The sequence below is a fragment of the Mobula hypostoma genome, chromosome 8 (assembly GCF_963921235.1).
Source record: "Mobula hypostoma chromosome 8, sMobHyp1.1, whole genome shotgun sequence".
Classification (NCBI taxonomy): Eukaryota; Metazoa; Chordata; class Chondrichthyes; order Myliobatiformes; family Myliobatidae; genus Mobula; species Mobula hypostoma.
Genome location: NC_086104.1, coordinates 81267096 through 81339184, shown reverse-complemented (window position 1 = coordinate 81339184; position 72089 = coordinate 81267096).

The window sequence follows — 72089 nt, the reverse complement described above, 5'->3', positions numbered from 1 at the left end:
ACAGAGCATTCCACATCTCTGGCTAAAAAAAAAATCCTCCTTACCTCTGTTTTAAAGGGTCACCCCTCAATTTTGAAGCTGTGCCCTTTAGTTCTGGATACCCCCACCATAGGGAACATCCTCTCCACTATAGTCATAGTCCTAGTCATAGTCATATTTTATTGATCCCGAGGGAAATTGTTTTTTGTTACAGTTGCACCATAAATAATTAAATAGTAATTAAACCATAAATAATTAAATGGTAATATGTAAATTATGCCAGGAAATAAGTCCAGGACCAGCCTATTGCCTCAGGGTGTCTGACCCTCCAAGGGAGGAGTGGTAAAGTTTGATGGCCACAGGCAGGAATGACTTCTTATGACGGTCAGTGTTGCATCTCAGTGGAATGAGTCTCTGGCTAGATGTACTCCTGTGCCCAACCAGTCCATCATGTAGTGGATGGGAGACTTTGCCCAAGATGGCATGCAACTTAGACAGCATCCTCGTTTCAGACACCACCGTCAGAGTCCAGTTCCATCCCCACAACATCACTGGCCTTACAAATGAGCTTGTTGATTCTGTTGGTGTCTGCTACCTTCAGCCTGCTGCCCCAGCACACAGCAGCATACATGATAGCACTGGCCACCGCAGACTTGTAGAACATACTTCGCATCATCCGACAGATGTTAAAGGATGTGAAAGATGTTAAAGAAAGATGTTAAGGATGTGAAAGATGTTAAAGAAAGATGTTAAATATGTTAAAGGCTAATTCTTTCAACGTTTCGTTGGTTTCAATGGGATCTCCTGGCATTCTTCTAAATTTCAGTGAGTACAGGCCCAAAGCCCCTCATACGGAGCTGGATAAAGGGTCAGCTTGTCCATAATTCCAGAGGCTGACTACAACTGTCTGTTTTCTAATATAACATTAGAAAATAACATTAGAGAAGGCCTCTGTGATGCAAAAGACTTACACAGGTGAAAAAGTGTCTCCCAAAGGCAAACTGAAAGTAAATGTGATGTATAGAGGCTAAACACAATAGTTAGAATTTTTTGTATTGAAAATTGGAGGGCCAGTGCCTTTCAGAAGTGAATGGTTGAGAAGAATCCATCTGGACTGGCACACAGTCAAAGCTATCAGTGTAACATCAGCCCAAATGGTAGCACTAATCAGAGACTGGGCAGCTGCTTAATGCTAATGAGAAGGTGCTTGAGAACAGGATTGGGAAACTCAAAGGCAGGAAGGCCAGAACTGAACTGGATGAAACAGTAGCACCAAGATTTCATAAAGCACATCCAGTGCCTTACACACTACGTGGATGCTGGTCTGCAGAGCTTGGAGGAATCTGGAATTCTCTCCAAGGTCGAGTGGAGTGATTGGGCCATGCCCATTGTCCCAATGATCAAGAAAGGAAAGGCCGGAGCTGTTCCCATATGTGGTGATATCAAGGTGAGCATCAACCAGTGCTGTGTACTATGCAGTATCCCCTGCCATTTTCGCACCTTCAGCAGGCCAGCAGAGGTTTTCAGAGATTCACTTATCACAAACCTATCTACAAATAGAGATTGAGGAATCGACCAGGAAGTTCCTCACAATCAACACTCTCAGGGGACTGTTCCAATATAATCGCCTCGTCTTTGGCATCACATCAGCTCCAGCAATTTGGTAATGAGCAATAGACAAAGTGCTCCTAGATAACCCAGGAACACAATGTTACCTTGATGACATCATTGTGACAGGAAAAAAATAATGAAGAAAACCTCCAGAACCTTGGTAAAGCGCTTGCCGGGCTGAGTGAGTATGGTCTATGTGCAAAGAGAGAGAAATATGAGTTTTTCAAGAATTAAATCTCATATTGTGGACACATCATTGGCAAGCATGGGTTACATAAGTCACTACAGGCACCCAACTGGAAAATGTGTCACAACTCAGGTCATACTTGGGCCTGGTAAACTACTACCACTGGTTTCTCCCAAACATTGCTACGGTGCTGCATCCATTGAATGCCCTGTTACAGACAGGATCAAAGTGGGAATGGTCAGAAAGATATGGGGTAGAAAAGCATTCAATGAGACAAAGAGACTAATAACATCCGATAAATTGCTCACCCATTATGACGCATCCCTCCCCATTAGACTGGCATGCATTGTGTCCCCTTATGGCATTAGAGCCGTTTAGTCACACATCGTGAAAGATGGATCTGAACAGCCAATTGTGTTTGCTTCAAGATCACCGACAAGTGCAGAATGCAACTACGCACAGATCGAACGAGAGGCCCTTAGTCTAGTATAGGGAGTAAACAAGTTCCACCACTACCTCAGTCAAAATATACCCCCAGAGGCACCATTACACCTGTGGGAGTGGCCATCATCCCCATGACAAAGAGTACATATTGACTTTGCTGTGCCATTCATGGACTCCGTGTTTCTGATCGCTGCGAATGCTCATTCGAAGTGGCTGGAGGTTATACCAATGAAGTCAACCACCTCAGCAAGACTGTCTTCGCTCTAAAGTCTATCTTCACCAGAAACAGCTTACCAGAACAAATTGTGAGTGACAACGGACCACAATACATGTCAGAAGAAGTCTGACTGTTCATGAAGAAAAATGGCATCAGACATTTCAAGTTAGCTCCTGCACTTTTCTACAATATATTCCATCTGCCAATTCCCCAAATCTGTTTAAGTCCTACAGAAATCCTGCTTCCTCAACACTGCCTGGCTCTCCACCTATCTTCATATGTCCACAAACTTAGCCACAAAGTCATCAATTCCTTCATCCAGATCATTGACATACAATGTGAAAAGAAACGATCCCAACACTGACCCCTGTGGCACTCCACTAGTCAGAGGAACCAACCAGAATAGGCCCCATTTACTCTTTGCCTCCTGCCAGCCAGCCAATGTTCCATCCATGCTAGTACCTTTCCTGTGATATCATGGGCTCTGATTTGTTAAGCAGTCTCATGTGTAGCCTCTTTTCAAAGGCCTTCTGAAAATCCAAATAAACAACGTCCACTGACTCCCCTTTGTCTACTTGTCTATTTTTTGTCTTTTTGTCTTTTTCTCTTTGTCTATTTTGTCTATTTGCCGTTGTCTTTTTCAAAGTCCTTCTGAAAATCCAGATAAACAACATCCATTGACTCCCCTTTGTCTATCCTGCCTGTTATTTCCTCAAAGAATTTCAAGATTTGTCAGGCAAGATTTCCCCTTTAGATAAGAATGATGACTTTGGCTTATTATGTCATGTGCCTCCAAGTACCCAGAAATCTCATCCTTAATAACGGCGTCCTACATCTTTCCAACCACTGAAGTCAGTTTCTTGTGTCTCCCTCTCTTCTTTAAGAGTGGAGTGACATTTGCAATTTTCCAGTCCTCAGGAACCATTCCAGAATCTAGTGATTCTTGAAAGATCATTACTAATGCTTCCATAATCTCTTCAGCTACTTCCTTCAAAACACTGTTGCACTGTCCATTTGGTCCAGGTGACATACCTACCTTTAGGCTTTTCAACTTCCCAAGCACCTCTTTTTAGCAATAGCAATGACACTCACTTCCATCCCCTGACACTCTTGCATTTTGGCATTCTTTTGTGTCTCCCACAGTTAAGACCGATGCAAAATACTTAGTAAATTCATCCACCATCTCTTTGTCCCCATTACCACCTGTCCTGCATAATTTTCCAGTGGGCCGATATCCACTATGCAGAGCATGTCTGCATGCACTGAGCTGCTGTCACATAATTGGCTGATTAGATTTGTGCATTAACGAGATTAACAGGTGTACCTCATGAAGGGGCCACTGAGTGTATATGTTGCTAATTTATTCTCATATTCTACCTTTCCCTTGTTTTCAATTGTTTCGTCATTGAGACATCGAGAGGCAAACTGAGAATCATAGAAACAGACCCTTACTGTCCATGTCATCCATGCCAACCATGATGCCTGTCAATGTGAATCCCACTTGCCTGGTTTAAGCCTATATCTTTCTACACTTTCCTTACCTATGTACCAGTCTAAATGTCTCATACTGTATCTGCCTCTACAATCTCTTCAGGCAGTTTACTCTAGAAAACCACCACTTTCTGTGTGAAAAACCTATCCCTCGGGTCTCCATTAAACGTCTCTACTCTCACCTCCAACCTGTGGCCTTTGGTTTTGGACTCCCCCGTACTGGGTAAAAGAGTCTAACTATCTTTCCTGTCTATGCCTGTCACCATCCTACAAAGCTCTATAAGGTCTCCCCTCAAACTCATATATTGCTGCCTATCCTGTCTCTCCTTATAATTACAGATCTCCATTTGAGGCAACATCCTGGTGTTTGCACACCAAGGAAATGGGGGAGCAGCTTTGATGGGTTGGTTACCCTTCTCCTTCTTTTGGTTCATGTATCTAACTATTCTAATGTCGCACAATCATCTTTTATATGTGCTGCATTCTCACTCGGGAAATTTGAGGAACATAGTTTTGAGGAAGTAGTGTAGTGTCAGAGGTGCTGTTTCCCAGATGCAATTATAGCACCGTCTACCCACTCCAGTGGGTCATAGCACTGTTCAAAGTATAATAGAGGGGTTATTGACTCATTCCTGGCCATTAATACTTCCTTGTCTAGCGCTGCTAGAAGTAGGCTTAGAATCCAAATCAGAATCAGAATCATGTTTATTATCACTGTCTTTCAGGACGTGAAATTTGTTGTTTTGAGGTGGCAGTAGAGTGCAGAGACATAAAATTACTATAGATGAAAAAGTAGATAGATAGATAAATAGTATTGTCTGGCATGCTGTGCACAGATTGCCTACAATGTTTCCTACATTACATTAACAGTGACTTTACTTCAAAAGCATTTATTTAGCTGTGAAGGGTGATGGGATGCGCTGAGGTTGGTGATGGGTGCTCTACAAGATCTGATGGGGTGGAAGAAGCTGGGGCGGGGAAATTCAGGACTGAGCAGCCTCTCCACCGCACATTGTTTAAAATTCAACACATACATTTCAGACCAACAAAAGGCAGTCTCATGGATATACTCAAGAATCCTGGCCTGATGACATTGTCAGGACCATGACTAAAGTTTGTCAGCAAGTTCAACAAGCAGGCCATGTAATATTTGCATCAGCAGACCCAAGATGAGACGTGAAGGCTGGCTAGGGTAGGTGCTAAAGATGAGACTTCCTTTAGCGCTCCCCTTTAGAACTGAGACAGTCTGCATAAGGAATCTTTTGCCTCCTGTCTGGTCAGACTTGGCCTTGATTTTCCCTCTTTCTTGTTCTTCTTTCTCCTTCTCCATATCCATCTCCCCTGCCCAGGGTCTTCTGCCAGAAATAGCTGGGATTAGTTTACCTCCATTTACTTTTCACTTTCCCCTCCTCGGGCAATCAGTGAACTTGACTGTGCAGAAGGGAGGAGTCCACACCAATTTTAACAGTCCATCCCCTCCAAGCTAGCTTCTGGATCAAAGTCTCAGATCAAGTGTTGTATTGGTGTCTATATATTACAGGCTTTATTCTCTCTCCTTTATCAGAGTGCTTTGTGCTGCCTGTACCATAACTGTGCCCAACCTAACTTGAGGACTCTTGGCTACCCACAGGGCACTTAAAGTGAAATTGCTTCACTTCTTAGGTCAATATGCTCCCACATTCTTGCTTCTGAATCATAAGTCTGTGGATTTCAGTCTCATTCCAGAACAGCAGCACATAATGGGAGGTTGCATTGTACAGTGTACTGGTTGAGATGTTAAACCATCGCTCTGATTGCTTGTTCAGTGAAAATATAAAACCCCATAAATTACACGAAATGGAGGAGGGTGTTGTCCTTGTATCTTAGTCAATGTTCCACCCTCAACCAACACCACAACTATCAGTTTAAATGATCATTTATCTCACCTGCTGTTTGCAGTTTTCGTCTGTATGTGAAGTGCCAATGAGTGTGACTTAACTCCAAAAGATAATTAATCAAACGTGAAATGCTGTTCGCTGTCCCAAGAGTGATACCGTTATGTAAACGCTTTGCTACCAATGAAGTAAAGATTTTTTTCCTGAACTTTTGTGAGGCCATATCAATCTTGAGTGAAGATTTATGGAATCACTTTTAACATTGTCGATATTTAGAAAATTACTTTGATTTACTGAGGAGTCCATCAATTTTCTGTCAGAATCTGCTTTATCTAACAACTTCCTCAAAAAAGACCCTGTGCTTTTCACAAATCATCTTTGTAAAATCATCTTTCATAATCAATTCCCTCCTTCCGGTCAAGATAGGGCCTGCGTGAAACACTCCCGTCGTCGACATCTTCTGGATAGACCAGTAAACCATATATTTCACTTCTTTTATGTCTTATACTTTTGTTTTTTGTCTTGAATGTGATTCCGGAACTGTTGTAGCCTGTGATCTGCAGTTTGGAGGTGGTTTTGCTGCATCAGCACTCTGCAGTCTCCAAGAGGATTCCAGCAAACAGAGGCAGGTGTGTGAACCTCATGGTGAGAAGGCTGCAGGACAGGGCGTGAGCTGATCTTCAACTCCATTTCTTTGATTAAAGCTTCCATTGTTCACCGATTAAAGCAACGAGGGTGATTGAAACACTGAGGTGAATGCGGAAGGTGAGCGCTGGCTGCCTGCCTTTTGATTGCTGGTGGGATTACTCAGCTACCAGAGAGGGGAGACTGCCTTTTGATCATTGGTGGAATCACTTTGCTACCATAGAAGGGAGAGCGCCTTTTGATGGCTGGGGAAGATCGCTCTGCTGCTGGAGAGGGGACAGCCTGCTGCTGTGCCTGGAAAATGTTACCCAGGTTTTCTGTGTTTTGGATGTGGACTTGGACTATGGACTTTTTTTCAGTCTTGTAGTTTTTCATGGTCTATGTTTTTCACCTGATCTTTCTCTTTTTTTTGTGTGTGTGCGGAGGAGGCGGATTTAGGGGTCGACGTGCCTGTTCTGTTTTTGTTGGTATTTTTTGTGCGGAAAACCGGGATTTGGGGGTTGATGATCGTGATGCCATTCTTTTCTTTCTTTGTTTCATGGCTAGCTGGAGATTCAAGTAACACACATGATTCTAGAGAAACTCAATGAACAGGCAGCAAACTATAAAGGAAGTCTGTGAGGTGAAGTTTTGGGTCAGGGACTTTCATCTGGATTAACCTAGATGAAGTGCCTCACCCTGAAACTCTGACTGTCCATTACCCTCCACAGATGCTGCCTGACCTGCTGAGTTCCTCCAGCATCTTGACTGTTCTTCCAGATTCCAGCGTCTGCAGTCTTTGGTGTCTCTAATCTCTCTTCTAAGACCATAAGACCGTAGGACATAGGAGCAGCATTAGGTCAATCAGCTCATCAAGTCTAACAACCATCCGATCAGTGCTGATTTATTTTCCCTCTCAACATCATTCTCCTACCTTCTCTCCATAACCTTAGACACCCTGACTAATCAAGAACCTATCAAACACCGCTTTAAGTATACCCCATATCCTGGCCTACATAGCCAGCTGTGTTAATGAACTCCACAGAGTCACCATACTCTGGCCAAAATTTCCTCCTCATCTCTGTTCTAAAGGGACAACTTTGGATTTTGAGGCTGAGTTTTCTGGTCCTAGACTCTCTCATGATTGGGAACATGTTCTCCACATCCAGTCTATCTGTGGCCTTTCAATATTCAATAGGTTTCAATGAGAGACATAGAAACATAGAAACATAGAAAATAGGTGCAGGAGTAGGCCATTCGGCTCTTCGAGCCTGCACCGCCATTTATTATCATCATGGCTGATCATCCAACTCAGAACCCCGCCCCAGCCTTCCCTCCATACCCCCTGACCCCTGTAGCCACAAGGGCCATATCTAACTCCCTCTTAAACATAGCCAATGAACTGGCCTCAACAGTTTGCTGTGGCAGAGAATTCCACAGATTCACCACTCTCTGTGTGAAGAAGTTTTTCCTAATCTCGGTCCTAAAAGGCTTCCCCTCTATCCTCAAACTGTGACCCCTTGTTCTGGACCTCCCCAACATCGGGAACAATCTTCCCGCATCTAGCCTGTCCAATCCCTTTAGGATCTTATACGTTTCAATCAGATCCCCCCTCAATCTTCTAAATTCCAACGAGTACAAGCCCAGTTCATCCACTCTTTCTTCATATGAAAGACCTGCCATCCCAGGAATCAATCTGGTGAACCTTCTTTGTACTCCCTCTATGGCAAAGATGTCTTTCCTCAGATTAGGGGACCAAAACTGCACACAATGACCTCTTTCATTTTTCTAAAGTCTAGTGAGTACAGGCCCAGAGCCATTAAAATCTGCTCAGACCCGAACCCTTTAATTCCTAAAATCATTATCTGGACCCTCTGCAATGCCAGTACATCCTTTATTAGATATAAGGCCAGAAACTGCTCACAATACTCCATATGTGGTCTGATAAATGTCTTATAAAGTCTCAGCATTCCATTCTTGCTTTTATATTCCAGTATTCTTGAAGTAAATGTTAACGATGCAATAGCCTTCCTTACTATTGACTCAACCTTCAAGTTAACCTTCAGGGATTCCTACACTAGGACTTCCAAGTCTCTTTGTACCTCTGATTTCTGAATTCACTTCTCATTTATAAGATAGTCTATGCCTTTATTCATTATACATCAGTGTATAATCATGTACTTCTATTTCTCACTCCTTTGTCCATTCTCCTGATCTGTTCAACTTCTTCTGCAGACTTTCTGCTTTAGTACTATCTTCCCCTCCACCTATCTTTGTATCTGCAAACTAACAGAACCATCAATTCTGTAATCTCGGTAGGTTATTAACATATAACGTGAAAAGTAGTGGACCCAACAGCAACCCCTGCAGAACACCACTCACCACCAGCAGCCAGCCAAAAAAGGCCTCCTGCCAGTCAATCTATATTCTGTCCATGCTAATATCTTTCCTGTAATACCATGGTCACTTATCTTGTTTAGCAGGTTCATGTGCACACCTTATCAAAGGCCTTCTGAGAAACCAATAAAATCCATTGACTCTCCTTTGTTATTCCTGTCTGTTATTTGTTTAAAGAATTCCAACAGATTTGTCAGGCAAGATTTTCCCTTAAGGAAACCATGCTGACTTTTTCATCATGCGCATCCAAATACCCCAAAACCTCATCCTTAAAAATGGATTCTAACATCTTGCCAACTACTGAGGTCAGGCTATCTGGCCTATGATTTCCTTTTGTCCTTAATTGTCTTTTGCCTCCCACCCTTCTTTAAGAGTGGAGTGTTATTTGTGATTTTCTAGTCCTCCAGAGCTATTTCAGTAGTAGAGCTACTAGGACTTGATTTTTCAATCCCTATGGTAAGTTGGCACTCTCGATGTTGGCAGTGGGCTTGGAATGGTGACAAAGAGGGAGGGTAGGTACATCATTGGGGTCATCAGGTGGGCACTCTTCTTCTTTGATGTTTCGTTGATAAGCCCACGACGTCTCCAGAGGGATCAACAGTGCTACCTGGCGTCCCAGATACACCCCCCTCAGTTCCATACCCTCCTGTCTTCATCTTGCTGCCCAGTTGTTGTCTTTCCTTTTAATCCAAATCCAATTGCTGTTTTCTTCTGCTGCATTTGACAAGGACTTGATTGCTTGTTGGAGGGAGTGACCCCTCACCCCTATCTTCTTCAATAGACTGGTCGTAGATGTAGCAATGAATCCCCTGCATCCCACTTCTACAGGGAAAATCTTGGTCTTCCAGCGATTCTGGGCAGCTTCAGTTGCCAGTTCAGAGCACTTAGTCTTTTTCCTCTCATAAGCCTCTTCGACACCATCTTCCCATGGTACTGTCAATTCCACAACATATGCCAGCTTGGCTGTTGTGGACCACAGGACCATGTTTGGCCGGTGTGTTGTAGCCACAATGTCTGGGGGAAACACAAGCTTTTTTTCCAAGTCCACGTCCATTTTCCAATCTCGAGCAACCTGCAGAATGCTTACATCTTTTGATGTTATATGGTGCTCTGGGTCAGAATCTGGTCATTCTTGAAAGATTACTACTATTACCTCCACAATCTCCTCAGTTATCTCTTTCTGAAGAGTGGGGTGCAATCCATCTGGTCCAGCTAACTTATCTATCTTCAGACCTTTCAGCTTCCAAAGCACTTCTTCACATTCTAAAAGTAATACTTTGTACTTACATTCTAAAGGTAATATAACCATATAACCATATAACAATTACAGCATGGAAACAGGCCATTTTGGCCCTTCTAGTCCGTGCCGAACTCTTACCCTATCCTATTCCCACCGACCTGCACTCAGCCCATAACCCTCCATTCCTTTCCTGTCCATATATCTATCCAATTTAACTTTAAACGACAACGTAGAACCTGCCTCAACCACTTCTGCACGAAGCTCATTCCACACAGCTACCACTCTCTGAGTAAAGAAGTTCCCCCTCATGTTACTCCTAAACTTTTGTCCTCTAATTCTCAACCCATGCCCTCTTGTTTGAATCTTCCCCACTCTCAATGGAAAAAGTCTAACCACGTCAACTCTATCAATCCCCCTCATAATTTTAAACACCTCTATCAAGTCTCCCCTCAACCTTCTACGCTCCAAAGAATAAAGACCTAACTTGTTCAACCTTTCTCTGTAACTTAGGAGATGAAACCCAGACAACATTTTAGTAAACCTCCTCTGTACTCGCTCAATTTTATTGACATCCTTCCTATAAATCGGTGACCAGAACTGTACACAATACTCCAGATTTGGCCTTACCAATGTCTTATACAAATTCAACATTACATCCCAACTCCTATGGTAATAGTTTGTGTTTTGGATAATGGTTCATGTGTCTGCCTCAATGAAGAATGGTGTTTGTGGATTGTACTGCATTGGGTATCACATTTCCAAAACAAAATCTTATCTCAGACGAATTTCTCCCCCTTGCGATTTAAAAGTTATCTCAATGAGATGCTCATAAAATTGAAGATGCAACACCATTCCCGCTGAGCACTGACCAATCCTTTCTAAATCAGCAAGGGTCTGTTGAGTCATATCTCTCATCCCCACTGAAATGGGGCTGCAAGGAGTTAAAATGAGAACGGTCACACCTTCACTGATCCCATTGCTTTTCTGACATATTCTTAAGTTAACCTTGCTCTTTCAAAGAGGCTTGCAGGATACTCACAAGAAGGAACCCATATCTTTGATCAAATCGGCAGACTGGTTCAATAATGCAGTAAGAAATTTTGGTTGAGAGGCCTATTTGTGACTGCACTCTCCTCAAACTAGGAAGTGGGTAGTTATGTAGAACTACCAGGTGTGAGCCACGGTGGCAGGGCCTCCGGCACTGAGTCTGACCCTATGCTGCAGAAGAGTGGGACGGAGAAGAGGAGAGCTGTCATCATTGGAGACTCTATAGTCAGGGGAGCAGACAGGAGATTTTGTGGACGTGAGAAGGACACCCGCATGGTTTGTTGCCTCCCGGGTGCCTGGGTCCGGGATGTCTCTGACCGGGTGCACGACATCCTGGTACGAGAGGGAAAGCAACCAGAAGTCGTGATACACGTTGGGACCAACAACATAGGCAGGAAGAGGGATGAGGTCCTGAAGTGTGAGTTTCGGGAATTAGGCAGAAGGCTGAAGAACAGGACCTCAAGGGTGACGTTCTCAGGATTGCTGCCAGTGCTACGTGACAGAGATGGTAAGAATTGGAGGAGATGGCAGTTGAATGCGTGGCTGAGGAATTGGTGCAGGGAGCAGGGTTTTTGATTTTTAGATCATTGGGATCTCTTCTGGGGAAGGTGGGACCTGTACAGATTGGATGGGTTGCACCTGAACTCAAGGGGGAGCAATATCTTTGCAGGTAGGTTTGCTAGCATGGTTCGGGAGGGTTTAAACTAATTTGCGAGGGGGATGGGATCCAGAGCGATAGAGCAGTGAAAGAAGTGCATGGAGTAAAGACAGATCTAACATACAGAGAGGCTTTGAGGAAAGAGAAACAGAATAAACGGTGTAAAGACAGTAAGGTAGAAAGGTTGAAATGTGTGTACCTCAATGCAAGAAGCATCAGGAACAAAGGTGATGAACTGAGAGCTTGGATACATACATGGAATTATGATGTAGTGGCCATTACAGAGACTTGGCTGGCACCAGTGCAGGAATGGATTCTCAATATTTCTGGATTTCAGTGCTTTAAAAGGGATAAGGAGGGCAGAAAAAGGGGAGGAGGGGTGGCATTACTGGTCAGGGATACTATTACAGCTACAGAAAGGGTGGGTAACGTAGCAGGATCCTCTTTTGAGTCAATATGGGTGGAAGTCAGGAACAGGAAGGGAGCAGTTACTCTACTGGGGGTATTCTATAGGCCCCATGGTAGCAGCAGAAATACAGAGGAGCAGATTGGGAGGCAGATTTTGGAAAGGTGCAAAAATAACAGGGTTGTTATCATGGGTGACTTTAACTTCCCTAATATTGATTGGCACCTGATTAGTTCCAAGGGTTTAGATGGGGCAGAATTTGTTAAGTGTGTCCAGGATGGATTCCTGTCACAGTATGTGGACAGGCCGACCAGGGGGAATGCCATACTAGATCTAGTACTAGGTAATGAACTGGGTCAGGTCACAGATCTCTCAGTGGGTGAGCATCTGGGGGACAGTGACCACTGCTCCCTGGCCTTTATAATTATCATGGAAAAGGATAGAATCAAAGAGGACAGGAAAATTTTTAATTGAGGAAAGGCAAATTATGAGGCTATAAGGCTAGAACTTGTGGGTGTGAAATGGGATAATGTTTTTGCAGGGAAATGTACTATGGACATGTGGTCGATGTTTAGAGATCTCTTGCGGGATGTAAGGGATAAATTTGTCCCAGTGAGGAAGATAAAGAATGGTAGGGTGAAGGAACCATGGGTGACAAGTGAGGTGGAAAATCTAGTCAGGTGGAAGAAGGCAGCATACATGAGGTTTGGGAAGCAAGGATCATATGGGTCTATTGAGGAATATAGGGAAGCAAGAAAGGAGCTTAAGAAGGGACTGAGAAGAGCAAGAAGGGGGAATGAGAAGGCCTTGCGAGTAGGGTAAAGGAAAACCCCAAGGCATTCTTCAATTATGTGAAGAAAAAAAGGATGACAGGAGTGAAGGTAGGATCGATTAAAGATAAAGGTGGGAAGATGTGCCTGGAGGCTGTGGAAGTGAGCGAGGTCCTCAATGAATACTTCTCTTCGGTATTCACCAATGAGAGGGAACTTGATGATGGTGAGGACAATATGAGTGAGGTTGATGCTCTGAAGCATGTTGATATTAAGGGAGAGGAGGTGTTGGAGTTGTTAAAATACATTAGGACAGATAAGTCCCCGGGGCCTGATGGAATATTCCCCAGGCTGCTCCACGAGGCGAGAGAAGAGATTGCTGAGCCTCTGGCTAGGATCTTTATGTCCTCGTTATCCACGGGAATGGTACCGGAGGATTGGAGGGAGGCGAATGTTGTCCCCTTGCTCAAAAAAGGTAGTAGGGATAGTCCGTGTAATTATAGACCAGTGAGCCTTACGTCTGTAGTGGGAAAGCTGTTGGAAAAGATTCTTAGAGATAGGATCTATAGGCATTTAGAGAATCATGGTCTGATCAGGGACAGTCAGCATGGCTTTGTGAAGGGCAGATCGTGTCTAACAAGCCTGATAGAGTTCTTTGAGGAGGTGACCAGGCATATAGATTGAGGGTAGTGCAGTGGATGTGATCTATATGGATTTTAGTAAGGCATTTGACAAGGTTCCACATGGTAGGCTTATTCAGAAAGTTAGAAGGCATGGGATCCAAGGAAGTTTGGCCAGGTGGATTCAGAATTGGCTTGCCTGCAGAAGGCAGAGTGTGGTGGTGGAGGGAGTACATTCAGATTGGAGGATTGTGACTAGTGGTGTCCCACAAGGATCTGTTCTGGGACCTCTACTTTTCGTGATTTTTATTGACAACCTGGATGTAGGGGTAGAAGGGTGGATTGGCAAGTTTGCAGACGACACAAAGGTTGGTGGTGTTGTAGATAGTGTAGAGGATTGTCAAAGATTGCAGAGAGACATTGATAGGATGCAGAAGTGGGCTGAGAAGTGGCAGATGGAGTTCAACCCAGAGAAGTGTGAGGTGGTACACTTTGGAAGGACAAACTCCAAGGCAGAGTACAAAGTAAATGGCAGGATACTTGGTAGTGTGGAGGAGCAGAGGGATCTAGGGGTACATGTCCACAGATCCCTGAAAGTTGCCTCACAGGTGGATAGGGTAGTTAAGAAAGCTTATGGGGTGTTAGCTTTCATAAGTCGAGGGATAGAGTTTAAGAGTCGCGATGTAATGATGCAGCTCTATAAAACTCTGGTTAGGCCCCACTTGGAGTATTGTGTCCAGTTCTGGTCACCTCACTATAGGAAGGATGTGGAAGAATTGGAAAGGGTACAAAGGAGATTTACCAGGATGCTGCCTGGTTTAGAAAGTATGCATTATGATCAGAGATTAAGGGAGCTAGGGCTTTACTCTTTAGAGGATGAGAGGAGACATGATAGAGGTGTACAAGATAATAAGAGGAATAGATAGAGTGGATAGCCAGAGCCTCTTCCCCAGGGCACCACTGCTCAATACAAGAGGACATGGCTTTAAGCTAAGGGATGGGAAGTTCAAGGGGGATATTAGAGGAAGGTTTTTTACTCAGAGAGTGGTTGGTGTGTGGAATGCACTGCCTGAGTCAGTGGTGGAGACAGATACACTAGTGAAGTTTAAGAGACTACTAGACAGGTATATGCAGGAATCTAAGGTGGGGGCTTATATGGGAGGCAGGGTTTGAGGGTCGGCACAACATTGTGGGCCGAAGGGCCTGTACTGTGCTGTACTATTCTATGTTCTATGTTCTAGAAAGGGTCCTGACAGGCAAGGATTCAAACTTAATTTTAATGTTCCTTGTGAACGAGAGACAGTGGAAATATCTGGGGTTCCTCCTCCTCCAAACCCACTCAAAATGAGAGGTAATTTTAAAAAAATTTAGATCCCAAGGTGCTTAGAATTAGAATCAGGTTTAATATTATCAGCATATGTCATGAAATTTGTTGTCCTTGTGGCAGCAGTACAATGCAATGCATAATAATAGAAAAAAATACTTGAATTACAGTATGTATATATATATATATATATGTGTGTGTGTGTGTGTGTGTGTGTGTGTGTGTGTGTTGGCGCATGGCCAAGTTGTTAAGGCGTTCGCCTAGTGATTTGAAGGTCGCTAGTTTGAGCCTTGGCTGAGGCAGTGTGTGTGTCCTTGAGCAAGGCACTTAACCATACATTGCTCTGTGACGGCACCGGTGCCAAGCTGTATGGGTCCTAATACCCTTCCCTTGGACAACATCGGTGGCGTGGAGAGGGGAGACTTGCAGCATGGGCAATTGCTGGTCTTCCATATATGTTAAATTAAATAAGTAGTGCAAAAATAGAAATAAGTAGTGAGGTAGTGTTCATGGGTTCAATGTTCATTCAGAAATTGGATAGCAGAGGGGAAGAAGTGTGTGCCTTCAGGTTTGCTGATGAGCAATGAGAATAAGGCTTGACCTGTGTGATGGGGGTCTTTAATAATGGATGCCACCTTTTTTGAGGCGCCGCTCCTTGAAAATGTCCTGGATAACTGCACAGGCTGGCGCCCATGATGGAGCTGACTAAGCTTACAACTCTCTGCAGCTTATTTTGAGCCTGTGCAGCAGCACCACCCCCACCCCCAAATGCAGACGGTGATGTATCCAGTTAGAATGCTCTCCATGGTATATCTGTAGAAATTTGTGAGTGTCTTTGGTGACAAACCAAATCTCTTCAAACTGCTAATGAAATATAGCCACTGTTGTGCCTTCTTTGTAGCTGCATTGATATGTTGGATCCAGGATAGATCATTTGAGATTTTGAGACTCAGGAACTTGAAATTTCTCACTATTTCTATGTCTGATCATTCTATGAAGACTGTTGTGTTCCCTTGTCCTACACTGGTCCACAATCAATTCTTTGATCTTACTGACATTGCTGCAACACCACAACTGGCTGATACATCTCACTTTTGTACACCCTCTCCATTTGAAATTCTGCTGACAATGGTTGTATCATCAGCAAATTCATTTCGAGTTGTGCCTAGCCACACAGTGATGGTTCTGGAGAGAGCAGAGCAGTGGGCTAATCACACATCCCTAAGGAGCAGTAGATACTGAGAATATGTTTCCTATGGTAAGAAATACAGTTAAGTCCTGTGATAGAGCAGCTTAAGTTACAGAAATTTGCCTTCCAGAATTTGCAACTCACTACCAAAAATCTGCAATACCAAATAAAAATAAGCTCATATGAATTTTTTATGAGGAAAAGAAAATAAATAAACATATTTTGTTTCAACTCACATTTCTTGACACATTCACAAATGACAGAAAATCACAATATGGACCACTTTCGGGGAGCACAGACTGCCATAATGTGGAAATAACCTTTATCTACGAATAGGGAGCTTAGTCTCATGATAAATGGGTCCCATTTAAGACTGGGATGAAGGAAAATGTGTTCTCTCAAAGGTCTTATATCTTTGGAACTCTCTACCCCCATAAAGCTGTGTCATTAAGTAGATAATAGATAATGGGACTATGTGGGGGAATCAAACATTTTGAGAATGAAACAGGAAAGTAGAGTTTGGCGAATGGTTAAACATTCATAATGAATGACAGAGTAGGCATGAAAAACTTATTGCCTCATCTTGTCCCATTTCTTTTCTTCTTATCTTCTTATATCATGCTATTCACTGATATAATTTCCAAGCAGAATTGGGCACTGGCATTACAGTGGGGTGAGGGACATTCTGTGGGCAGCAAGCACCAGTATCTTCCAATGTGAGCCATTGAACCTCTTGGATCATTTAGCACCAAACTTGCTTTTGCATGACAGGAGCCATGAATAGGAAGATGCTCTGGGAAAGGGAAATGCATGCATTGCAAGATTGTCTGGGAAAGTGGAATGGCAGCCCACTAGATTGTTTGGAAAGCAAACTCCTTCATTACACTCAAGTAAAAGAAAAAGGTCATGAATCTCATATAAAGAATTGTTAGGTATTCCTTCAGTAAAGAAAAATATCAGACACTGAATCACTATAAGGGGAGCAGATTATTTTTATCTGTGGAGGAAAAAACATGTATTGTGCATTATACTTGGAGGAAACAGGAATTTATATTTTACTAAACCAACATGCATATTACAATACCAAGAAAAATAACAGAAACCCCATACTAGACTTCTGGAGAAAAAGGATTGTGAAACCTTTTCTTTTATTCTTCCATGGAAATGATTCACTTTTTTTATAAGTGAAGTGTACCTACCTTAATTCACTTGCTCAGGTAGCTTCAGAAGAACTGAAGACAGTACTGGCATTTTGCATGTTTGATCAATGTTTGGCTTATGTAACTAATCAGGGGAAAAAAAGGATCATCATAAGGTGTGGAATACCTCGACGATTATATCAATACTTTGCAATGTCTTGCTCAATCTGTGCTAAGTTGATTTAGGTTTGAATTTAGATCATTCCGCTTTGCTAATTGAATAATGTTGCAACTTGTCTTCCCATTTAGCTAGCTTGCTACCATTGTCATAGCTCCTACTCAAATTATTTTAATTCCTGTGGTAATCACAATGAATGTAAGTAATGAAAACAATGCAAGTCTGTAACACCCTTCCAAAAGTCTTAAGACAACTTAAACTCTAAAACCCAGGTTGACTTTGCAGTGCAATATTAAGGGTGTGCTACAGGGCAATAATGCCATTTTCAGAATATTCAAAATGCCGTTAAACCAAAGTCCCATCTACCCTCTTAGATAAATTCAAGTAATCTCACGGCAGTGTTAGAGAAGTCATCATTTAATCCTCAAGCAATATCATGATTAATTAATCATTATTGTTTTGTGTTAATTTAAGATTATCATGCATATGTATTCCAATAATGTTTTAGGGCATTTTGTGAATGGTGCTACATAATTCTTATTGTTTCAACTCCTGTTAAATCTTTGATGGCCTCTAATTTGAAGAAGACATTTTGCAAGTATTTGGCCAACAATTTGTTGTACATTTTGTTACCTTTAGAAGTAATATGCCATACTTTCCCAATCTTTAATGTTTCCTCCTTCAACACCAAATTTCCCCTGTTTGGAAAGAGAAGTAGAGCTCCAACACACACAAAATACTGGATGAACTCAGCAGGCCAGGCAGCATCTATGGAAAAAAGTAAGCAGTCAATGCTTTGGGCTGAGATCCACCATGTCAGATCTCTGCCTGGTCTATATATGTTTTATTGGAGTGGAGGGCAAACAAATGGGCATCGGCATCATTTTGTAAACAGGCAGGCACTTCCATTAAATGGTGCAGTGAAATGGCAGTAAGTCCTCCAGCTCCCTAAAACATTGGTGGTGACGTGGCCAAGCCAAATATAGAGAGTCGTGGAATGTTGTACGACACCGATGCCAATTTCCCAATGCAACAAAATTTCGTCATAAATGAGGAAGCCTTTAGGGGATACTTAATAGAATTTAAGTGGATGATAACGAGGAGGACTTCATTTCTATTTAGTACTGCACAGTATTAAGTATCAGTAGTGCACAGCAATTCCCATCGAGGGTGGGATTCTAGAAACCATAAAACAAGGCGCGTGTACTGCAGTCATTGTGTGGTGGCCTGATCACCAGCTATAGGAAGGAGATCATTCAGTTGGAAATGATGCAATTAAGGTCCACAAGAGTGCCCTCTAGACTGCAGGGCACTAAATAAGATTTTTTCCCCTGGAGCATGGGGGATTGAGTTGTGTCCCATCAAGGAAATAATACTGAGGTTTTATAAGGCATTGGTTAGACCACATGGAGCATTGTGAGGAGATCTGGGCCCTATATCCAAGAAAGAATGTGCTGGCACTGGAGAGAGACCACAGGAGATTCATGGGAATAATCCTAGGAATGGAAGGGTTAATATATGAGGAGCATTTGATGGTCTGGGCCTGTACTCACTGGAGTTTTTAAAAAAATGAGGGGGTTGTGAGAATCTCATTAAAACCTATCAAATATTGAAAGGCCTAAGTGGAGTGGATGGAGAGAGGATGTTTCGTATAATGGGGGTGCTCACGACCAGAGGGTACAGCCTCAGGATAGAAGGACATCTCTTTAGAACAGAGATGAGGAGGAATTTCTTTAGCCAGGGTTTGGTGAATTTGTGCTTCGTTTTCCTCCCACATTCCAACGATGTACGAGTTAAGGTTAGTAAGCTGTTGGCGTACTATGATTATGCAGGAATCATATTGATACTTGCAGGCTGCTCCAGCATACCCTGGCTGGTTGTTGTCGTAAACAACGCACTTCACTGTATATTTTGCTGTTTTAATGTACATGTGACAAATAAGACATGTTTAAATTCTTTATCTTTAGAAGATAGCTAGATGGATATGGGCCAAATGCAGGAAAATGGGACTAGTTCAGTTGGACATCGTTGTCAGTTTGGATAAATTGGGCCAAAGGGCCTCTTTCTATGCCTTATTGCTCTATGACTCCATGATAGCCCAATTATCAGAAACCTGAGCAATTCCCGGACAGGACATGAGAATCATTGCATAAGATCATGGAGATCGCTGGGTGGAGAATCATCTTGTTTGCCTTCTTCCATTTTTCTGATTGCATGACAGGATGGTAATAGAGTTGTTGAATAATCAGGCAGTAAAACTCCATCAGTTACTCTGCAGCAATCTTTTACAAAAGGTGAGAACCACCCCCCCCCCCGCTAGAGGGATGGAAAGCAGTACAATCCATGGATATATTGAATTGAATGACTTTATTATTTACATCCTTCATATTCATGAGGAGTAAAAATTTTTACATTGTGTCTGTCTAAATGTGCAATGTGCAACCTATAGTCATTTATAATAAATAGTATGTACAACGGGATAGTCAATATAACATAGAAATACCTCATATCACGTATGCATTGTATGGTGAAGTATTACTTTCTAAAAGTCAATGCCTCTTCCTCAATGATCTCCTTAGGGGGCAGGATTCATAGATTTTTGAATGAACAGAATTTGCTGCAGTTCAGTTTCTTAGGCATGCCTTTTGCCATGATCTCTGCACCAAAATGATTTTCCCATGTACAAGCTTAATTCTCTCCTTGTTTCTCACTGAGTTCCTCGGCTGTGCTTCAGCTGGCTTGTGACGGGCCCAGGACGGTACATTATGCCTGTTGTGCAGTGTCCTGATTGGAGGGCTAGATACTGCTTCAGGAGGTACATCTAGCGAAGGATATATGTACCTCTCTGAACGGTCTCCACCGACAGTTCTCAGTAGGATGCTTGGCACAGTGAAATGCCTCAGTGCAAACCCTGCAACCATTAAATGAATGACAACACAGAGTAAATGTTTCCTCAAGATGAATGCCAGAAAGACGGATACTGTAATTTTTGGATCACTCCTTGAGTGCCCTTCCTTGCATTTCTGGTTGAATTCTCTCTCCCTGCTGAATCAAATGCTGCGAAATGACAGTCGCTTGTTAAGGTGTGTTTCACACTCCACAGGAGAACATCGAACAGCACGACACAGAAACAGGGCTCTTCAGGCCACCATGTCATGCTGAACTAATTAAGCCAGCAATTAAATGACTAACTAAATTATCTCTTCTGCCGACACAGGGTCCATGTTCCTCCATTCTCTACAAATCCCATGTACCTATCAAAGAGCTTCCTTAACACTCCTATTATTTTTGCCTCCACTACCATCCCTGGCAGAACACCCACCACTCTCTGTGTAATAAAGGTTCTCCTGTACTTCTCCTTTGAACTTACTCCCTTTTACCCAAGTGCATGCCTTCTCCCATTAAATAATTTCATCCCTGTGCAAAAGTTACTGGCTGCCTACTCTGTGTAATCCACTTACAATCTTATACATTTCAATCAGGTCTGTCCTCGGTCTCCACTACTCCAGAGAAAACAACCCTAATTTGTCCAACCTCTCCCTAAAGCACATAATAATATGGGCAGCATACTGATAAATCTCCCTGCGCCCTCTCCAAAAAGCCACTGCATCGTTCCTACAATGGGGTGACCAGAATTGAATGCAGTACTTCAGATGTGGCCTAACCAGAGTTTTTAAAGTTACTCAAGCCTCTGTAACTGTGGCAAGATAAATTTGACTCTTGAACTCAATACCACGAGTAATAACGACTATGTCCTCACCTTCGCCACTTCTGAGTATTATTCACTTGTATCCTTAATACTGCAGGAACTTAAATTAACACTGGATGATTCCTCAATGGATGGTTTCTTACTCATTCATACGCCTTCCAGTATTTACTGTTAGGAGTGATGCCTAATGTAACAACATTTGTCATCTGACATATTTCAAGTTCCTGGGACCTTGTTATGCAGGGAGCTGGAAATCTGAGCAGTGGGGAAATTATAACAGGAAATGTCCTTTTAATATTGCCTAACGTATGTTGAAGGAGACATGCATGCTTTTGTTGTTGGAATAAAGCTTAAACTCCAATACTTTTCCATTCCAGTTTAAGATGGCACTGGTGATGCCCAGCAACTGCTTATTGGCAGCAAAGACAAAGCAAGGAAAACTACTAAATACCTTATTAATAACACTTTATTGATAACAATCAACGCTAACAATAGAGAGGTGAGTAGTGGCAGAGGCGCAGGTGAGAAATGGTCGAGGGAAGTGGAGATGAGCGGTGAGAGGCAGAGGCACAGGGAAGGCATGGTCAAGGCAAGTGAAGGTAGAGGTGGGGTTGAAGCAGAGCCAAGGCAGAGGCATGGCATCCCCGAGAGCGAGGAAAGTCTCAATGTTAATTTAAGCACTGGCCCAAATCGTAGCAGCGGGGTTCAGGCCCCAAAATGGTTATAAAGCAGGGAATTGCCTGATACTTGGAAGATTTAAGCACCAGGCTTTGTTCTGTTGGAGACAATGGGACTGGAAACCAACTAGAAACCAGGATTTAGAATAATGCAGCCTCATTTTAACCCTGATGCATTTACTGTCCTAATGTTTAATGTCAAGTTCCTCCCCGCATCTTGTTTGGTGAATCAGGCCGCAACTTTGCCATTGCTTTAGCATTTGTCACTTATACAAGGCCAAGTAGCTAGCTTGACACTAAACCCAGCATGGACTGAAAGCAGGCAAGGAGCCGGCTGGATTGAGGTGACTTTACTTGTTTCCTGATATGGAGAATGGACCGCAGCCAAATGCTAATCATCATCATCATCAGGTGCCATGCCCAGATTGAGCTTTGACTGCCATGGCCCTAACCCTAACCCTATCTATTGATTGATCAGTGGGTCCATAATCTATCCATATCTATCTATCCATGTTTCAATGAACTGTCTATAATTTTTAGTCATACACACACAAAATGCTGGAGGAACTCAGCAAATTAGGCAGCATCCAGGAAAAGCATATAAACAGTAAACATTTCAGGTCGAGACCCTTCATCAAATCTGGAAAGGAAGGGACAGAAGACAAAATAAGGGGTTAGGGCGAACTGAAGAAATTGCCATTTCTCTTCCCAAATGCTCATCCGCCTATACTGTAGCCGCTGTCATTTGAGGTCATAGCTCATCCGCCTTCTCTGTCATAAGTTCAGTTACTGAATCTGCTGTTGGCCTTCGCTCGTATCCTGAGCAGGAACCCTTGCAGGTGCTACCGTTCCAGGTCAGAGCGGCCCTGGGAGCAATGAATGACTAAGGGGTAACTCCACTTTTCCCAAAGCTCTGAAAGTCCCCAATCAGAGCCTCATCACTGGTTGCAGTTTAGAGTCATACCCAGGATTTCAAGTGCTAATATTACGCTCAAGACCTGAAACAGAGCTGTCTGCCTGTATTTCCAAGTACTCATCAATTTCTGCTTGCTGCACATTGTCAGAATTAAAATGAATGGATGTCTACTGTCTGGTTGAAACTATTCACTGACTGGCAATTTAGAATTTACACCTACAGCTATTCAAATTAAGTTTGTGGCTGAAAATCAAAAATTGCTTGTGGCTTCCCTTTTGTTTTAGTTTGTCACCGCTAGATTGTCATGTTGAATTAGCACATTTTATTTTATGTCTGCCATTTAAATTGTAACTCTTTCTGATTCATGAGAAATACCCCAATGTAGACAGTGCTCCAGGGGAAGGAGGATTCCGGAAGTATAAAATAACTCAGGGTTAATAATATTTGCTTCCCAGATACCTTTAGGTCTTTTCCAGTCTTGCATAGGGTCTCGGCCTGAAACATCGACTGCGCTTCTTCCTATAGATGCTGCTTGGCCTGCTGCGTTCACCAGCAACTTTGATGTGTGTTGCCTAGATTCAATTTGGATATTGAGAAAGTGCAATCTTTTGAATACTTTGTGGGTTTATCTGCCCCAGTGAAACTGAATTATCTAATAATCTAGATCCCTCCAGGGTGTTCTGCAATCATATACGTTTCAGGGTGTTGTCAGATACTCTTGAATCTCACTTGAGTTCAAATCAGATGTTTAATTATAATGAATATAATCTACATCTCTTACTAGGGCTGAAAGTAAGCTCAATCTATATTCAGAAACGTTCATAACTAAGGATTGAGAGGTGTATAAACATACATGCAATTAAGAATATTATTATAGAGATAATAGGTGGTCAGATAGACTACAAATTATAGACACAAAGCACTGGAAATCCTGAGCAACACGTACAATATATGATCCTGATGGACTTTCAGGTGAAGAGTCATCTCACCTGGGAAGACTGTTTGGGGCCTTCAGTGGTGGTGAAGGGGGATATCCAGTGCTTGCAGTACAGCGTCCTCTTCATCAGTGAGACCTGACAGAGATTGTGGGACTGCTTCATTGAGAACCTTCGCTCTATTTGTTGCAAAATTGCCGAGAGGCTACCCATTTCAATTCAAATTTCCTTTCCCACTCAATCAATTGGTCCACGCCCCCCTCTCCTGCCAAAACGAGGCCAAAGTCAGGTTGGAGGAGCAACATAACATTCTGGATAGTCTCCAATCTGATGGTGTGAGCATTGATTTCTCTAACTTCTGCTAATTGCTCTCCCCTCCTCTGTCTCTCTTTTCCCATTCCCCGTTCCCCATTCTGGTTACCCTCTCACCCTTCTCTTCTCCTCAGCTGTTCATCACTTCCCTCTGGTTCCCATCCTCTTCCTTCCATGGTCAACGGTCCTCTCCAGTTAGATTCTTTCCTCTTTAGTCTCTTACCTCTTCTACTTATCACTTCCCAGCTACTTACTTCATCCCCTCTCTCCTACCCACCCACCTCCTCCCTCACCTGCTGCCTTGTACTCCTTCTCTTTGCCCTATCTCCTTACTTTGTCTTCTGCCCCTTCCTCTCCAGATTTGATGAAGGGTCTCGACCTGAAATGTTGACTGTTTATATGCTTTTCCTAGATGCTGCCTAATTTGCTGAGTTCCTCCAGCATTTTGTGTGTGTATGACTAAAAAGTATAGACAGTTTATTGAAACATGGTTAGATAGATATGGACCTACTGATCAATCAATAGATGGATTGGTGATATGATGAATGGTTGAACATAGCTAGATGGAGAGACATAGAAAGAGAGATGAGATTAATAGGAAGTGGTCCAAAATGTTTTCTAGAGAAGGTCGCAGATATCACTTTAATCTCATCAGCGAAGTGAATGACAGGAAACACCCAGCTTGAATATTAATAGAATGATTACAGTATCATTGGTTGTTTTCTGCATACCAGAGGAAGCTTGCTGGTGGCCTTAAAGCTTGAAAGGTGGGGTAGGTAGTGCATTAAACTTTTGTTGAACTTTCAGTCAATGCCATCTCCTGCAAGAGTTCTGTGATTCAGTGACTCGGCAGTGGGAGCTCAGGAACTCAGCTGTCGAAGGGGGGCCATGCAGATTCCGTGGTCAGACTGAATGGGGGTTGGGGTGCAATGGTAGAATAGTTAACCTCAGGGCCAAGAAAATAAAACAACCAGGGATGGATGGCAAACATGCCATTCCTAGTTCTCAAAAAAAGTGGCATTGCTACAACATTTATTCATCCAAGATGAGTACCTACCTCCCTCCCCTGAGCAGCATGCCCCTTCCAGTCACAATGGTACAGTTCACCAGCCCCACCTCACGCTCACCAGCTACAGAATGGGTATAAGCAGCAGTCAGCTGATGCAGGGTCATGACCGGAAACATCGACTACACTGCTGCCTCCACAGGTGCTGCTTGACTCACTGTGTTCCTCCAGCAACTTGTCCTTTGCTCCATATTCTGGCATCTGAATTCTCTTGTGTCTGCGTCCAGCCAAAATGCCGAAAAGGTTTCATTCTTTCAGCGAACTTTTTCATTTTCACACCGGTCATTTTCAGGCAATTTAACACCTCATATATTACACTGGGCTTATTTTTTTTTCAATTTTAATCAATAAAAAGAGAAAGATTCAGATTCAAATTCATATGATTTAGACTTATTTACAACATGTATTTTGAAGCATATAGAGAAATGCCATTTGTGTTAACAACCAATATACCCTAGAATGTGCTGGCGACAGTCTGTAAAGGCTGATTTATACTTGTGCGTACTAGATTACGCCGTAGCATACACGAGTGGGCTATGCCATTGTGAGCATTTATACTTGTGCGTTGGTGTGTCTGCATTGCCCTGCAACTCACAGCCAAAATGCTAGTTGGCAGTGGGGTTTCTATGCCACTGTGTTGAGTTTCTTCGTGTTGAAACTCAACACGAAGAAACTCAAACTTCAAACAATGGCGACTGAAACTGAAGGAGGGTGAATTTTCTGTACGTACAGTGTAGTATCACTTAGCAGAATCGAGAATTTTGAACCAAAATCGGTTTGTCAAAAAAAATCCGCATGTCACGCATGCGCACACCCCAGCCCATGCAAGGCTTCATGGTCATGGTAGTCTTTCTCAGGATAAACAAATTTAAAGCAAGCGTCTTTTTTCGTAAAAGTTAAAATCCTCTTTCGGTTAACGATAACAGGTACTAATGTAGGTCTTTTGTAAAAGCAAAATATGTCCTCCATACTTTTGGAGGTCTGTAAAGCTTTATGGAAAGCATTACAGCCAGAGTTCCTTCCCCGCCCTTCAATCGCCCAATGGCAAGCTATTGCAGCGTATGAGGAAATGTGATTCTACCAAGCGGACCAATCATAGTTGTTTCGGTTTGCGTTGCCGCGACGCGTGGTTACATTTTGGGAGAGGTGCGCATTAGGCTACGGTGTAGGGATTGCGTAGAGTACAGCGTAGGGTTCGCGGCTATGCCGTACCTACGGTGTACATTTAACGCACAAGTATAAATCAGCCTTAAGTGTCGTCACACATTCCGGGGGAGGTAAACATCTCCATTTAGATAAGTTGTTTTTTTCTTTACAGTTTGCTGAGCTCCTTGCTGGCATTATAAGTCAGCCATGCACAATTTACAATTGTATTTACTTTTCTATAAAATTGCCAATATGAAGCTTTCAAATCTTCCCATAAACTACTTACCAATCCTACTGATCTGTGTAATATATTGGTTAGTGCTTGACAGTAATGAAGAAAGCTGGATATGCCAAAGCACAAATGAAAATGTGCTGAAAAGCAATGCTGGTAATTTACAAGAAGGAAAATGGTTATTTTGCCAAAGAAACAATTAAAGCTCATCCTGAACTAATTTGCAATTTTTAATATTATCATTTCCACTTGGTTGCACTTGAAGGCTGAAAGTTAATGTTCACTTGTGCACTTGTTTTAATAATGAACATTTCAACTTAACTGACTATCAATCAAAATATCCCTGAACTGAACCAAATGTAAAATGTGAATTATTTAAGCCTGGGAGAAAATTAAGCAGCAAAATTTCAGTTTTACCTAAAAAAAAAGTAAAAGGAAACTTTTATGGACGGCTATGGTCCGGATCAGGTAGATGGCAGTAGGTAGTTTAAGTGTTTTAATAAGAAACTAGATGGGCTGAAGGGCCTGCTTCTGTGCTGTGCTTTTCTGCAACTCTATGGCTGTAATGTTACCACAAAAACATACTCTGAAGTGCACAGCCAGTAAAGGCTCTGCTCACAGGGCAAAACACCCAGGTACTTTTCCGATCTGCTGTGTGTCTGTGCAGAACCAGCATGTTCCCTTTGTGACTGTGCAAGTTTTCCTCCAAGCACCCTGGTTTTCTTCCATATTCCACAGACATGTGGGTTGGTAGATTAATTGGTCACTGTAAAGTGTTCCAAATGTGTAGATGAGTGGTAGATTCGACTCTGAGGGGAAGCTAGTGGGGAGGATTTAAAAACACCATCGATTAATGTAGAAGTGATGCAAATGAATAGTAAGCTGAAGAGCCTGTTTCAGTGATCTGACCAATTAAACTCATGCCAGAAATAAAAATATCAACTACATGGCATTCCCATTTTGCCTTTGGAATGTCACACGTGACTTCTACAATCTCCATGTTGACTACTGGTTAATTTATTTGGAGAAGTGCTGTTCAGTGAATTCTAACCTGGCAAACAACAGTAAATGTTAAAAAGTTAATTTAACTTTAAATGTCTATGTGTTTACTTTATTGTCGCCAAACAATTGATACCAGAGCATACAATCATCACAGCGATATTTGATTCTGCGCTTCGCACTCCCTGTAGTACAAATCGATAGTAAATATTAAAAATTTAAATTATAAATCATAAATAGAAAATAGAAAAGGTAAAGTAAGGTAGTGCAAAAAAACCAAGAGGCAGATTGTTACCATTGTTTGTTTCTAATTGTCTGTGCTTTATAGAAACTAAAAGTTTAAGCTTATTTTCAATAAGCTAAAGTATCTGATAATGGAGAAATGAATTTAAAAACTCATTATCAAAAGAACTGAAAATAGTAAAACCAGATCCTTAAGTTACGAAATCAATGAGCAGACAGGTTACTCTGTTGGCCGGGCCATTGAGATTAATCACGTGCCTAAGTTCTTTGGCTGACATAAAAGCATACAGTGCCTATAAAAAGTCTTCGCTTCCTTGGAAGATTTTATGTTTTATTGTTTTACAACATTGAGTCACAGTGGATTTAATCTGACTTTTTGACACTGATCAATAGGAAAAGACATGCATGTCAAAGTAAAAACAGATCTTGCCAAAGTGATATAAATTAATTACAAATATAAAACACAAAATAATTGATTGCTTAAGTACACACCCCCTTTAATATAACACACCAAAACATCACTGGTGCAGACAATTAGTTTTAGAAGTCACATAATTAGTTAAATAGAGATCACCTGTGTGCAGTCAAGGTGTTTCAACTGAATGTGGTAAATATACACCTGTATTCGGAAGGTCCAACTGCTGGTGAGTCAGGCAAAAACTACACCATGAAGACAAAAGAACACTCCAAGTGTCTCTGCAAAAAAGTTATTGAAAAGCTCAAGTCAGGAGATGGATACATGAACATTTCAAATTTATTGAGTATCCCTTGGAGTACAATTAAGTCAATCATCAAGAAATGGAAAGAATATGGCACAGCTGTAAATCTGCCTAGAGCAGGCCGTCCTCAAAAACTGAGTCACCGTGCAAGAAGGGGATTAATGAGAGAGGCCACCGAGAAACTTATGATATCTCTGGAGAAGTTACGAGCTTCAGTGTCTGAGATGGGAGAGACTGCGCTTTCAACAACTGTTGCCCGGGTGCTTCACCAGTCGCAGTTTTATGGGAGAGTGGCAAAGATAAGGCTACTGTGGGGGGAGAAACTCACGTGATATCTCAGCTAGAGATTACCAGAAGGCATGTGGGAGACTCTGAAGTAAGCTGGAAGAAGATTCTATAGTCTGTTGAAACCAAAATTAAGCTTTTTGACTATCAAACCAAAAGCTATGTTTGGTGTAAGCCAAACACTGCATCATTAAGAACACACCATCCCTACAGTGAAGCATGGTGGTGGCTGCATCATGCTGTAGGGATGCTTCACTACAGCCTGCATCAGGTTTTCCTCTGGGATTTCCCTGTATTTTACTGCATTCATTTTACCCTCTACCTTCACAAGTCTTCCAGGGCCTGCTGCAGTGAACCATCTCCACAGCATGAAGATTTGTATTTTCCCAGCAAGACAATGACCCCAAACATAAAGCCAAAGCTACACATGAATGGCTTAAAAACAACAAAGTTAATGTCCTGGAGTGGCCAAGTCAGAGTCCAGACCCCAATCCAATTGATAACTTGTGGCTGGACTTGAAAAGGGCTGTTTCCTCACATTCCTAATGCAATTTAGCAGAGTTTGAGCAGTTTTGCAAAGAAGAATGGGAGAAAAAAATTACAGGGCCCAGATGGGCAAAGCTGATAGAGACCTTTTCACACAGACTCAAGGTTGTAATTGCTGCCTAAGATACAGCTACTAAATACTCACCTGAAGTGGGTGAATACTTGTGCAATCAATTATTTTGTGTTTTATATTTGTAATTAATTTAGATCACCTTGTAGAGATTTGTTTTCACTTTGACACGAAAGAGTCTTTTTCTGTTGATCAGTGTCAAAAAGAGCCAAATTAAATCCACGGTGATTCAATGTTGTAAAATATGAAAACCTCCAAGGATGGGGTGAATACTTTTTAAAGGCACTGTAGATGATGGGAATCTTAAAACACAAACAGAAAACAACAGGTCAGGCAGAAGCAAAAGTCTGGAATGGTCAAAAGCAGACTGAATCTGTTCGTCTGCTGTGACTGAATTTCAATCCTGACTACAAATGCTACCTAAGTGGAGTTTACATGTTCTGTACCCTGCAGGCTTCCTTCCGGTGCATTTCATTTCCTCGCATATCCTAAAGATATGCTGGTAGGTTAACTGATGCCTGTAAATTGCACATGATGTGGGTTAATGGCGAAAAGAATCAAAGGGGAATTGATAAACATGAGTGAGACAGAATAATTTACAGAGAGGAAGGGAAATAAAGAGAAGATAAGTAGGGCTCATGAGATTGTTCTCCTTGAAGTGATGGGCTGAATGGTCTCTTTCTGCATTGATATAGGCATCCGTTAGTCTTGCGAGACCATGGATTTGCGCCTTGCAAGGTTTCCAGGGCACAGGCCTGGGCAAGGTTGTATGGAAGACCAGCAGTTGCCCATGCTGCAAGTCTCCCCTCTCCACACCACCGATGTTGTCCAAGGGAAGGGCACTAGGGCCGATACAGCTTGGTACTGGTGTCGTCGTAGAGCAATGTGTGGTTAAGTGCCTTGCTCAAGGACACACTCTGCCTCAGCCAAGGCTCGAACTAACAACCTTCAAATCACTAGACGAACGCCATAACCACTTGGCCATGCACCAACATTGTTAACGAGCTAGGAATGCCCCAAGCGCAACACACTGCTGATCCTAGAAACTCAAAAAGCAGAGAGAAGGTAGAAGTATTCAGCAGATCAAACCACAACAGTGGGAAGAGAAATACTGTCAACATTTCAGGTCAATAACACCAGAAGTGGAAAAGTGAGAGACCAAAGATGTTAAGAGGCAGAGAGAGAAACGGATAAAGAAAATGTCTCCAACATGATGCAGACCAAAGTAGTAATAGTGTGGTCACTTGAGTTGAGTAAGAAGCTCTCTTTGAGGTGTTGTCCATTGGTGGGTCTGTAGGTAGCTGCAGAGGCCGATCTGGGGTTCACATTTCCTGGAGCAGTGTGGACATGAGTAAGTGATAGCTGTGGTTAGTGGCTGGGTCTTTTGGTTCATTCTCTCCTTCTGCTTTTTCTCTGTGGCACAGCAATGGTCACTCTAAAGTCACACAGCTCCCTCCTGAACAGATTGCCTCCAGCTACACTTATTGCATGCAATGAGTTCCCAATTTTTAGATGTAATATTGAGGCTGATTTTGGTGTTTTCTTTGAAGCATTTCCTTTGCCCACCAGGGGCTTGCTGGCCTTCTTCCATCTTGGAGGGAAGGATCTATTTGGGGAAACGTGAATTATGCATCAGAATGACATAATCTATGCATTGGAGTAGGTGTTGCTTTATCGTGGTGGAGATACTGTTCATGATGGCCTCCTTCAGTATGTTAGTGTTAGTGTGTCTGTCCTTCTAGTTGATCCTCAAAATCTTTCATAAGGATCTTTGGTGGTAATGTTCCAGGGCTTTCAGGTGCCTTTTGCAGGTGGTCCATGATTCAATTCCATACAATAATGTAAGAAAGATGACTGCTCTGTAGACCACAAACTTTGTTTGGACCCTTAAGTCATGGTTTTCAAAAACTCTTTTCTTTAATCTTGCATTGGCTCTACTAGCACTACTCAGGTGGTGGTTGATCTCTAAGTCGATGTTTGCTCTTGGGGAGAGAATGCAGCCAAGGTAGGGAAAGTGGGTCTCCATTTTCAGGGTCTATATAGTCGTAGTCATAGTCATACTTCATTGATCCCGGGAGAAATTGGTTTTTGCTACAGTTGCACCATATATAATTAAATAGTAATAAAACCATAAATAATTAAATAGTAATATGTAAATTAGGCCAGGAAATAAGTCCAGGACCAGCCTATTGGCTCAGGGTGTCTGACCCGCCAAGGGAGGAGTTGTAAAGTTTGATGGCCACAGGCAGGAATGACTTCCTATGACGCTCTGTGCTGCATCTCGGTGGAATGAGTCTCTGGCTGAATGTACTACTGTGCCCACCCAGTACATTATGTAGTGGATGGGAGACATTGTTCAAGATGGCATGCAGCTTGGACAGCATCCTCTTTTCAGACACCACCGTCAGACAGTCTATCATCGACTTTTATGGTGGGCTGGATAAATGGCTAGTTGGATAGTGTCAGATATGGGAACTGCCCCTTTTTTATATTCAGAACACGATCCATATGCCTTGGCAAAGGCATTCAGGATACATTGGAGGTCTTGTTCAGAGTGTCCTGCAATAGTTTATCATCTGCATACTGAAGCTGCATGACTGTGGTGGTGCTAACCTTGTTCTTGGCCTTGAACCAGTTGAGCTTGAAAGAGCTGTTGTCCATTCCATACACAATTGGCATTCCCTGTGGCTGGTCTTGGCCAAAGAGGTAAAGGATGGATCAAAAAAGATGGCAGATAAGGTAGATGCAGTGATACAGTCATGTCTTCACAGTGAAAGTTCTAATTCAGCACCATGATTGCTAAGTATGTGCCTGACATTCCACCGTGCAATAGCCCCAGTATTCCTAAGTACTTGTCAGGATAGCCATGTCTTGATAATATACGCCAGAGATCTTGGTGGTTCACTGTACCAAATGCCTTTATCAAATCTGTACTAGAGTTACCTTTGTTCACGGCACTTTTCCTGTAATTGGCATGCTGCGAAGATCATGTATGCAGTACCTCTAGGTGGTAGAAACAACCTAGTGATTCGGGGAGTACGTCTTCAGGTAGTCGAAGGAATCTGTTAACAAGGATATGTGCAAGCACTTTGCTTGTTATTGACCGGAGGGAGATTGACACAATCTGCTTTGTCTCCCTTCTTGAATATGATCACTATCAGACCATCCCTGAGCTCTGAGGGTAGATATTCCTTTTGCCGGACTTACAGGAACTGTATGTGGTACAGGAATGCTGGTCTTCCTTCCTTGAGAATCTCTGCTGAGGCTGGTCAGGACCAGTGGCTTTGTTGTTTTTCATTCTCCTGATGGCATCATGGATATCTGTTACACTCCCTTTCGTGACGCTTACAAGGCTCTCCTTCGCCCAGCTTTTGGAAAATCAGATTGCTCTTCGATCCTGCTTCTCCCGACGTACAAGCAGAAGCGGAAACAAGAGGCGGCCATAGTTAAAACTGTTGGTCTGACCAATTGGCCTCCAAGCAGCAGGACTACTTCGATGACATTGACTGAAATGTCTTCCATGATGAGGGTGTCTCCAAGTTCACTGATGGAGTCATGTGCTTTATCTGGAAGTGCATCGACGATATTGTCCCCCAGAAGCTGGTCAGGGTCTTCCCGAATCAGAAAGCCTGGATCAATAGTTCCGTGCGAGCAGCACTTACCGTGCAGCATAGACCTTACGTTGCCAGCAATCAGCTAGAGCTCAAGAAAAGCAGCTATGATCTGTGCAAAGATACCAAGTCTGCGAAACACCAATTTAGGGAGAAGATTGAGTCAAGATTCACAACGAATAGCACACTTGACCTGTGGCGAGGGCTGTATACCATCGCAGACTTCAAAGCCAAACATTGTGGTGCCGGCAACATCGCGGCCTCTCTCCCAGATGAGCTCAATTGCTTTTATGCTCGGTTCGTTGTCGCTAACTCTGAGCCTCCGAGGAAAGCCACCGCTACAACATGCAACCTGGTCATCTCTGAGGCTGAGGTACACAGATGTTTCCAACGGGTGGACAGTCGCAAGGCTGCGGGACCGGACGGCATTCCAGGGCGAGTACTCAGGATGTGCGCAGCACAACTGGCAGGTGTGTTTACTGACATTTTCAATCTCTCCCTCTCTCAGTGTAGAGTGCCCTCCTGCTTCAAGTTAGCCACCCTTGTCCCTTTAACAAAAAAGACCAAGGTAACATGTCTGAACGACTGGCGTCCTGTCGCACTCACCTCAATAATAAGCAAATGCTTTGAGAGGCTGGTCATGGACTAGATCTGCAGCACGCTACCACCCAAACTGGACCCCCCACAATTTGCCAACCGACAAAACCGATCGACAGACGACACAATAGCCACTGCTCTACATACCGTCCCTACACATCTGGAGAAGAAGGATGCCAATGTGAGAATGCTGTTCTTGGATTACAGTTCAGCATTCAACATCTTCGTTCCATCCAGGCTGGACAAGAGGCTCAGAGACCTCGGCCTTCACCCTGCCTTGTGCAGCTGGATCCTGGACTTCCTGTCAGATCACCAACAGGTTGTAAGAGTGGGCTCCCTCACCTCCAACCCTCTGACTCTCAATACAGGAGCCCCTCAGGGCTGCATAGTGAGTCCCCTCCTTTACTCCCTGTATACACATGATTGTTTCGCCACCCACAGCTCTAATCTGCTAATTCTGTGTACATACATCTATTGATGCTTCTGGACACATCTTCAGTGATGTTCCTGGAATCACCGGGTGTTTCGGGTCTTTCAACATCATACACCTTCCTCCAGGTGACCCAGCCAGGGCTGATCAGACCCCAGCTTGTGTCCAGATGGCTAGCTACTTATGACTCCATGGCTCCCCTCTTTTGAGCCACAGCCATCTTGAGGCCCTCTCTGCCGCATCGGTGGTACTGCGGATGGCTCTCCTCTTCCTCTCTCCCTCGACGCCCAAAATGCTGAAGGCTCTAACTAAAGAACGGGCTACGAATCCCCTACAACAAACCTCCACTGGGCAATAATTGTTGTCATGGCTTGCAGCTTCCTATCAACCCCTCCCTTCTAATTAAATTTGCTGATGACATACACTGATTGGCCTTATCTCAAATAATAACGAGGTGGCCTACAGAGAAGTAGTCATCTCTCTGACACAGTAGTGTCAAGAAAACAACCTCTCCCTCAATGTCACAAAAACAAAGGAGTTGGTTGTAGATTACAGGAGGAATGGAGACAGGCTAACCCCTATTGACATCAATGGATCTGGGGTTGAGAGGGTAAACAGCTTCAAGTTCCTCGGCACCACATAACCGAGGGTCTCACGTGATCTGTACATACCAGCTGTGTGGTGGAAAAGACACAGCAGTGCCTCTTTCACATCAGACAGTTGAGGAAGTTTGGTATGGGCCTCCAAATCCTAAGAAGTTTCTACAGGGGCACAGTTGAGAACATCTTGACTGGCTGCATCGCTGCCTGGTATGGGAACTTTACCTCCCTTAATCGCAGGATTCTGCAGAGAGTGGTGCAGACAGCCCAGCGCATCTGTAGTTGTGAACTTCCCATGATTCAGGACATTTACAAGGACAGTTGTGTAAAAAGGTGTGTAAGATCACTGGCGACCCAACCACAATCTATTTCAGCTGCTACCATCAGGGAAGCAGTACCTCAGTTTAAAAGCCAGGACCAACTGGCTCCAAGACAGCTTCTTCCATCAGACCATCAGACTGATGAACTCACGCCGACTTGAGTGTACTCCATATTACATTAACTGTTCTATTTATTATAAATTATTATGATTGCCCATCTAGTTGGAGACGTAACGTAAAGATTTTTACTCCTCAAGTATGCGAAAGATGTAAGAAATAAAGTCAATTCAATTCAGGAGCCTGAAAATAAGAGCAAAGTTGACAAAGTAACAACTACTTAAACAGAAACAGTGGTTGGAGACAGTAAACAAAAAAAAACAAATTGAAAAATGAGCTAAAGCCATATCCATGGATAGAATGGTTTCCTAGAATTGTTAAATTGAATATGTAATCCTAACAAACCTCAACAGAAAATGAAGTGTTGTTCCTTGACAATACTTTGGACATCATTGGAGCAACATGGAAAGCTAAAGACTGAAGGTTCCGAATGGAAGTAGGATGGAATATTACAGTGACAGGAGACTGGAAGGCCAGCATTGAAGTAAATACAGTAGCATGCAAAAGTTTGGGCACCCCTGGACAAAATTTCTGTTACTGTGAATAGCTAAGCGAGTAAAAGATGACCTGATTTCCAAAAGGCATAAAGTTAAAGATTACACATTTCTTTAATATTTTAAACAAGAAAACTTTTTTATTTCCATCTTTTACAGTTTCAAAATATCAAAAAAGGAAAAGGGCCTGAAGCAAAAGTTTGGGCACCCTGCATGGCAGCACTTAGTAACACCCCCTTTGGCAAGTATCAAAGCTTGTAAACGCTTTCTGTAGCCTACTAAGAGTCGTTCAATTCTTGTTTGGGGGATTTTCGCCCATTCTTTCTTGCAAAAGGCTTCTAGTTCTGTCAGATTCTTGTGCAGTCTTGCATGCACTGCTCTTTTGAGGTCTTTTGAGGTTAGCAAAGAAAGATGACGCCGGTAACTGGCGACTTTGCGTGTGCTGTCCCGAACAAACTGCCCTCTCCACTATCCTATACCCGAGAAACCCTTCTAAACCTCCAATCTAGCAAGATCAAGATCAACAACACCCTGGCGAAGCTACTGACCCAGCTGGAGACCACCGCACCAGAATTGCTTCTTAAACTCCGGACCGCACCTGGACCTGACCAGCGAGGCCCACCACGTTCCCGGAGACCCGCGGTCTGCTACCGTGCCAGAGCACTTGGAGCCACGGCCCATTCCGACCAGCACCTCTCTGGAGCAGACGACCACACAGAAGTTACGGCGGAGACCTCAAGGTGCCCCAGACTCTTCCCCGGAGTGACCACCATAAAGGCCTGTTGGTGGCCATCCACAGCTGCCGGAAGTGAGGACTCCGCTGCCGACCTCAGAAATCGAGCCTGAGGATCGGCTGGAGCAGAGACCTCCGCAACCATGACTAGGCTTACGGACTTGCTTCAGCCAGGAGCCCGGCCATCTGGGATTAAGTGTCAGCTTTGGGGCCTGACCCAGTCGCCATCCGGGGATACCAGTTGCTACACGGAATCCAGGCGTGAACTCCGGATAGCCATTAAGGGCGCCAAGAGGCAATATCGAGCCAAGGTGGAAGCCCAGGCTAACCAGAGGGATGCCAGTAGACTATGGCAGGGTCTAAATGAGACCACTGGGCGTAAAGAAAAGGCTGGGAATATCAATAACTGTGGTGCTTCTCTTCCTGACAAACTTAACGTATTCTGTGCAAGATTTGAACAGAAGAGGAGCGTCCCGCTCCCTTCGGATGAACCAGACCTGGTGGCATCGAGATTCATTATCACCAAGGAGGACATTAGAAGGGTCTTCCTGAAGATAAATCCAAGGAAGGCGACGGGCCCAGATGGCGTCCCAGGACGGGTTCTTCGGGCCAGTGCAAGCGACTGCTCCTTGCTTCAGTCTAAGATCCCCTCGTGTTTTAAGAAGGCAACGACAATCCCAGTGCCGAAGAAGAGCAAGGTGGCATGCCTGAATGTCTATCGACCTGTGGCTCTGACACCAATTGCTATGAAGTGCTTCGAGAGATTGGTTATGGCACACATCAACCACAGCCTACCGGTCAACCTCGACGCTTTGCAATTCGCCTACCAGAGCAACAGGTGAACGGCAGATGCCATCTCTCTGGCCCTACATTCCTCCTTAGAACACCTGGAGAATAAAGACGCATACGTAAGGCTCCTTTTCATTGACTACAGCTCTGTCTTTAATACCATCATTCCAAATAAACTGATTCTTAAGCTCCGGAACCTGTGCGTTAGCACTCAGATCTGCAACTGGATCTTCAACTTCCTCACAGACAGGACCCAGGCTGTCAAAATAGGGGACAAGCTCTCCTCTACAATCACTCTGAGCACCAGTGCCCCACAAGGCAGTGTACTCAGCCCCCTGCTTAACTCACTGTACACTCATGATTGTGTAGCTAAGTTTCCATCGAACTCAATATGTAAGTTTGCTGATGATACAACAATCACAGGCTGTATCTCGGGTAATGATGAGTTTGAGTACAGAGAGGAAATTAAGAACCTGGTGGTATGGTGCGAAGACAATAATCTATCCCTGAACGTCAGCAAGACGAAGGAGTTGGTTGTTGACTTCAGAAGGAGTAGCAGACCGCATGACCCAATTTACGTCGGTGGTGCGCAAGTGGAACAGGTCAAAATCTTTAAGTTCCTCGGGGTCAATATCACAAATGACCTGACTTGGTCCAACCAAGCAGAGTTCACTGCCAAGAAGGCCCACTGGCTCCTTTACTTCCTGAGAAAACTAAAGAAATTTGGCCTGTCCCCTAAAACCCTCACAAGTTTTTATAGATGCACCGTAGAAAGCATTCTTCTAGGGTGCATTACAACCTGGTATGGAAGTTATCCTGTCCAAGACCGGAAGAAGCTGCAGAAGATCGTGAACACAGCGCAGCACATCACACAAACCAATCTTCCGTCCATGGACTCACTTTACACCGCATGCTGTCAGAGCAGTGCTGCCAGGATAATCAAGGACACGACCCACCCAGCCAAAACATTTTTCGTCCCTTTTCCCTCCAGGAGAAGGTTTCAGGAGTTAGAAGACTCGTATGGCCAGATTTGGGAACAGCTTCTTTCCAACTGTGATAAGACTGCTGAACGGATCCTGACCCGAATCTGGGCCGTACCCTCCAAAACCGGACCTGCCTCTTGGTTTTTTCGCACTACCTTACTTCCCATTTTTCTATTTTCTATTTATGATTTATAATTTAATTTTTTAATATTTACTAATTTTTACTATTTTTAATATTTAATATTTGTAATCCAGGGAGCGGGAAGCACAGAATCAAATATCGCTGTGATGATTGTACGTTCTAGTATCAATTGTTTGGTGACAATAAAGTATAAAGTTTCCACAGATTCTCGATGATGTTTAGGTCAGGGGACTGTGAGGGCCATGGCAAAACCTTCAGGTGAGTTTAGGTTCATTATCCCGTTGTAGAAGCCGTCCTCTTTTCATCTTTGGCTTTTTTATAGACAGTATGATGTTTGCTTCCAGAATTTGCTGGTATTTAATTGAATTCATTCTTCCCTCTACCAGTAAATGTTCCCCGTGCCACTGGCTGCAACACAAGCCCAAAGGATGATTGATCCACCCCTGTGCTTAACAGTTGGAGAGGGATTCTTTTCAATAAATTCTGCACCCTTTTTTCTCCAGACATATCTTTGCTCATTGCGGCCAAAAAGTTCTATTTTAACTTCATCAATCCACAGGACTTGTTTCCAAAAGGCAACAGGCGTGTTTAGATGTTCCTTTGAACCTTTTGAATAGAACTTTTTGTCCGCAATGAGCAAAGGTAAATCAGTTCATCTTTTACTCGCTTAGCTATTCACAGTAACAGAAATTTTGACCAGGGGTGCCCAAGCTTTTGCTTGCCACCGTATGTCACTATATGCATACAACCCTAAGATTCACTTTCTTGTGGGCATACTCAACAAATCCAATAAGCATAATAGAATTAACGAAAGACCTCACCAACAGAGTGGCGAAAGACCACAAACTGTGCACATACAAAAAGAAAGAAAAAATTGAAATAATAATAATAAAAATAAATAAATTAGCAATAAATATCAAGAATATGAGATGAAGAGTCTTTGAAAGTGAGTCCACACATTGTGGGAACAATTCAGTGATGGGGCAAGTGAAGTTAAGTGAAGTTATCCCCTCTGGTTTAACAGTCTGATGGTAACCGTACTAAGCTGTTGCTTAAATGACTGCCAGTGGATTAGAGGCAAGAATGGACTCTGAGTCTTGTAATTTCTCAGTACTGCTACTCCATTCCATCAGGTATAGAATGTTTTTTTTTCTGGGAAGTACTATGCTCTAGTGCTTATTGATGCTGTTCCACAGCTCCAGAGACATAGGTTCGATCCCGACCTCTGGTGCTGTCAGTGTAGGTTTCTTCCATGCGACAAGAACATGCTGCATGGTGGTTAATTTGAGTCACAGAGCCATGCGGTCTGGAACAGGCCCCTCAGCCCACCAAATCCATGCCAACAAGTAAGCACCCACCCACACTAATCCTAGACAAATTCTATTTCATTCTCTCCACACTTGTTTTAGCTTTATCCAGGGACAATTTACAGTAGTCAATTAATTAACCAATGAGATTGCATGTCTTTGGGATGTAGGAAGAAATCAGAGTATCTGGAAGAAACACACACTCACAGAGAGAATATCCAAACTCTACCTAGGCCACACTGAAGGCTGTGGGTTGAACCTGAGTTCATAGAAATTGGAGGCAGCAGTTCTGCCTGCTGCTTCTTGGTACCACCACTGTTATAGTTCCAAATCAGGTGTAAGTGGCTGGTGGAAGAATTGGGAGAGGTGGTTTGTGTGGTATTGATGGGGAGGTAAGATGAAAATAGGAGTATAGATGGGTGCTACGTGGTCAGCATGAGAGAGCAGAGGGCTGAAGAGCCAAATACCAGAATTGGCTCATCCTTGAGCAAAGGGACAGGACATTTTTTTGTCTGATTTCTAGATACTATTTTACAGCTTATTCAGGAGCTTTTGGGTGCTGGTTTAAGTTTGTTTTTCTTGGCATCAGAACACATAGGGAATATTTATATAGAAATAAAAATAACCAAATATTGTCTTCAAAGTTACCACAAAACAGGCTATAATTGAAGCATTTATAAGTGTTCAGCAGAACAGGAAGAGCATAAAAAATGAGGGTGGGAGGGTGAATATGTAAAAGAACTCTTACAATACAAACTTTCATCGCAGCTCAGGGAATGCCAAGGCATGTAATTGCGAAGTACAGAATCTCCTGCCAGTTGGCAGCCTGACTTAAAATTAATGATGGAGGCTCTGTTTACAGTGGCCAAATGGAGCACTTCATGGTTGAAATAGCACATGATTACAGATGGCCAAGGAGGTCATGTATCCTGGGCAGCCTGCACCTGTCATTGTGCCACCCAAAGAAGCAGCAAGTCCTGGGATACCTCCTGGCGGAGAGGCCATGAGAAGCTGGCTCTATCAGTATGGAAACAGGAAAGAACTTTACCGTCTACTGCAGGGACCCAGCATAGGATTGGCAAGGTCCGTTCTGTTCAGCATAGATTGACAGTATCAGTGGAAGTGCTGCCTATAAGACCATAGGTTATAGGAGCAGAATTAGGCCATTTGTTCCATCGAGTCTGCTCCACCATTTTATCATGGCTGACCCAATTTTCCTCTCAGCCCCAATCTCCTGCCTTCTCCCTGTATCCCTTCATGCCCTGACCAATCAATAAGCTATCACCTGTGCCTTAAATATAATGAAGACTTGCCTCCACAGCAGCCTGTGGCAAAGAGTTCCACTGGTTCACCACTCCTCATCTCCATTCTAAAAGGACAGCAATCTATCCTGAGGCTGTGTCCTCTAGTCTTAGACTCTCCCACCACAGGTAACATCCTCTCCACATCCACTCTATCAGGGCCTTTCACCATTCAATAGGTTTTAATGAGGTCACCCCTCATTCTTCTGAATTCTAGTGAATACAGGCCCAGAGCCATCAAACGTCTTCATATAACATGCTATTCAATCCTGGAGTCATTTTTGTGAACCTCCTTTGAACCCTCTCCAGTTTCAGCACATCCTTTCAAAGATAAAGGGCCCAAAACTACTCACAATACTTCAAGTGAGGCCTCACCAATGCTTGAAAGTCTCAATATTATATCCTTGATTTATATTCTAGTCCTCTTGAAATGAATGCTAACTTTGCATTTGCCTCTCTTACTACAGACTCGACCTACAAATTAACCTTTAGGAAACCCTGTACAAGGACTCCCAAGTCCCTTTGTGCCTCAGTTTTTTTTTGTATTTTCTCTCCATTTAGAAAATAGTCAAACCCTTAATTTTTTCTGCCAAAGTGCATGAGCATGCACTTCCAGACACTGTATTCCATCTGCCACTTCTTTGCCCATTCTCCTAATCTGTCAAAGCCGCCCTGAAGCCTCTCTTCTTCCTCAGAACTACATGCCCTTCCACCTATCTTCATGTTGTCTGCAAATTTTCCAACAAAGCCATCAAACACAACATATAACATAAAAAAATCAGTCCTGACACGGATCTCTATCGAACACCACTAATCACCAGCAGCCAACCAGAAAAGGCTCCTTTTATTCACACTCTTTGCTTCCTGCCAACCCACCACTGCTTTACCATGCTAGAATCTTTCCTGTAATACCATGGGCTCGAAGCTTGTTAAGCAGCCTCATGTGTGGCACCTTGCCAAAGGCCTTCTGAACATCCAAGTACGCAACATCAACCAGTTCTCCTTTGTCTATCCTGCGCACTGAGTATGTAGCTGATGCGTTAATCATTGCCGTCAGAATGATTATCCCTGATGTCTCTTCGTCTATACTGCTCTATTTCCAACATCAGCTGTCTGACCATCCACAGGCTGGTTTGTTTTGATACACTGCACTAATCTTGCTCCCCCTCTTTTGCCCACCAAGTGCTACCTTTTCAAGCTGTAGCCTCCAGATGTTACTATACACAGGCATCTGGGGAATACCACTTCCTTTGGATCATCGGTGTGTTATTCCTCCAAAAACTGAGGAGGAACAAATGCTGACTTCAATAAATATTATCAAATACAGCTACTGTTGTGACATATAATATTAATATTGTGACGTATAATATTTCATGCCTCTGTGTAAGTGAGAAAGAGGACAAAATGCCATGTGATGAAATTGATGCGGTTGGAAGGGTTTAAGAAACAGATAAAGCTCATTTTGCGGCAGAATGTGCAAGGAGCATTCTGTTCCTCTTCCCATTCTCTGATTCTCTTATTCCCTGAGCTTGGGAGAAGTTCACTGCATTGATCATCCTCGACTCCCTCAATGTTTACAAGCAACAGTGCTAAAGGTGACATCCACAAAGAGAATGAAAGGCTTGTCGATTCTGGGCTCCTTCCCAATTTGGACATTTACCTTTGTACTGTGGGCTTCCTGGTCACTGAGGCATTATTTTCAGAGCAATGGACATATGCAGTTACATTCTGTTTCAAGGATTTTCTGTTCGTAGGTCATCAGAGCCTTAAACATATTACTTGCATTTTGCTTTCAAAATCTCTAGCCTGTTAAAGTGCAAACAAGATGACAAGCAATGAATAACGTAAGATATCATGGCTTGACAAGGAGAAACAGTTTGATTGTTATCACTTAGCAGCATGCATAATTCTTCAGTTTATCAGTAACAGCCACAGGTACATTACTAAACAAAAAATGAAACTTTCATTTATATAGAACCCACCTTTTCCTTAGAAAGCCAGAAAGCAATTCCTAAGTAAAATATTGATTTTGAAAAGCAGTCTGTTATGTCAACGATTGGAACATAAAAGGCTCCTGAAGCAGTGTTGTATGCTCTGGTAGTGTTTCTGGAGGATGGAAATTGGTGAGGTTGGAAGAGCTTCCTGCTTTCCTTTCAATGCTGTTCTGCAATCTTTAACATTCATAGAAGGGCAGGCAGTCTCTGGCAGATATCCTGTGGAAGGGGTTGAACCCCTGACCTAGAAGAGACTATAAGACAAACAAGCAAAACAAAACAAAACTCACAAGAATTTTTTAAAATAAGCCACGTGAGACAAATAACTGAGAAATGTGTAAAAGAGAAACCATGGGAAACACTGAGCAGGTGACCCTTTGTCAGAACTGGAAAGTGCCTGGCAGTTTGCAATGAATAACTGGATTGAAGAATAATGTTTGTAGTGGTTCTGGTGAAGGGTGATTGATCTGTTGTTTGTAGTGTATTAAATTTGAGTAATATTGTAAATATATTATTTGGTTAAGCATTCTTTGTTTGTTTACATCATTCATTATGGGTTATATGTAAGAAGTACTTGAATGTCATCTGCCATTACATCACCACGACATATGTGCGCACCTCAGTATAGAAAAGAAACCAAGTACATGAGTATCCCCTGCTCCTGTTATTTTTAATTTGACTTGTTTCTGGAGTTACAAAACATAACAATCTTAATCAAACCTTTCTCCCTCCACATACAACACACACACACACACACACACACACACACACACACACACATACACATACACATACACACAATGCTGGAGGAACTCAGCAGGCCAGGCAACATCAAGGGAAAAGAGTAAACAGTCGATGGTTTGGGCTGAGACCCTTCTTGGGCTCTGAAAAGGGAGGGAGGAAGTCAGAGGAGGAAGGTGGAGGGAAGAGAAGAAGTACAAGGTGGCAAGTGACAGGGGAGACCGGGAGAGGGGGAGGGGGTGAAGTAAAGAGCTGGGAAGTCGATTGATGAAAGAGATAAAGGGCTGGGGGAGGGGCTTCCACAGATGCTGCTTGGCCAGTTGACACAGTTTGATGTCCTTTGACTGCTCAGCCTGACACTCAACAGAAAACTTTGGCAATGATTTTTTATCATAATATACCACACCATTGGCTGTTTTCAAGTGATGTGTGGTAAATGCACAATGCACAAGGCAGATCAGAGTATTTATTGACAATACTTGGTCAGCTTGTGAGGTGGGGCAGAGTGTACATATCTCACAGCAAACAGAAGGAAACAGAAATTACAGCAACTTTCCCCTATCAAAGTGGGGCATTTCCTCCAGAAAATATGGTCAATGCAGGACAGTGACATACAAATCTTATGTGTAAAATCAGCCGCACAATTCTCAGAATATGTGAGCTATCTCACTGTAAATGCAATGGCCCATATGCCCTTCCATCTGATGTTTCCTTCTCAGTACATATCCATGAATGAATCAATGAGAGCAGATTTCTATAGTCTACAGCAATTGTCACTGAGAAACCAAAATGCTCTAAATGAGAGGGGTTTTTTTGCAATTTTGTAGATAGGATATGGAGAAAGCACTTGTAATTTTGCCATGCTCAGTAAAGAAATGCTTGTTCACTCCTTTATAAAAGGCACTGAAGGTCCCCTGTATAAGGAAAACCTTTGCTTCAGTCTTGTCTCTTTTGATGCCGATGATTTCTTCCCTTCTCAGGATCTAGGATGCTTCCTCTCTGGCTTTGTAGGTGCTGAGGTGGCGGGTGTAGGAACTACGGACTTTTCCTCTAATAGGTCTGACGTGATGTGCGTAAGGGTAGTTTGTGAGGCGATGCACTCCTTCTGCCACTTACGCAGGGTCTCTGTGTCACCTTGTTGCATGGATAAAGTTCCTAATACTACTCCAAATACTCCTTCTCTTAGAATTTATAGTCCTAGGATTAAACTAGAATGTGGTAATTCTTCAACAAGCCCTATTGAGTCTATTCCTCTGCTTATCTACTCCTGTGACAGAGTTCACTCTAGCTGTTTGCTGAATCCATTGTCAGGCGTAGGATAGCTTTGACCTGCACAATGGAACTAGCTGAGTGTAATTGGCGTCTCAGTGCTGGGAATGATATCTAGGAAAGGACACTGATGTTGGCTTGCTGATGTTTCAGCGAATTGGAAGATTTTAAGTTCTCAGCATTGGTGTTCCCCTTCTAGAGCCTTGTGCTTCCAACTGCAGGAAGTAATGTTCTCTGAAGTATATTGGAGAGCATGGTTAACAGAGTTTTGGACCGACTCTAAGGCTTTAACCTGCAAACACCTGTATCCCCAGTCAACTGGATATTATGTTGGTGTATTAAAAACAGCAGTGAATTTCATTTTGCTGAAAGGTAATCCCTGAGAAAATTGTCCATATTTTCCAGAATCTCATCATGTTAGGCAGTTGGTCAATTTGGTAAGCATCTTGGTCCTTCAGAAGTTGAGTGTAGGTCCATCGCTTCATTTGCTTCAGTAAATGAGTCAACAGTGGCTTGGAATTTGATCTGTGGCAAAGCACAGATTGCCTGCACACTGTTGCTCAGACTGAAGACCATGGATCTGGAATATGGTCCCCACAGCTGGAACAGTTTCTCATTGGTTTTGAATCATGGAAATGCAGACTGATACAACAGGAAAAAATGGCATTCATCCAGTTTATGTGTTTGCAAGCTATGGGGAAAAACTAGGAGCCCACTCTCCACACCCAAAAGAGCTGCCATCTAACTCAATTCCACTAACCTTTCTGCATTGCCTGCAAATGTTGAAATAAACTAGGTCCAGTAGTGTATTGGCATTATCTGTAGTATTGACAATGATATTGATCTAAAGTGTTAGATAGTAGTAGTAATTTAAAATATCTAAGTTTTGATTGCATGAATTTTTAAATTTATTGTTCATATCCCTTGGATTAAAGTGATGCTTAGACAGGATATTTGAATTATGAACTCGAGAGATTCTGGAAATCCAGAGCAACACCCACAAAATGCTAGAGGGACTCAGCAAGTCAGGCAGCATCCACAAAAATAAAAAAAAAGTCAATGTTTTGGGGCGCTGGAAAGGAAGGGGGAAGATGCCAGAATATAAAGGCAGGGGGAGGGAAAGGAGGACAAGCTAAAAGGTGACAGGAGAAGCCAGGTGGGTGGGACAAAATCAAGGTCTGGAGAAGAAGGAATCTGTTATGAGAGGAGAATGGACCATGGGAGAAAGGGAAGAAAGAGAGGCACCAGAGGTCAGCGATAGGCCGGCAAGAACAGGTAAAAGGCCAGAGTAGGGAACAGAAGAAAAGGGAAGGGGGAAGAATTAACTGGACAGCAAAATCAATGTTCATGCCATCAAGTTGGAGGCTACCTAGAAGGAATATGAGGTGCTGCTCCTCCACCCTCATCGTGGCAAAAAAGGAGGCCATGGACTGACATGTTGGAACTGGAATGGGGATAGGAATTAAAATAGTTGGGCACTGGAAAATTCTGTTTTCCTTTTGCGGATGGAATGGAGGTGCTCAACAAAGTAGTCCCCCAGTATACATCGGGTCTCACCAATGTAGGGGAGGCTATCTCAGGATGACTAGATGTAATAAACGACCCCAACAGATTCACAGGTGAAGTGTTGCCTCACCTAGAAGGGCCATTTGGGGCCCTGCATGGAGGTGAGGAGGGAAGTGAATGGGCAGGTGTTGCATTTCTGTCACTTGCAGAGATATGTACAAGGAGGGAGATTAGTGGGGAAGAATGAAAGGACAAGGGAATCACAGTGGGGCAAACCCTGTAGAAAGCAAAGAGTGGGGGAGAGGTCATCTGAATTCTCTGTAACTCCCATCAGTTCCAAATCATTCACAAGATAGCTGATGTCAACTTTCATAGGCTTTCACGATCTGTGTTCCTTATTTGAACATAGAACAGTACAGCATAATGCGCCCTTCGGCCCATGATGTTGTCCTGAACTTTTAACTTACAAACTCCAAGAACAAACTTTCCTTCCCACATACCCTCCATTTTTCTCTCATCCATGAATCTCTTACATATCCTTAATGTACCTGCCTCCACCACCACCCCTATCAAAACGTTCCACACACCCACTGGTAAAAAACCTACCTCTGGCATAACTGTGTAAAAAAAACCTCCTCTTTATGGTGGGTTTTTTAAAAGGGTTTTCTAGTCAAGTTAAATCCAGTTTTCTGCTATTTTTATGATCCCATGCTTAAAGTTAGAAATTGCTCTCCCATTAATTATGATTTATTAGCAATCTACTTATCAATTCTAAAATAAAGTATTTGGCCTTCTAAAGAGAACACTTCCAGAATGCAAAGAGTGAATTGCTGTGAATTTACTGGCAGGATTTATAAATTTTAGACCTTTGGTTGAATGGGGTTAAAAGCAATTAAGTGAAAACTTAATTTCCTATGTACATTCAACACACCCTAACCAACAATTGTTTTCAATAATTAGGCCATAACATTAAAATACTTCTTCGCTTGACTTGTTGGTTTAAAAAAAAAGCTTGTTATTGCGTTAGCATGAGTGGGTGCTTTTGGTTGCATCACCAGATTTCATGCTAAGGATCTATGTTTTGTTGCATCAGAGTGAGATGGCAACATGGTTATGTTTCTTAGCACAACCATGAGAAAATCTACAGAAGCTGGGAATCGAAGGAACACGCACAAAATGTTTTTCAGCTTTGTGTGCTGTCACCACGTGATGTTTTATATCTCTGTTTATAGTTGTGTATTAGCACTGGGGCAACTAAAATTATTTCATTGTTGACAGTGAAAACCATTTGAATTGGAGAGATGACCAAAAAGCTGGAACCAATGGACCTGAATGAAGAAATGAGGGGAAAACGAAAGAACAGTGAGCTGATCTTCACCGACAATTAAGTTCAGACTGGCTGGAGTAATATGACATGGAGCAATGAGTTGTGTTGCCCATAGTTTCGGTTGACACACAATGGTTTAGATCAAATAGGGACAGACTGCGCTGTCTACTGATTTGTACCTGTCTCCCCCACAAGAAAGTGAGAGGAAATTACAGGCTGAGAAAAAATACAAGTGTCAATTCATTGTTGCACTTTTTCCATAAATCAAAAAGTTAAACGCTCAAGCCCTACATAATCAAGATTAACACCCACGCCAGTATACAAAGGAAGTGCTCCATTGCTGCAGTCCATGCAATTGATGAAATCTTCAACATGGGTTCCACCTGGTCAAGAAGAAGAGAAAGGTTTTTATGGGGAAAGATAGTCACAGAGTCTGGTTTTGAAAACAGTCTTACTACTGTGTCTTTAACTATTCGACTTCGGAAATACTGGCCTTGATCATGTTCTTGGTGGGGATCAGCAAGAAATACTGGACCAATTAAGCATGAGGAAAAATTTGTGATGATTAGCTTGGAGCCCTCTTGTGCAATAATCAGCCAGGATGAGATCAGCAGGAACATAATTCCATTGGTTTTTCTGAGGCGATTGCCTTATACATTTAATTCTATTATGTGCATAAATATAGAATCTCATTGTTTCATTTAATGTATGAACAAACAGAGCCTTGCGGTTGGTAAAGAACTTGATAACTCTTTGGTTATCATCTCTGTCATCTTAATTGCAAGAACAGCAGCACCAGGTTCAAGCCTTGGAACGGTGAGATCTGGTTTAGGAGCAAGATTTGCCTTGCTCAGGATGAGTCCAACATCCAGCAGCATCTGTGACCTTCAGGTGTACAACACCAGCGATAGCTTCACAGCACATCACATAAGATGTAGACTTCTTTCTTTTGAGCTGCAGATAACAGAATTGTGATGTAGGTTCTTGGAACCTTCAGACCTTTAAAATCCTGATGTCTTTCTACTGTGTGCTTCAAATTAAAATCCAAATTATTTGTGCAGGAAATTATATTTTAAGAACAGCTTATGTACAGAAAGTGATGTTCATACAAAACATACTGAATCTAGAGGCCAGAATGCAACTTAACATGCATAGTAAGGTCCTTCTGAAAACCATCTGGGACATTGTCAAAATCAGGAGAGCTGCTCCAAAGGCTGGCCAAATGGTGGAGTAGGATCAAATGATCTATTCATGCTCTTATATCTTAAATTCTAATATCCTTTCAATAAAACTGCTTGTCAATTGATTGGATCCTAATATAGAAACAATGGGAGAACTTCACTTTCTCAGAAAAAGAATAGTTAAAAAATATAATGCTTTTGCGCAGAAGTATTTACTGGAATCCTGGGATCTTGCAATCCAATTAGTTGTCCTACAAATGAAAAACAATACACAAGAAACTGGCAAAAACCAGGTTTAAATATGCTTTTCAACAAGAATCCTACAAAGATGGGAGTTGTTGTATCATCACCTCTTCAAGGAAGGGGAAGAGTAGGTGGTTAGGTAGAGAGGCAGTAAATCTGGTCTTCTGGTAAGATGGTGGGGCACTTAACAGAACGGCAACCGTTGGCAGGGGGTTGCGGGGTGGAGCACAAGGGCAGATGCTCGCAGAATGCTGCTCAAAGGAGAGACCCCATCGTAAGAAGTGCTTTGTGCAGATGAATGGTTCCAGAGAGGAAATCCCAATACTCCTGGGTTCGCCAGTTTGTTCAAAGTGGTCTTTGAGGGAAGCCCGAACTGTGGCTGGTGTCTGTCATGCAGAACGCTGGTTCAGCACATGAGTAATCAAAGCGAAGCACCCGGTTACTCCAGAAGTGAGCTCCAACATGCATGTGCACATTTAGACTGGTTTAACTGTACTGGGCCCTTTTGCCCCTTTTTGTTAAAGCCGAAATATCTGTAAATATACTTTCACTTTAATTTTATGCTGAGGTGAGGTCTTTTATTTATGGGTGAATGATAACTTTGCATGGGGCAGCACCTACACAGATTTCACCACAATTTTCATTCCCTCATTGGAACATTCCAACTTCCCTGATTGGCTGAACCTGAATCACACCAACCCCAGATGTGTTACTTACTGGAGGTGGCCTCCTCACCGTTACCCATGCAGCACCGAGTCACGCCGCTGTTAGCCAGAGTCAGGTGACGAGCCCAGTTTGTTACAAGCCACAGTGAGAGGGTAACACACAAATGGTTGAATCATAACTAAACTTGAACTTGGAGCTTTGAGGAAACTCTCCCCAATGGCTCCACATGGCAACAACTGCAGGAAAAACGAGGGAAGGTAAAGGGGAGGAAAAACACATGCCACCGTTACTCCATTCCTACCCTCCCAAATTGCCACAGTGATGGTTGACACAGATCTGCACAGCTTATACAGACTCTCAGTGACTCCATGTTTACATAAGGCACAGGTTGTTCATGCTGGCAGACATTACATGTGTCTCTGCTCTGCAATAGGTGGAAAGACTTCTATAAGTTATGGGACTCTGAAATTTTAATAGAAATATCCTGATGGTAGAAAACTTAGCCAGAATACAAAACATTAATGTATCAGCAGGAACTGTACAGTATAGGTCATATCTACTTGCTGACCAGGTGCAGGATTTGTTCACTATTTTACTGTGAATTAAGGAGATTATGAGTTGTAGCTTTAACAGCCATTTCAGTCAGTAAGTGCAGAAATTGGCATCATTTGCCAGATGGTATCATTAGCCTACTGACCAATGGTGGGCAGTTGTGATATTGCATTGCATTCCGAAGTGACGAGGCGAATTTCCTGATGGTCGTTGATCAACCCGGAAAAAGACTGCCAGCGTCATCCAAAGTACACACAATGGGTCTCATGCACAATTTACGGGTAACAAAATGGTATAGATAGATCTAATTTCCAGGCATTTAAGTTCATTGTCTTTGCAGGAAGAAATGGAACCTCCTTTATGTGCAACACATTGTTTTCTAAATTCCACTTGAAGGAGCAGTTAATAACTCTATTATGGTTGGAGTGAAATCTATGAGGTGGGGCACCAGAGCATTCATATTGCTTCTCTATATATTTCTCGTTCCAAATCCTTGCTTCTACCTGCAACCTGAGCACAGATTTTTTGTGGATATGAGTCACACCTCTGTACGGAGAGATCAGCAGTTAGATTAATAAAGAAAATGTCATACTAAGAATACCTCACACCTCTATGTTATCTTCCTGATGTGCACCACCATGGCATCTCTGCAGCGAATGTTTTTCTTCCTCAACTAGCATTGAATGTTAAGAGCCACTATTTTTGTGGGCTATGTGGAACACTATTTGTTTCAGTCCTCAACTACTTTTTCTGGTACTGTTTTGCTCTCACATACTGTAGAACTCAAAAATCTCATTACTTTTGCTGTCAATTCCTACACTGTCCTCATGTGCACGTAGTCTGACCTTGACTCCTCCCTCCCTTTTTTTGATCTCTGTGTCACCATTTCAGGAGATAAGCTCCCCACAAACAACCGTTACAAGCTCACAGATTCCTGCAGCTAACTTGGCTAACATTCCACCCACCCTGCCTTCATCTGAGGACTCCATTCTCCTTGTTCCTCCGCTTCCACCATGTTTGTCCTGGTGATGAGACATTGCACACAAGTGCACAAGAGCACATTGCACAAAAGAGATTTCTTTCCTTTGATCTGTGGCTTCCCACTGCTGTGCCTTGACCACTTCTCATCTATCTCTCTCACCTCTGCTCTTGCCTGTTCTCTCCCATCAGAAATCCTTACTTTCCAGCCCACCGGCTTCTGTAATCCTTTGCAATTTCTATCAATTCCAAGAAGTTTCCATAACCAAGCACATTTTACCCCGTTACACACAACACACATCCTTTTTTAAGGCATTTTGAAGGAATTGTTTTCTTCTGACTCCCTGCTCTGTTTTACCATCCCCATCAACCACTCCTTGTCTTATGGCACTTGTCCATGCCCCAGCCCTGTCTGCCACACATACACTTGCACTCCTTCCCTTCCAACCCTATGAGGACTAAGTAGCTTCTCAGAGTGAAGAAGTGATCCAGATACATTTTTAATGATCTGCGTACTGCATTTGATGATCACAACGTGGTCTCCCCTATATTGGGGAAACCAAACATAGATTGAGTGACCACTTTGTGAAGCACCTGCATTTCACCTGTAGGGTCAACCTGACCTCCGTTTTGTCTAGCACTTTGCTTCACCATCCTAGTCCTATTCCAACCTATTGCTCAGTCATCTTCAATGCTGTTACTGCAACTTCCAAGGCAAACTTCATGTTTCACTTTATCTTCCACCTTGGCACTTTGGAACCTCCCAGACTTTGTATTGCATTCGTCACCTTTAGCAAGGCCCTCTCTTTTTGTATCAACATTGGCCATTTCTGTTAGTTATCTACCTGTAATTTTTGGCTCATGTCCACCACATCAACTAATTGGTTTCACCCTGTCAGAGATGTCCCTTTAGCCTCCCAAATCTTCCCCACCACTTCTACTGGATAACAGCTGTTATTCTCTCTTTCCAAGTTCCAATGAAGTGTCTCAGACCCGAAACATGAATTCCATTCCACTTCCACAGATGCTGACTGACCTGTTGAGTATTTCTGGCATTTCTGCCTTACTCCAGTTTAACCTTAATATTGGATTATAATAGGAACATAAGAACATAAGAAATAGGAGCAGGAGTAGACCATCTGGCCCATTGAGCCTGCCCCACCATTCAACAAGATCATGGCTGATCTGTCCGTAAACTCAGCTCCATCTACCTGCCTTTTCTCCATAACCCTTAATTCCCCTACTATGTAAAAATCTATCTAACTGTATCTTAAATATACTTAATGAAGAAGCCTCAACTGCTTCCCTGGGCAGAGAGTTCCACAGATTCACCACTGTCTGGGAAAAACAGTTTCTCCTCATCTCCGTCCTAAATCTTCTCCCCTGAATCTTGAGACAGTGTCCCCTAGTTCTAGTCTTACCTACCAATGGAAACAACTTTCCTACTTCTATCTTATCTATCCCTTTCAAAATTTTGTATGTTTCTATAAGATCCCCTCTCATTCTTCTGAATTCCAGAGAGTGTAGTCCCAGGCGACTCAATCTCTCCTCATAGCTTAACCCCTTCATCTCTGGAATCAACCTGGTAAACCTCCTGTGCACTGCCTCCAAAGCCAGTATAACCTTCCTCAAGTATGCAGACCAGAACTCCAGGGCAGCCTCACCAGTACCCTGCACAGTTGCAGCATGACCTCCCTGCTCTTGAATTCATTCCTCCAACAATGAAGGCCAACATTCGGTTTGCCTTCTTAATAACCTGTTGTACCTGCAATCCAACTTTTTGTGATTCATGTACAAGCACTCCCAAGTCCCTCTGCACAACAGCATGCTGCAATCTTTTGCCATTTAAATAATGATCTGCCCTTCTATTATTCCTTCCATTTATTTCTTCTATTATTGTCCTTAATATCTTCGTGTTGGAGTTCTAAACCAATCAATAAATTCATTGCACTTGATCCAACATATTTGAAGTGCAATTATTTTCTTACATTAGCAATAAAGTAATTTGGTTCAGTCCAAGTCCCTTTGACTTCCATCCTATATATTAGCAGTTACTTTCATCTTTATTCAGGTCCTGGTATCAATTGTTGATGTCTGAAATAAATTAATAATTTTTTTAAAAAGCTTTAATCTGATACCTTGCAAATTATTAGTTATAGGCAACATGATATTTTAGCAGCTTGAATTATGTAGAGCGAAAATCAAGCAAGTACTAAACCCTTGAAAGAATATTTATGTCATTATTTCAATGCTCATTTTTAGGAATTAAGAGATATTACAATTCTAAAAAGAATTCTAGAAGAATATAAATGTTGCACGGAGTCAAAGAACACATACTTTTTTTGAGCAACTAAGTCTTATTAAAGTAAGACTAAAAGCAGATCAGTGGTCAGAATTATACATTGCACTTATTTTGCAAGCAGAGTCAATGCTGTTTTTTTTTAAGAGAGTATAAAGAAGTTTCATCAGACTTGCTTAACCTGTCTTTTACATTGCCCACCACCTATCACCTCCTGGCTCATCCTCCTTTCCCTTTCCCCCATCTTCTTATTCTGGCATCTTCCCCCTTTCTTTCCTGCTCTGATGAAGGCTCTCCATAGATGCTGCCTGACCTTCTGAATGCCTCCATCATTTTGTGTGTGTTACTCTAGATTTCCAACATCTGCAGAATCTCTGTGTTTTACATTGTGGTGTTTTTGACATGTTTTTAGTTGTTCCTTTGTACAAGTGTATTTAGTGGCATTTAAAAACCACAGGATGTTTATACAGGTCAGGTGCATACCAGGTGCAAGAGAAAGCATTCTCCAAACCTCTTTCCCATTATTAATAGGCAACTCTCTCCCCCTATTTCCATCTAATGATGTGTTTGCTATCCAGCTATGGTGAAGTTCTTTGAACCCTTTGATCACAGTTAGTTATAATGATTTTGCAGAATAATTTCCCCTTCAGAATAGCATGAAATCAAACTGTACGTGTATTATTACAAATATATACATAGAGTGTTTCTCCCAAGTAAGACCCATTGAATTTCACTAGTAAAGATCCTCCCATATTTTTCTTCTTTTTCCTTCCCAGACATGTGATGACCTCCCTATTTAAAGTGTCAACCTAGCAGTATATCAGCAAGAGTTTTAATAGTGGTGGATGTCTAGATATAATGGGAAAGGGCTTTGGAAAATATTTTGGTTACATTTGGTATGGCTCTGACCTGCATAAAACATCTGTTGTTTTTTAGATGACACTGAATATTCTTACGCAAACACAAAGCTAACAACATGCCACAAACACCACAATGTAAAAGAAGGAACAGAAAAGAAGTGTTTAATGCAATTAGGACATTCTCAGATTATATTAAATATGCAGACAAAAAAATAGAAGCAGAAATTTGAAAATGTCTCTTTAGGCAGGGTCCTCCGTTCATCAAGATCATGGATTATGTCCACTTTCCGCCTGATTCCTATATTCTCTAATTAACTCAGTGTTCAAAAATGTAGCAATCTTAGTACTGACTGTATTCATCAGTAAGCACCCAAATCATCAGGAGATACAACCCTCATACATAAGGAAAGTTATCTTCAACTCATTTCTGAGTGATAACAACTTATCATATGAATGTGGTCACTCTATGTTGACTCCAGCTATAGGAAATAGGCTTTCCCTGTCAATCCTTCCCACCTATGGTATCTCATAGTGCTCTCTGCTCAGCTTTTTTTTAAAACTCCTCTAAATATGGGACAATTTCAATTGCTTCTTATAGGCAGCTGCCTCAAAACAAAAATCCTACCAATGTATGTACAGTAAAGCCCTTCACATTTCCCACCCATCTGGGTTCACCTATCACATTCCAGCAAGCATCTTTCTCCTCCCCTTGTTGGGTTCTTTATACGTACTGTGGGTTACTCATAAAGACACATATTCTGGAAGAACATAACTGGAACCTTTATTTAACAGCAAACAGCAACTACGTCTAACATACAAGCTTCTCGATCATTCTGTCAGTTCTGTGCATGCTCACAGCTCCGTCCAATCACGTTCCTACACATGACATGTGATATCACCACATCTTCCTTTCCGTAAAAAGAAAAACAATTAGCAACATTAATCAAAACAAATGCATAAGTTAACATGTCTCTATCAGTCTCTCTGGGGATTTATGAACACGAGTAGACCTTCTAGATGGTTCACACAGTTCTTGTGTTTCGTTGTTATTTTCATGTTTTGTCTGGTCTGCATCAGTTAACTGAAACTCTGAAGTTGGCTCTTTCTTGAGGTCTTTGCAATTTCTTCTGAACACTGCTCCTTCTTCTTTTTGGACCATGTATGATCTGGGTTGTAATTCTTCAAGTACTGTAGTTTTCTGTGTCCATGTGTTCACTTTATCTTATATCCTCACTCCATCTCCTTGGTGCAGTTCAGGCAATGGACGAGAACATCAGTCAAAGTATGTTTTCTGCTTTGCTTTGTGTTCATCTTTCCATCTTTTCACTTGTTCACCTTCCTCTATTCTCAGGAGGCTCTCATTTTTTGGCAGATTGGATCTCAAACGGCGTCCCATCAAGAGCTGAGCAGGTGAAAATGCACATTCAAGTGGAGTACTACAATAGGCTAACAAAGCTTTATAAAAATCACCTCCACTATCTTTTGCTTCGTGCATCAATTTCTTGATAATTCCTATCGACTTCTCAAATAATCCATTGGACTGAGGAAAAATGGACTAGATGTTGTATGAACAAAGCCCCATTCCTGAGCAAAATGTCTCATGCATTCACCATTGAATTGTGGACCATTGTCTGTAAAAACTTCATCAGGTACACCATGTCTGGAAAAAACTGATTTCATGCATGTAATTACATTCTCTGCTGTTGTTCTGCCCAAACCACACACTTCAGGATATAAGGAGTAGTAATCTTTTATTAATAGATAATCTTTGTTGTCAGTTACAAACAGATCAACGCCTACCTTTTGATAAGGTCTCTGAGGACTAGGATGTGGACGCAGTAGCTCCTTAGGGTTGCCAGGTTGGTATTTAAAGCATATTTGACAAGAAGACACTAATTCTGCAATTTCTTGATTCATCCTGGGCCAAAACATCAATCACTTCTCGTGCCCTTCTCTTACATTTTTCAATACCTAGGTCTCATGAATTTTCCCAAACATTTCCTTTTGGAGAATTGTAGGAATTACAATTCTGCTACCTTTATACAAATATCCCATCCACAACAGAAAGTTCTGATCTGTGGTTCCAATATTCTTGTACTTCTGAGGTACAGTCATGCTTATTATCTGGCCATCCATCCATCACCACTTGCATTACCTGACTGAGAATTTTGTCCTTCTCTGTCTCAAGACGCAATGGTTCCAACTTCTTGGGAGCAACAGGTACAGTCTCTATGATAATTTCAACAAATGCCTGAACATCAACAGCGTTCCTGTGACTGTCTTTTGTTGTTGGATCCACAGCTCTGGAAAGTGTGTCAGCCGTGTACATGAATTTTCCAGGTGTGTATGACACATTCAACGCATATCTTTGCAATTTGATCATCATTCGCTGAATTCGCAAAGGAGAGTCACTTAAAGGTTTGTTAAACAATGCAATCAAAAGTTTATGATCGGTTTCAACATCAATAGATTGTGCAGACACAGACTGATGAAATCTCTCACAAGCAGACATAATGCTGAGCAATTCTTTTTCAATTTGGGCATACCTTGTTTCTGGATCGGATCATGCACGAGATGCATATGCAACTGGTAGCCGTTCCTGATCATGCTTCTGGAGTAATACTGCCCCTAAGCCTGCTTGAGATGCATCACATGAGATTTTGATGGGTCTCTCAGCATCATAGAATTTCAACACAGGTTCTTTGGTGAGCACTTTCTTGAGATTTTGCCATGATTTCTCCTGTTCATGTTTCTTTTCTGTTAGCTGCCTCAACGGAGCAAGCTGTTCCGAAAGATTGGGTATGAATTTTCCCATGTAGTTGACCAGTCCCATAAACCTTTGAACATCCTTTTTACATTGCAGTCTTGGCACGTTCTCAATAGCAGAAACCTTCAATGGATCAGGACGCACACCCTCTTTGCTGATGGTATCACCCACAAAGGTAAGTTCAGTCACTCCGAGCTGACATTTGTCTTTATTCAACTTCAGATTTGCCTTGCGTGTTGCCTCTAAGACTTGTCTGAGTCTGGCATCATGCTCTTGTTTAGATGATCCCCAAACAATAATATCGTCCATGGAAGTATTTACGCCCTCAATGTGCTCATATAGCATGTGAATGGTTTTATGGTACACTTCAGGAGCTGGTGCAATTCCAAACGGAAGCCTAAGAAAACGGTATCTGGCAAAAGGAGTGTTCAAGGTACACAACTTTGAACTCCGTTCATCTAGTTTAAGTTGCCAGAATCCGGAGGATGCATCTAATTTACTGAAGCACTTTGCATTAGCAAACTGTGACATAATTTCTTCATGTGTAGGCACTTTGAAATGCTGTCTTTTAATGGCTTAATTCAAGTCTCTTGGATCTAAGCAAATCCTCAGTTTTCCACATTATCAACAATGACAAGTGAATTGATCCATTCAATCGGTTCATCAATTTTTTGTATGACTCCTAACTGTTCCATTCTGTCAAGCTCTGTTTTCAGTTGATCACGTAATGCAAAAAGTAGTTTTCTACATGGATGTACTACGGGTGGCACTGTGTTGTCAATTTTAATCATGTGCTCTCCTGGAAGACAACCAAGCCCTTTGAACGGGTCCTCATACTCTTTCATTAAGTCACTGTATTCTGACTCTGTGTCACTGTCCAGTGTCATGTGTGACGCCAAGCAGAGCCACCGGACGGATGATGCTAATGAGAGAGATAACGGAAGACAATAGAGAAACATTCAAAATGCTAATGAGAGAGAAGGGAGAGATTAACGAGAAAGAAACACAATTCAGATATTGACAGACCAGTTGCTTTGAACCTGAACTGTTTGAAGTTTGATGGACTGGTGATACCCCAGCAGGGGGATAAAAGGAGCAGGTTTGTTAAGGCACGAGACACACCACGAGACCCTGGACAGAGTAGTGTGCCCCCGCAAGTTGGTGGCAGTTTGGAGGACCGGTTCGCGGGAACCGACCAGAGGCTCACAGGGTGTAAAGGTACGATCGGTGGGAACCTGGGGTGTGTGTCCGCCCTTGCCTGGGTGCTGGGTTCACTGCGGAAGAACGATCGTATCCGGAACGGAGGGGTCACAGTCGGTGACCACAGCTGGGTTAGAAGACATCAAAAGGTCTGCCTGAAACCAACTGCGAAGACAACAGAAGGTCTGCCTGAAACCAAATTGCATCTCTCTCTCTCGCCAACGGTACGACAACAGCGATTACTGCGAACTGCACTAAACTGAACTGAACTCTGCTTCACTTAAGACTGATCATTTTACCCCTAGACTGTGATAGAGCTTGGTTGATTCCTATAACTCTAGTTCTGTGTATATGTGTGTATTATCATTGCTAACCTGTTACATTTATATCCTTACGATTAGTGTACTGTATTACTTATTTCTTTACTAAAACTTTATTAGTTCCAGACTCCAACGAGCGTTCCATTTCTGCTGGTTTGGCAACCCAGTTACGGGGTACGTAACACCAGGACTAAGGCTCTTTTCACCAAATTCAGTCTCTCACAGGCAGATAAACCCAGTATTGACTGTACATTCTTAGGCACGACCACAAAAGAAAGCGTGTGCACAATATTTTTATGTGATACTTTTGCCACAAATTTTCCTTTAACAGGTATGTCTGCACCTGAATACCCAGTCACTTTCATATTTGTCTGATGTAACTTTGGTCTTGGCTTTAATGCATTAAACTCAGATTCTGCAAGAACATTTACTTGTGCTCCAGTATTCAATTTAAACAGAATAATGTTTTGGTTCACTTGCAATGGCATAGTCCAGTCACTTTCACAAAGCACATCCAAATAAAACTCCTCACGTTCATTTTCAAGCACTGCATTTACTTGTTTTATTTTTGCTTCTACTTCTGCAACAGCATGAAAAATGATTAATCTTACCACAGTTGTTGCACAGTTTCTGACACGCTGGACACATTTTAGGTCAGTGCTGCCGCCCATAGCGATCACAAAGTTTTATTCTTTCAAATGACGTCTTGCTCTCTGTCGGTTTCATAGTCGCTTCATTATTTTTTTCTAACATGTTCACGGTTATTCACAGCGTGTACATTGCAGTTCTCAATAAAAAGCTCTTTAGCCTGTGATTTTACAGTTTCCAAAGCTTTGCAGAGAATCAAAGCTTTTTCCAAATTTAAATCTTGTTCTAACAGCCTTATTTCAGACCATTATCCAGAATGCTGCAAACAATTCTGTCTTTAATGAAAGATTCTGTAAGCTCTTCAAACTCGCATGTTTTACTGTGATTTCTCAATTCTGTAACAATTTGATCAATCGTTTGACGAGCTTTCTGCTTGCATGTAAAGAATTTATACCGTTCATACGTCACATTGAGCTTCAGTATGCAAAATGACTCAAACTTGTCGATTATCGCTTTTAGATTCAAATTATCTCCATCTTCAAAAGTAAAATGGTTATATATCTCAATTGTGTCATCCCCAATTACATGGAGTAGAATTGCAGCTTTCGTTTTCTCCGTTTTATTATCTGCTCCAATTGCCGATAAATAAATATCAAAACGCTGTTTAAATCTTTTCCAGTTTTCAGCTACATTTCCAGTCAGCTGAAGCATCGATGGGGGTTGCAAAATTTCCGTTCTTAAAGTGGTTAGCAAACAATGAAAATGTTTGCGCTCTTTTTTTACTGATTATCTTCACTTCTCCCATATTAGTGAAACGAATTATTCTTCCAGACCGACTTTTGATACCATGCTGTGTTCTTTATACGTTCCGTGGGTTACTCACAAAGACACATATTCTGGAAGAACATAACTAGAACTTTTATTTAACAGCAAACAGCAACCACATCTAACATACAAGCTTCTCGATCATTCTGTCAGTTCCGCGCATGCTCGTAGCTCCATCCAATCACGTTCTTACACGTGACATGTGCTATCACCACACCCCCCCCTTATTATTCAGCATTTTCCCACTTCCTTCTCAGTTCTGAAGAAGGTTCTTGGACTGAAATGTCAACTATCTATTCATTTCCATAGATGCTGCCTGACCTGCAGAGTTCCTCCAGCATTTTATGTGTGTTCCTTTGGATTTCCAGCATCTACAGACTTTCTCGTGTAACTTTACAGTAACTTCATATTTCCCATAGTATACTGCACCTGTCATTTGCTTGCCACTAGCTTAACTTCTCCAAGCTTCTTTTCAGATGGTTTGCACCCACATCACAAACTTACTATCCTCCTTTACACACAACACACATAAAAGTTGCTGGTGAACGCAGCAGGTCAGGCAGCATCTCTAGGAAGAGGTACGGTCGACGTTTCAGACTGAGACTCTTCGTCCCCCTTTACACCATGCCTTGTTTTCATGATGCAACATAAACACTCCTTAATAATCGTTACATTTATTTGGCATTTAATATTCACATTCAACTGTATAAATTTACTTATTAATTGTTCACGCATTGTAGGAAATGCAAACTCGCGCAATGTTCCTCAGTATTCTTTAATGTCAAAACAAGTATTGCAGACTAGTATTCTTATAATTAACTTCTTACAAAATAAGATGAAATTCCAATGCAACATAATCAAACTTTGGAAGTATCATTACATCAACAGACATTGAAAAATACAAGCACGAAGATGGTAAGAAATATTTCAGAGCATAAGAGAGAAGAACAAGAGTAGGCCAGCTGGCCACAATATTCTACTCTGTTGTTCATTATTCATGTAGTTGTAGCCTCAAAGCTACCTCCCTGCTCTCTCCCCTCACATTTTCAGTAAAGTTCTGTTCATTTGTACGTCAATTTTCACCCTGAATATATTCAATGACTCTGTTTAGTTTCCAGGGTAGAAAATTTTAAAGAGGTATGACCCTCAGAGAGAAGAAATTCCATCTCATGTTATTCTGAAGCTGTGCTTCTGACTTCCACATAACTCCACCAGGAGAAACATCCTACAGCATGCCCCTGACAAGTCTCCGTCAACCAGAGGCCTTTTATTGGAATTGCAAATTATAAAACATTAGCTTCTTCCCTCTCCACAGAAGCTGTCAGAGCTGTGAGTGCTTCCAGCATTATCCATTGTTTATTTCCAACTTCAGTACCTGCAGAACTTTGCAATCTTTAATAAATCCACCAGCTTTATATCCTGATTATCCTTTTCTACAACTAAAGGCTTTGGTTACAGACCAGGTTAAGGTTCCACACCAAATTGTTCTTCTTCTGAAGGTTCTCCAAGTGTTCTTCTTCAAATAGTTAATGAAAGTGAAGCCTCTCCAACCAGACTGATTGGGGTTTGGAATTCTCTATCACTATAGAAGAAGCAGAGTCAAATAACAGAGATGCTTTTCGGGAGAGATAGGGAGGAAGAAGGAAATGGAAATATTTGTTCTTTGGGTTCAGTGAAAAGGGATGGGAGAAGTTCCATGTATGGGATAAATACCAAATGGACTTAACAGACTGAATTATATATTTCTGTGCCGTAATATTAAGCAATATGAAAAAACCTTAATAGTAGAGGTCAGTAAAATATTGAGAGGCTTAGAAACATTAACTATGGGAAATCCTAGAAATAGAAGGGTAAGTTTTCTAAAGTTTATGAAGCACAGACAAGCATGATCTATACCATGTGGAACAGAAATGGAAAGAAAATGATAAAATTGAGACAATTATCCATCTGGTCTACATGCTGCCAGTTTAGGACATACTATTTTATGAAGGATATAAATGCCATGGAGAAATATAAGAAAGTGAAGAGGTGAAGAGCATTAGTTCTGAGGATAATTTGTGGAACCTTTATTGCATTTCAGTAGAACAAAACTTATGAAGTGTTAAAAATCTATGAAAACTTTTTATGAGGTCAAAAAATTTACAAGTTAGCTTTATTTGTCACATATACATTGAAACTTCAAAACATACAGAGAAATGTGTCAGTTGTACATGCTGCGGGAAGTGTTGCCATGTTTCTGGCATCAACATAGCCTATATGGAATAAGGTTTTACTAACCCTAACCCATACATCTTTGGACTGTGGGAAGAAACTGAAGCACATGGAAAAAGTTCAAGAGGCCACAGGGAGAATGTACAAACTCTCTACATGCCGTGGTGGAAATTAAATCCCATTCTAATTGTTGATTGCTTGCAATTTCATGATAAAGTGGGTGCAAAGTTAAGATCATCATTAAAATGACAAAGGATAAAAATTAGAAGAGACTCTTTGCAAGAGTGTGTTAGAACGTGAAGTCGCCATGCAGAAGCAATACTGGAAACAGTGTCATAGTAGGCCAGACTACTCTGCTTCTCAGTCAGTAGTTCAGAAGAGAAATACAATCCAGCCGTAATATGTGGAGAATATTTGCTCTCATTTTCTGTGCTTGTGTAGAGCTACTCAGCAATCAGAAACACACAGGAAGTCAGATGGTGGTACATCTGATCATTGGATATCAGGTACACTAATAGGTCCAGGAATAGGGAACTGCTGTGTTAAACTGAAGGGATGTACACACCTTATACCTGTCCCCATTAGTTTTTTACCACTGAAAGCTGGTGTCTGTAGTGTAACCAATTTCACCCAAATGGCCTCATCAAAAATGGACTGAGTACAGGTAAGTGGACGGTGTTTTTGCATTTTCTCACTATTTGAATTATTTACTATAACTTAAGTATATTTTGAAATAAATTTACTATTTTGAATTTTACTTCCTTTTAACAGTTAAAAAAAAATCGAATTTAATTCTCTTTGTAAATGTACCTGATTATCAATGAGCCATGAAAGCACCTTCCAGGATCTCCAGAGAGCTGTAGCAACAAAGTGAAAGAGTCATAGAGTTATAGGGAGGTAGAGCAAGGAACAATACCTTTGGCCTACTGAGTACACAACAGCATTAATCTGAAATAAATCGCATTCTTCCAACATTCACTCAACCCACCTTCTCACCCCCAAACTTCTATCACTCTTTGTTATGTTTGACTGGATACTAGGTGCAATTACAGTGGCTAATTAATCTACCATGTAAATATATCTTCGGTGAAGCTGCTGTTGGAGCAGATAAAAAGAACACAAGTGTATGTTGATAAAAAAAATATGCAAGGTCAAAATTAATCTTCAGACATGAGGCAAGATACGTCTTATTCAAGCTCTGACACAAGAACGCATCAGAGCCAGAGCACTCAGAGGAACCTCATGTGATCATAGGGAGAATGTGCAAACTGCACACGGACAGCACCTGAGATCAGGACTGAACCTAGATCACTGGCACTGTGAGGCAGCAACTCTCCTTGCAGCATCATTATGCTGCCTGATGGATGGCGGTTCGGATCAATAAAAGTGGTGAAGAAATGGAACGTAGCTAGGTACAAGCACAAGGAATGGTCTAGATGAGGCACAATCATGCCCCTTAACTTTAATAGCTTACATAGATTATCAACTCTATAACATCTCAAATAATTTAGAGGGAGAAAAGACCAGCATTTTGAATTTCTGACTCGGATGACACGGTATGCTTCATGACAAAGCTATTGGCAATATCCACCTTGGATGAGATGATATTTGTGAAACACTGTTTTACGTGAAATTAGTAATTACAAACTGAATATTTCATTTATAGAGAAGAGTTCCACAAAGTCCTGATGTTTGAAAGGTGCTTTATCAATGCAAGTCCTCCTTTTGTCTTGTTATCACTAAAAGGCCACATAGTTTATGGCTGCATTGCAGTAAATATTCAAAAATTTGAAAATACCTCCAGGACAATTTAAGAGTAGTACCATAAAGAGGTAAAATATCTGGAGAACAATTCAGATTTTCATATTGAACTTTTAAAATACATATCTCATCCCAGGAGACACCTAACTTCAAACAAGTGACACACAGTCAAAATTAAATACAATACCAAGATGAAATATAGTTTACGCTAGAGACAGGTGAAATTTATTCAAGAATCCATAAAGCTTTCAACTCATTCGAAATTAAGTTTGTCAAATATATTTGTGTGTTTCCAGAAGGAATGTTTCAGATTTATTACAAAAGGATATTGTAAATATAACTAAATGCAACAAAATAAATATCAGATTCTCTTTATTAAAAAAGCTTTCAGTTTGTTAATGGGATTTGTGGTTGTGATGTTTTTCTCTATACTATTTCACTTCACTGTTTTAGATTTACAAAGCACATGTGTGTCTAATCCCTTGAATTGACTTAAAATATGCAAGACAAACTACCAGATGCTGACAACCTATAATTTGAAAATGCACTTTATGTGGTACGTTAACCATGTGAACACCATGTTAGCAATTCTTTTTCCATGTTAAAAATTAACAAGGTTCATTTTCAAATGAATTTAAGAGGAATGCCCAGATGAAAACGCTTACTTCCACTTAATCCAACTTTATTGTCATTGTTTCATGTTCCCATATGTTCGTTTTCCTACTTTCCTCTTTCCTAATCCTGGCAATCCCCCTCCCTCCGACTGAAAGGGCAGGGTTGGTATTTCATTTTGAACTGCTGTGGAACCACAGGTATTCCATGCCAATATGGGACAAGCTTTAACAGAAGGCAAGTTAGATTTTTTTGACAAGCACAGAGCACAAGTGAAAGCCAGCACAAAGTTTGGAAGAGGTGTAGGAAAGCAGAACAGGCTTTGGAGTGCTGCTGGCCATCTCCACCCCAGCCCTGTGTGTAAGCTTATAATGAGCTAGATTGTGAGATCAAGAATCCAACGTAACATATTGTAAAATCATTTAATAGTCTTATAACAGCAGGGCAGAAACTGCCTTGAGCCTGGTGGTATGTGTTTTCAAGCTTTTGTATCTTCTGCCCAATGGAAGAGGGAAGTCGAGGCATTAGTCGACTTTCTCAGCTGTGACGGCTACACGGTTGGACCAGGACAGGCGATTCATGAGGTACACTCCGAGGAATTGAAGCTCTCAACCTCAACATTGTGGATATGGACAGGAGCAAGTTCACCACCTCCCTTCCTAAAGTTATTGACCAGCTCTTTTGTTTTGTTGACATTGTGGGGAAAGATGTTGTTATGACACCATGTTGCTAAATTCTCTATCTCCCTTCTGTACTCTGACTCGTTGTTAGTTGAGATACAACCCACTGTGGTGATATCATCTGCAAACTTGTAGATGGGGTTAAAGCAGACTCTGGCCATGCAGTCATGAGTGTAGCGGGTTAAGAACACAACCTTGTATAGCACTAGTGTTTAGAATAATCGTGGTAGAGGTGTTCTTGTCTATCCATACTGATTGCAGTCTGTCGAACAGGATTTCGAGGATCCAGACGGAATAGGTTTCAGGAGCAGAATGGCCACCCCCTCTGCCTTTCTTTCTCAATCCCTCTAGATGCATGAGCATTGAACATGTTCAGTCTTCACAAGATCTCTTGTACACAAATTACATCTTCCTCTTACATCATTGGGCTGCAAGGAATATTTTATATGTTTATTTTATTTAGTGGTACAGCGTGGAAGACAGCATTCCAGCCCAACAAGCCGCACTGGACAGCAACTCATTGAGTTAACCCTATCCTAATCACGACAACTTAAAATGACCAATTAACCTACTAATTGTACGTCTTTGGACTGTGGGAGAAAACCGGAGCATGCACACGAAACACTTGCACTTGTGGGAAGAATGTATAAACTCCTTACAAATGGCGGCAGAATTGAACTCTGAACTCTATTGCCCCCAAGCTGTAATATCATCATTCTAACTGCTATACTATCATGACACCACCACGTGTATATGTGTAATGTCTACTACCCAAGTCCTGTGTGATACCCCAAACAATATCTAGGCTCCTGTCTACTTCTCATAAGGGACCTGTCTGATATAAATAGGAATCTGGTGGGTTTTTCAAGTCATAGAGCTCATAAATTGTATGTATCACTTTTGACTCACATTTCAAGCTATGTTAAGCGACTTGTGGTTAGTTTATTAAAAGCAACATTGCACTGTTTAATCTCTGTATATCTATTGTATAAAATCCCTGCATATGCTGCTGCTTCGGCTATTTTTTTCCATGCAATGGTTAGAAGAGTTAAATTATAGATACAGTAATTTATGACTGCATTCAACTGGCTGTATTTAGTCTTTAAAGACGGCAATCCAAATAGGTGTGGTAACAGATTTAGTGCCATTCCTTTCTAAACCTATCCATCATGAATTTAACTCATGTTGCTGTTATGTTTTTCTAGCACTCAAAATGAACAGCTAATAAACACAAAGGAAAAATTTCATGTCAATGCATTATTTGAGAACTGATCTGCATGTTTGTTACGTCTACTTTGTGCATTAACCACAAATTCAAGATAGATGTCTTGTCTAATAGAACTTATGAAGTCAAGGCAAGTTTTATCAACGCTATTATGTTTCATCCAAGCAAAGCAAATGCTTTTCATATACTGTAAATATCCTTTGATCTTATTTTCTTGAAGCCGTGAGATGTAATTTCTTTGCTGAAGATCAAAACTCACTGTGATGCAATTGGGGAGGTTGGACTTTTCCTTTCTAGTGGGATCAAAATAAATTAACTCATCTAATTTCTGCAGCCTTTAGTAGAAATGCGTCATCTTTTTTCTAATTCCAACCTTTCTCAATGTGTAAATTAAATATTTATTGCCTTGTTTTCTTATTCAATATTTGTCAATTAGATCTGAGGTGTTCAGGTTTTTGTCATAACATAATGAAGGTTTCAGTTGAACTAATTCTGGAGTTTCCTGACATTGTATCACATCGTGGAATAGGATTCATTTGGCAAGGCTCTGGTCATTGCTCATGTAAAGTTCTTATAAGCATTATCTTAACAGTTTACAACTATTGCAAGTTAAAGTCTGTGTTAAAATTTTGTTAACAGAAGATCTGAAACAATTATAAATGAGTGTAAACAATCAAGCAACATCCACCAGAAATAAACTCAGATCAGATCAACATCTAATTTGTATTTTATGATTTATAGACATTGGTTAAAAACTGTATTGACACTAATAATTTATTGTAGTTCTCTGGTATAACAGCGTTTCCTGGTTTTATTTTAATAACATTTCAGTACAGTGCTGAGTGTAAACCTTTCCAGATAAGTTCACTCACCAACATGGTAGCTAATCCTATGGTAGGAGAAAATCAACCTAATCAGTTGCCCTCCACCCCCACACAGCCACACCCACCTCCGCACATTCTTCCTGATATAAAATTTAACTATCTTCTATTTGAAATATGGGAAGTCCCAGGGAGTTTAAAATGCCTCCTTGGGCACAAAAGCTATCAAACTAATGGAGAAAGAAATGAGCTTTGTCAGCCAGCATGAGTTGGTCACTGAACACAGTGAGTTTTAGAGATATGGAAACAGGATATGAGTGCAAAATCCATATATCCAAATGCTTCATAGCAACACCGGATGAAGTATGGGAATTGAATATGAAGGATGAATCTAATTAACCTAAAGAATAAAAAAAAACATGGATCCAAAAGGCAAGGCTTCTATCGGTCTGAGCTATTCAGCTTTACGTTCCAAAGAGAATGGATAAAGTTCATCACCACATTGTACTCTTCCTCTGAGACTCATTTCATTGACTTCAGTAGACTGAAGTAGGAGGGATGCAAATCCCCCATGTTATGGTGCAGTTGCCTAGAAATTGAAGTTCAACCCTTTTTTTGGTGTGCTTTCTTCAAAACTAATCAAAAGGTTCAAGATCTTGTCCTCAGTACCTCCTTGTACAATTGGATCCTTGATTTCCTCACTGGCAGACCCCAGTCAGTTCAGACTGGCAACAACGTCTCCTCCACAATCTCTGTCAGCACAATTGCACTATAAGGCTGTGTGCTTAGCCCGCTGCTTGATTTGTTTTACGCTTATGACTTTGTGGTTAAGCAGAGCTCCAATGCCATATTTAAGTCTGCTGATGACTCCACTGTCATAGGCCGTATCAAAGGTGGTGACAAATCAGCATATGGGAGGAAGATTGAAAATCTGGATGAGTGGTGCCACAACAATAACTTCAATGCTAGCAGGACCAAGGAGCTGATTATTGACTTCAGGAGGAAGAAACCAGAGGTCCATGAGCCAGTCTCATTGGGGAACAGAGATGGAGAGGGTCAGTGACTTTAGATTTGTTACTGTTATCATTTCAGAGGACCTTTCCTGGGCCCAGCACATAACTGCAATTACAAAGGAAGCACAGCAGCACGTCTACTTCCTTAGAAGTTTGCGAAGTTTCTGCATGACATCTAAAACTTTGACGAAACCTCTATAGATGTGTGGTGGAGAGTTTATTGACTGGTTGCATCACGGCTGGTATGGAAACACCAAAGCCCTTGAATGGAAAATCCTACAAAAATTAGTGGACATGACCGGGTCCATCATGGGTAAAGCCCTCCCCTCCATTGAGCACATCTATATGGAGCGCTGTCATGGGAAAGCAGCATCCATCATCAGGATCACCGTCACACAGGTCATGTTCTCTTCTCACTGCTAATATCAGGTAGAAGGTACAGGAGCCTCAGGACCCACACCGCCAGATTCAAGAACAGTTACTCCTCCTCAGCCATCAAGCTCTTGATCCAGTGGGACTACTTCACCAAACTTTATGTACCTCATCACTGATATGTTCCCAAACCTATGGACTCACTTTCAAGGACTCTTCATCTCATGTTCTCAGTATTTATTGTTATTTATTTTTATTATTATTTCTGTTTTTGCCTTTTGTATTTGCATAATTTGTTGTCTTTTGCACATTGGTGGTTGGTCCACCTTGTTGGATGCGGTCTTTCACTGGTTCTGTTATGGTTCTTGGATTTAAGGAATATGCCCACAAATCTCAGGGTTGTATATGGTAACGTATAAGTACTTTGATAATAAATTTACTTTGAACTTTGAACCTCTCATCCATGGGCTTATCAAAACTTACCTTAAATGTTGAAATCAAACATGCCTCCACCATTTCCATTGGCAACTCATTCCACACTCTTACCACCTTCTGAGAGAAGTTCCCCATTATGTTCCACTTTCACCCTCAACCTATGACCTCTAGTTCTAGTCATCCAACCTCAGTGGGAAAAGGCTGCCTGCAGCTATACCCTCAAAATTGTGTTTACCCTCTATCAAATCTCCCCGCACTCAAGGGAATAAGGTCCTAACCTCTTCAACCTTTCCCTATAACTCAGGTCCTCCAGTCCCAGCAACATCCTTGTAAATTTCCTCTGCATTCTTTCAATATGATTGACATATTTCCTGGAAGTAGGTGACCAGAACTGCACACAATATTCCAAATTAAGCTATAACTAACATTTTATATGACTTCAACATAATATCCGAACTCATGTGCTTAGTAGTTGATCTTACTCTTTTGCAGTTGTATATAAAATTCCAGGAGTATGTTTATTCCTTAACACTGATTCAGTCAGTTCTAAAATGATCCAATGTGTGCTATCTTTTCAGAATTGTAACACAATTTCTAATCAATATGATCCTACCTCTCCTCTTTTTCTTCCTGTATTATCCTTGACTATTTGGAACTGAGAATATTAGCTTGAAGCAAGCCTTTGTTAATGCAACTACTTCATAATCCCCCGTGAGATTCTGTGTCTTTAGCTCGCTAACCTTATTAGTCAGACAACAGCTATTGACGTACATACAGCTTCATATTTACTTTGCCAATTACCCTTTTTTTTCAAGTTGGTCCCCACAAAAACATACCAACTATGTTATTGTTTATAACTCTCTGTCCTTTGATCTCATTGCTGTTTTCTACTTTCACTCCAACTGCCAAATTAGTTTAAATGCCTCTCACCAGTACAAATTAACCCATTATTATGAAAGGTTCTCTTGGCTAACAGCATCTTGTCCGCAGAACCTGCCACAATGTTTAAGTGATCCAGAATTTTCCACCAGTCACTCTTGTCAGGCACAAATGCACTATATTCCTCTATCTCAATTCTTGCTGCATGTGACCCTGAGAATTATTACCTTTTAGTTCCTACACTAGTTCCTGCCTCTGTTCTTGTTTTTCTCAAATGAAGGACCCCAAAACTTGATCTACCATTGGTTTGATCATGGATCTTTACATCTACCTGGTCTCTTTGCCTCAGCAGATTTTCCTGTACCCTAGACCAGGGAGGCAAAATACCGATCGGTAGTATCCAACAGTTAAATTTCACTTCTCTGCTGCACCGCAGCCCACTTTGTGTCCTGTACACATTCATATTTCCTTTAATGCTGGTAGCTGGAGTCTGACTACAATCCTGCACGGAATGTTCTTCCTTCCTGATATTCCAATTAAATGTACTTTGCAGGTACCACTGAGAAGCTTCTCGCACAATCTGCCCTCCATCTATGCAGCCTCCTGGTAATCTATACTTTCTCGTGCAGTGGGCTGAGAAACACAGAGACTGAGCTCAAACAGCTGACTGTATTTTCTGCACATGAAGTTCCTAATGCACAGACATAATTTTTTAATGATTTGGGCTTAGCTGTATACACCATCATTCTAATGTTTGCAGATGACACAAAAATGGGAGTCAGAATGAACTGAGAGGATAATACTGAGAGGATGCTAAGAGGATGCAGGGTGACTTGGATAGGTTGGGTGAGTGGGCAAATTCATGGCAGATGCAATTTAATGTGGATAAATGTGAAGTTATCCACTTTGGTGGCAAAAATAGGAAAACAGATTATTATCTGAATGGTGGCCGATTAGGAAAAGGGGAGGTGCAACGAGACCTGGGTGTCATTATACACCAGTCATTGAAAGTGGGCATGCAGGTACAGCAGGCGGTGAAAAAGGCGAATGGTATGCTGGCATTTATAGCGAGAGGACTCGAGTACAGAAGCAGGGAGGTACTACTGCAGTTGTACAAGGCCTTGGTGAGACCACACCTGGAGTATTGTGTGCAGTTTTGGTCCCCTAATCTGAGGAAAGACATCTTTGCCATAGAGGGAGTACAAAGAAGGTTCACCAGATTGATTCCTGGGAAGGCAGGACTTTCATATGAAGAAAGACTGGATGAACTGGGCTTGTACTCGTTGGAATTTAGAAGATTGAGGAGGGATCTGATTGAAACGTATAAGATCCTAAAAGGATTGGACAGGCTAGATGCAGGAAGATTGTTCCCGATGTTGGGGAAGTCCAGAACGAGGGGTCACAATTTGAGGATAGAGGGGAAGCCTTCTAGGACCGAGATTAGGAAAAACTTCTTCACACAGAGAGTGGTGAATCTGTGGAATTCTCTGCCACAGGAAACTGTTGAGGCCAGTTCATTGGCTATATTTAAGAGGAAGTTAGATATGGCCCTTGTGGCTACGGGGGTCAGGGGGTATGGAGGGAAGGCTGGGGCGGGGTTCTGAGTTGGATGATCAGCCATGATCATAATAAATGGCGGTGCAGGCTCGAAGGGCCGAATGGCCTACTCCTGCACCTATTTTCTATGTTTCTATGTTTTCTATAATGGTGATCAATATCTATGAGATTTACAGAGACTCGTGGAGTGGGCAGAGGGGTGGCAGATGAAATTTAATGCTTGAAATGCGGTGCCACATTTAGTAGGAAGAATGTTAACATAAACTAAATGACACAATTCTAAAAGAGGTACAGGATCAGAGATGATCTGGGAGCAAATGGACATGGTTTATGAAAAGTGACAGGGCAGGTTCAGAAGGTCACTGAAAAAGCACACATATTTTGAAGTTTATAAATTGAGCCATAGAGTACAAAGGCAAGAATGTCATGATGAGCATTTTTAAAACACTGGTTCAGGCGTAGCTGAAGTATTGTGTTCATTTTGGGTGCTAAACCTTAGGAAATATGTGAAGGCTTCAGAGAGGTAAAAGAGAT